Source organism: Capsicum annuum, chromosome 10, assembly GCF_002878395.1.
Source record: "Capsicum annuum cultivar UCD-10X-F1 chromosome 10, UCD10Xv1.1, whole genome shotgun sequence".
NCBI classification, from domain to species: Eukaryota; Viridiplantae; Streptophyta; class Magnoliopsida; order Solanales; family Solanaceae; genus Capsicum; species Capsicum annuum.
Window position 1 is genome coordinate 203,862,152 of NC_061120.1, and position 72,089 is coordinate 203,934,240.

At 32.4% G+C, this 72,089-nt stretch overlaps 2 protein-coding genes across 2 annotated transcripts; both read right to left on the reverse strand.

The window, feature by feature from the left end:
• Window positions 1-13,221: 13,221 nt before the first annotated feature.
• Window positions 13,222-13,734, reverse strand: LOC124887626 (auxin-responsive protein SAUR32-like). Its single transcript, XM_047397218.1, has one exon. It carries the CDS (start codon window positions 13,639-13,641, stop codon window positions 13,291-13,293), a length of 351 nt encoding a protein of 116 aa, XP_047253174.1. The 5' UTR covers window positions 13,642-13,734; the 3' UTR covers window positions 13,222-13,290.
• A 31,988-nt stretch (window positions 13,735-45,722) lies between these two features.
• Window positions 45,723-46,453, reverse strand: LOC124887627 (auxin-responsive protein SAUR32-like). Its single transcript, XM_047397219.1, has one exon. The coding sequence runs from the start codon at window positions 46,248-46,250 to the stop codon at window positions 45,840-45,842; it is 411 nt and encodes a 136-aa protein (XP_047253175.1). The 5' UTR covers window positions 46,251-46,453; the 3' UTR covers window positions 45,723-45,839.
• Window positions 46,454-72,089: the final 25,636 nt, after the last annotated feature.

Sequence of the window (72,089 nt, forward strand, 5' to 3'; positions counted from 1 at the left end):
TTGTGCACTTTAATATAAATACTCCCTCTATTTCTAATTATTCGTCTCAAATTTTTTAATTTGATTTCTCATTTTACTTGTCTTTTTTCATCAATCAAGAAGAAACAATTTTTTTTCATGTTTTACCCTTTGTATTAATTATTTTTTTTTAAATTAAAATATAAATATTATTTAATAGGGATTCTATGTAAATTAATCATGTTATTAATTATTTTTCTTAATAATATCATCTCAATTTGAAATGAGTAATTTGAAACGGAGGAGTAGGTATAAAAACAAGTCAAGTAAATTAAAAACAAATAATTGGCAAAGGACGAGCAAGGAATCTCTCAAATCAAATGATGCTTGGGATGACCGGAATTAGTTAAATTTATAGCCAAATTCACTTTCAAATTTTAAGTGCTATTTTTTTTTCAAATATCACATCTTTTCATTGATATCAAGTTGATTAATTTTCAATGTAAATTTGAATAAAAATTATCTAAAATTGTAAAATGAAATTCACATATTTAGAAATTAGGTACTCTTGCCATTTAAAAAAGAATGTTTTATTTTACTTTTTAAAAGAATATTTTATTTTACTTTTTAATTCGTTTAAAAAAGATTGACCCCTTTCTTTTTTTTAGCAATTTTCTTATTTCGATTTTCCACTTGACATGTTTAAGATCACATGATTAAATGACATTTTGATAAATTTGATATAATTTTAATTTAGGACCATAAGATTTAAAAGTCTTCTTTATTTTTTTAAACTCTATGTCAAATCAAACTAATTCATTTTTTTATTTTTTTTTTGAAATGGAGGAGTGAGTATAATGTACTATAGTCAAGAAAAAAAAAATTTAACAGTTATTTTGACTTATCAAAATGCACTAGTAGAACAGATGGGATAGTAAATATTTCAAAGGAGAAAGGTACAAATATGTCCTCGAACTTTAATAAATGGTACAAATATATTTTTCGCCATACTTTGGATACAAATATACCTTTGTCGTTAATAAAAAGGTACAAATATACGTCCAAACTTTAATAAATGGTACAAATATACCCTTCATCATATTTTGGGTACAAATATACCCTTATCGTTAATGAAAGGGTACAAATATACCCTTCTTATTAACGACGGGACACATGTCAGCATCGTATTGGTTGACCCTTTTTAATTTATTTTATCTGTGAATAATTTAATAGGAGTATATCATAAATTATAACTCATACCCGATTCAAATAACTCGACCCGACCCGTGTAATAGAGAAGCTTCAAGAGACATATCACGCGTCTCTATTCACGCATGTTTCTTTCTTCCACTCGCTCACACTCACACTCTCTCACTAACCCAAAAAATCCTAACAAACGCATTGATTTGATTCATGTTTCGATCTATCTACCGAGTAGAGATTTATTTAATATTGTGATGTTGGTTAATGTTCTGATGTTAGATTAATATTTTGATGTTGTTTAGTGTTCCTCGTGAACGACTGTTGTTTGTTTTTTCTGATTCATGGGCGTCGATGAATCAGGAATTATTTTCAATTCATGGTTGTTGTTACCTACTTTAAATCCATTGTTACACCATTGTTCACCAACTTCAAAGAGTGAACAAGAAGACAACATTTTAAGGACAAAAACATGAGAAAAACTTACAAAAGTTTGGATATTCCTCGGCCAAAATGTTGAGAATAAAGGGAGAGTGTCATTCGATCCAAACAAGAAAGCTTCATTTGTTAGGTGAAATAAACATTTGGGCCAAAATAAACATTTTCAGTAGCAAACAAAAACATGGACCAACTTAGATTAGAAGGTTACTTTATTTTAGCTTAGAAGAGAAGCTTATTCTTTTATATTTAGTATTTTTAGTTTCATTGTTTAACTTAGAAGGGGAGATTCTTTCTTTAGTTTAGCTTGTATAAATAAAGGTCATTGACAAGGAATATAGACAGAGAAAATTTCCCAAACTTTATTTCAACTTTTTCTATATGGCATCAGAGCAATAATTTTTAGATCAGATTCAACACTAACTTTCTCCTTTCTCAATCTCAAACATGGCGGAGCAAACAACTACTGCTTCAGTGACTACTACTGCTAGCACTCTCACCATGAATCGAAATCATCTTAATCATCTTCATGCTTCTAATAACCCTGGTATGACACTAGTAAATACATCCTTTGATGGCAAGGGATATCCAGGTTGGAAAAGGTCAATCCTAATTGCTCTGTCATAAAGAACAAATTGGGATTCATCACGGGTTCCCACCCATGCCTAGCATCGGATGCAGCAGATTTTCAAGCATAGAACAGGTGCAATGACATGGCCACATCCTGGATCTTAAATTCACCCTCTAAGGACATAGCAGACAGTGTAATTTATTCCACAACTGTACAAGAACTTTGGACCAGCCTTGAGCACAGGTTTGGTCAGTCCAATGGTGCTAAGCTTTATCATCTGCAAAAAGAGCTCAATAGCTTAAATCAAGGAATAAATAGCATAGCAGGATACTTCACTAAACTCAAAAAATTATGGGATAAACTAGATTCTCTTAATTCTAATATTCAGTGTAGTTGTGTGTGTATGTGTGAAGGTAAGCTCAAACTAAAGAAATCCTTAGAGGATGAGAGGTTGATACAGTTTCCCATGGGTCTTAATGATACCTATTCTCAAGCTAGAAGCAACATTATCACGATCAACCCATTACCTAACATTAATCTTGCTTACTCTTTGATTCTACAAGATGAGAACTAAAGGAAATCTTATTTCAACCCTGCGAATTCTGCAGATTCATCAGCCTTCATGACAAGAAATGTTAACAATCAAAAAGCAGGGCAACAGACACAGAAATCTATACCATCAACTCCCCACAGATCTGAAATTTATTATCCCAGATCTACACCTCCTCAGGTCCAACAACAGTGGATCACCAAAAAAACGTTCAAATCTCAAAAGAAAAAAATGGAAAATATAACCCAAATGTCTCTTTTGATTATTGTGGAAAGCAAGAACATCTGAAAGTAGATTATTACAGACTGATAGGTTTTCCTGAGAATTTTCAGTTCACAAATAATAAGGGTTCTCAAAATCAGATAAGGGAGAATAATGTTATTATGGAAGATGCAGTGCGAAAACAAGCTATTGAATCTGAGATGCCTTTTAGCAAGGAACAATGTTCTCAGTTTGTTCAGATGTTCAAACAGATGAAGAAAGGAAATATACCTTTGATTTGCTTTAAGAGTTTGACATTTCTCATCTGCATCCTGTATCATCTTCGATGGATCCTTCTTGTAAATTTTCTAAATCATCAGGAACACCCATGTCAGATCCTTCTATTTACAGGCATTTGATTGGTAAGTTAAATTATTTAACTCATACTAGGCCAGATCTATGCTATGCAGTATTAACATTGAGTCAATATATGCAAACTCCCTGTGATATACATTTCACAACAGCTTTAAAGGTTCTGCGTTACCTGAAAGGACATTCTTGTCGAGGGATCTTCTTATCCGTCTCTCCATTTTTCTCCCTCAATGCATTTTCCGATGCGAATTGGGCGTCTTACCCAGATTCTCGTCGATCGATCAGTGGGTTTTTCATCTCCATGGGAGGTTCTCCCATTTCTTGAAAATCCAAGAAGCAAACATTTGTGTCTCTTTCATCAGCTGAAGCGGAATATCGATCGATGAGATGATTAGTTGCGGAGCTCACTTGGTTAACTCGCTTACTGTCTGATCTATCAGTTCCACCAGTTTTGCCGATACCCGTTCGTTCTGACAGTCAAGCAGCGACTCATATCGCTAGAAATCTCGTATTCCACGAACGCACAAAACATGTGGAGCTAGATTGTCATTTCGTTCGGCAATAATTTCTTTCCGGGCTCATTTCTCTTCACTATCTCCCTTCAAAGGATCAACTTGCCGACATATTCACAAAGTCCCTTTCTGGATCATCACACCACCGTCTTCTTACCAAGATGGGACTCACTTTGACCCCCTTCATCTTGAGGGAGGATGTTGAGAATAAAGGAAGAGTGTCATTCGATCCAAACAAGAAAGCTTCATTTGTTAGGCGAAATAAACATTTGGACCGAAATAAACATTTTCAGTAACAAACAAGAATATGGGCCAACTTAAAATAGAATGTTACTTTATTTTAGCTTAGAAGATAAGCTTCTTCTTTTATATTTAGTATTTTTAGTTTCATTGTTTAACTTAGAAGGGAAGATTCTTTCTTTAATTTTGCTTGTATAAATAAAAGTCATTGACAAGGAATATAGACAGAGAAAATGTCCCAAACTTTGTTCCAACTTTTTCTACACAAACCAAGGTCCTCATTATATCACAGGTCGGGTCGGGTTATTTGGATCATATATGGATTATAATTTAAGATGGATTAAATTTTTCACAGATAAAATAAATTTAAAAAGGGGCCAAATAATACGATGCTGATACGTGTCTCATCGTTAATGAGAAGGGTATATGTGTACCTTTTCATTAACGACAAGGGTATATTTGTACCCAAAGTATGATGGAGGATATATTTATACTATTTATTAAAGTTCGAGGGTATATTTGTACCTTTTCATTAGCGGCAAGGGTATATTTATACTCAAAATATGACGGAGAACATATTTACACCATTTATTAAAATTTAGGGATATATTTAAACCTTTTCCGTATTTCAAATAATTTCGGATGTCATTTTAATAATTTTTTCTTTCTAAGTTTTAATACATAAATGAAAACGCGGTAGCATAATATGATTGAGCTGCCCAACGTCCACATTTAATTTTTAAAAATGGATTTTCCGTAGTGTACTTTAGTCCGTACAGTCAAATTTACCGTACAAAGGGCCCATGTGTCGGGGAATAGAAAAGTATACTAAGGGATCGTTTGGTATATATAAGATAAAAATAAATATTTTGAGATAAAATTGACGATTAACTTTAAAATTTAAATTCGGTGAGAAGGTCAGCCATTAAAGCCACGGATTTAAGCCCCAAAATTTGGTGTCTTCAATTTCTTTTCATCTATGTTTAAAATGAAGTACTCCCTTCGTAGCAAATTATTAGTTCCAAAATTTATAATTTGATTTCTTATTTTATTTGATTTTTTCATTAATCAAAAAGAAATAAAATACTTTTTCATGTTTTATCTTTTACATTAATTATTTTTTCTTCAAATTAAAATGTAAACATCATTTAATAGGGGTACTATGGTAAACTAGCCATGCTATTAATTATTTTTCTTAATCAATGTGTCATTTCAATTTGAAACGGGTAATTTGGGACGGAGAGTGTATTAGCTAATCACAATAATCTTACACTAAAATGATGAGATTAGTTATCTAGTATAGAAAGTGAAAATATTTGAAAGTCGTATAAAATTCTTCTTTGTGCTTATCTTTGGCTTTATTCTTCTCTCTTTTTAATTAATATAATTTGCTGATGTTAAATATTTACTAATTAAATTAATTTAACTTTATGTTGCGTAAGATTTGATAAATGAGCTAAGTGATCTATATAGAGATTCAATAAAACTCATTGTGCTTAAATAATCTACTAGAATATATTGTGGTTTAGGAAAATTTATAACAATAACTAGCTTGGAGAATTTCTTATTCACCGACAACTAGTGTCTAGTGTGAACTACAGTGGAGATTTTGACTCGTGGGTCCGTCACTCATAACTTCTGATATGTAAATAAATATATATGTCAAAGTCTATTTAAATTTCAATAAACGTTATATTTGAGTTCATATTTTAAATAAGGTTAGTAGGTTGTTGTATATTGGGCTAGTATTAGACTATTATTCATGCAGTTTTGGATTTGGTGATAATTTAAGGTTTGAATTCGAGGCACCTTTTTCAATAGAGCACATTAAGATCAAACTAAATGTCAGTGCACCCAATCAACTTTTTGTTTGAATGAGTGCTTTTATATGTTCTATATCTATTTTTGTATATATTTTTTATGTAATTATATATGTTCGTGCATCAAGTTTAATGGGCGCCAGAGCACCTCAAAATATAACGGAGGTCCGCCCCTGGTGTCTGTCGAAGTAGTAACTTATTCATGTAATCTTTGGTTTGTGTATCTGATATCGTCTATTGTTTACTATATTTGGATGATCACACCTTGTGTTGATGATAGGACTCCTTGCATATATTCTCCTCATTGCTTTGCTCTTAGTTATCATATTTTTCTTTACTATCATTGTTTTCTTTAATTAATACTTTAATTTGCTTCGCTTGAGTCATGAGTCTTTCAAAATAACCTCTCGATCTCCAAAAGATAATGATAAAATCTGCATACTTTCTATCTTTTCTGAAAATATACTATATTTCAAACGTTAGACATGAATTCAAATAGTGGTGTGTCTGGTTGATACGTAGCTGGAGCTGCAATTCTGTCCATCCACCCACAGATACTAGTATTTATGATGACTTGATGTGTTCTTACACATTGTCGTGTTGAAAGAAATTAAGGTCAAATATTTCAGAGGAAGCATTTATTCTCACAGAAGTTATATATTTGGTCGGTTGATAAAAATATAATTAGTTCACTAATTGAATATAGTATAGATTATAAATATTATTGTATATTGTATGTATATCATACATATATAAAAGAATATATATATTTATCGATTATTATTTTGATTAAAACACAATATAAAAATTCTTACATTCTCGTTTCACAGTATGTGCCAATTATTACGGCCGTAGGAAAAGGTGAAAAGTGATAACTTTTACACAATCACTGAATTGAAAAGAAGCAGAAGCTAAAACTCCATTAAGAAACTTATGAGTTTACATGTTCCTACACTGTGTCTTCTCTCTTATTTTGAAAACTAAACTAGTGCAGCTCTTATCTCTTCTATATATAGAAGTGTAGCACCAACTTAACCTATCTCAACTGCTACACGTGATTAGCACATGACCACTCTAACAAACTCCAACAACCTGCTAGTTGCAAGCTAATTGTACAGCTCAGCAGTAGTAGCTCAATACACCCCTTCAAACTGCAGGGTGGAAGATGTCTAACACACCAAGTTTGGTTAAAAGAAGATGGTATTGTTGGGCACCAAGACCTTTAGTAAGAATGTCTACTGGTTGCAAGGCAGTGCAAAAATATTGAGGGCTGATGAAATTGGATTTCACTTTCTCTCTGTTGAAGTGACAATCAATCTCAATATGCTTAGTCCGCTCATGAAATACAGGATTCTCAGCAATTTGAATGGCTGACTTGCTATCAGTAAAGAGATAAATAGGATAAGTGATTGGAAAATGCAGCTCCTTAAGTAACCCAGCTAGCCATACCAATTCTGCAACGAGGGCTGCCAAACTTCTATATTCTGCTTCGGCAGAACTTCTACTAATGGTATGTTGCTTCTTTGATTTCCAAGATATCAAGGAGTCTCCAAGTTTTATCATATAACCAATGACCGACCTCTTTGTGTTGGGACATGAAGCCAAGTCGGAATTACAACAACCTATAAGTGTTGCAGGACCTGTTCCTCTCTTGAGTAGGACACCAAGACCTGGTGAGTTTTTGATATATCTGACTATCCTAAGTGTTGTCTCCCAGTGTGATACCTTAGAATGTTGCATGAATTGACTTAAAATTTGTATACTGAAATATATATCAGGTTTGGTAATGGTCAGATATAATAACTTGCCAATCAATTTCTGATAGGCAGTAATATCTTCTAACTCCGGATCATTGGTAGTTCTAAGATGTTGATCAAACTCCACACTAGTCAACTTGTGGTTGAATTCTAATGGAGTGCTTACAACTTTAGCTCCACTAAGACCAGCTTTTGAAATGAGTTGCAGGGTATACTTCCCCTGATTTAGCAAGATTCCATCTTTGGACTTTAGAACTTTAATTCCCAAGAAATATTTTAGACTTCCCAAATCTTTCATCTTGAAGTTAGCATGAAGTTTAGTTTTAGCTTCTTGAATCAGCTGAGAAGAATTTCCAGTGATCAACAGATCATCTACATAAACTAAGATAGCTGCCAAATCAGCCCCTTCTTTCTTGATAAACAATAAGTGATCATGGGCACTTTGACAATAACCAGCTTCCAAAAGAGCCTCAGTAAGCTTGATGTTTCATTGTCTGGATGCCTGCTTTAACCCATACAAAGACTTTCTAAGTTTACAAACCTTAGAGTTAGATGTTCCAGCTTGTTGAAACCCAAGAGGGAGATCTATGTAAATGTCTTCATGCAAATCTCCTTGCACAAAAGCATTGTTTACATTCATTTGATAAAGATCTCATCCATTAGAGACTGTTAGGATGAGGACTATTCTGATAGTAACCATCTTTGCAACTAGGGAGAAGGTCTCATAGTAATCAAGACCTTCTCTTTGAGTGTAACCTTTTGCAACCAGTCTAGCTTTATATCTATCCACCTCACCGTTAGCTTTGTACTTAATTTTGTATACCTATCTTGAGCCAATTGCCTTCTCTCTTGGAGGTAGATCTACTATAGTCCATGTGTTGTTGTCTTCTAAAGTTTGTATCTCTTGTTGCATAGCCTCAATCCAAAGTTTGTCTTGAGAGGCTTCACGAAATGAGGTAGGTTCCCTAGTAATTGAGAAAGCTTGCAAGTAAGATTTATAACCTGTAGTAATATTATCATAGCAGGCATGATTAGTAATGAAATGAGAACTAGATTTCTTAGGCATAACATAATCCTTGATCCATATAGGAGGTTTGCTAGTTCTATGTGTTTTCCTAACACCCCAAGTGGTCTGTTGGATCTCAACAGGATCTGCATGTATTGGTGGCACTAAAATTGCCTCATCATATGGAAGTATTGAAGGTCCCTCAGCAGATGGAACATCAGTCTCTACAAGTTCCTCATGTGAATCATTCCCATGAGGTTCTTCTTCAACAAGAGAATCAGGCTCTAAGGAACCATCATGAAGTGAAGGTGCAATAGGTCTTGTAGAGTGTGTGTCTGAGGGTTGCTGCACTGGCTGCTGAATAGGCAAAGCATGGTCTTGCAAATGTGAAAGGTCCAAAAATAAAGCCAGTAATGGAGAAGCATCCTAAGTTGATTGTAAAACTTTGAAGGGAAACACTTCTTCTTGAAAAGTAACATCTCTGCTAACGAAAAAACTGTTATTGTCCAAATCATACAATTTATATCCTTTTTGTGTAGTAGAAAATCCTAGCAACACAGCCTTCCTTTCTCTAGCCTCAAATTTGTCACCTCTAGGTAATACACTAGTAAAACACAAACAACCAAACACCTTAAGGTGATCCAATCTAGGAATATGTCCAAACAACAGCTCATAAGGTGATTTTTCATTCAACACTGCAGTAGAAAATCTATTAATCAGATATGTTGTAGTTTGCACACAATCACCCCAAAATCTACTTGGAATATGAGATTGCAACTTCAATGCTCTTCCCATCTCTAAAAGATGTCTGTGTTTTCTTTCAACAACACCATTTTATTGTGGTGTATATGGGTAACTGCTTTGATGTATAATACCAAAAGAAGATAATAGATCATTCATATGACTATTAAAAAAACTCAGTTCCATTATCTGATCTGACAACTTTTATTCCACAATCAAACTGATTACCAATCATGGTTATAAAACTTTTCAACACAACTATGACTTCTTTCTTAGATTGTAACAATGAAATTCATGTAAACCTACTATAGTCATCAACTATAGTTAAGAAATAGTATTTTCTGTCATAAGTAGGATGTTTGTGAGGTTCCCAAAACATCCAAATAAACAAGCAAAAATATACTACTGGACTTAGTAAGACTACAGGAAAACTTGAGTCTGCATTGTTTAGACAGAGGATAAATCATACAGTCTTCTGGAACATTTATGCCAACTTGGTTCTTTAAAAAAGAAATATGTTTCATCACTTGCATAGATGGATGCCTCAATCTAAGATACCACAATCGTTATTCTGCGAATCTCTTTTCTTGAATAACATTACCCACAACTGATAATGTTTTGTGCCTTAAGATGTAAAGCCCTTATTCTTCCTTACCAATCCCAAACACCTCTCCAGTAGAGAGAGCGTGCATCACACATATGTCAGGATAAAAAGACACCATACAATTCAGATCTTTGGTCAGTTTAGATACTGACAATAAATTAAATCTGAAATTTAGCACATGGAGGACATTAGTCATCTTGCAGTTTCTAGAATTACTGTATTTCCAGTGTGCTCTACTTGAATTTTACTTTCTATTGGCACTTGCACTTTATTATTTGGTCATGCTGATAATATTCTACATTCACTCAACATATGTTTACAATAGGTTATATGATGTGTTGCTCCAGAATCAATTATCCACTTAACCGCATTACCACTAGCATTATCACAGGCATGCATACCTATTGTAGCAGTAGTCTCACAATGAGCAGTAGGTTTAGGCACCATCATTTTGAGAACCTAATCATATTGTTCTTTTATGAAATACCTACTAGGAAAGTAGACTTGAGAATCTGATCCTGATCTTTCTTCATTCCTTTCTAAGCTTGATGTTTCAGCTGCAGACGTATGAGCATGAGACATTACTCTTGCATCTGTGGACATTTTCTTCTTACTTTTGAAATCAGTAGGGAAACCTACAATTCTGTAACAAGTCTCTTTTGTATGAACTTTATACCCACAATGTTCACAAATGATGCCAGATCTCTTTCCTTAGAAGCTTTGTCCTTGTAACTTCATTCCTTGGAAAGTATGATTTTGTGGTTGAAAACTGTGTAGCTGACTAGAGTTGTTCCGGTTTCTGCCAGCCAACATTGTTAGAGGTTCATTTCAGTCCTCAACCAGACCTAGTTTCCGTTGGCTTTCTTCCTGAATTGCCATTGAATAAGCTTGGTTTACACTAGGAACTGTTGGACTAAGCAAAACGGAACTCCTTACTTGAGCATAACTCTCACTCAACCCTACTAAGAACTGCAATAATCTCTGTTGTTTCTCATGTTCAACATACAATATTGACTCTACGCATTCAGAAGTAGAAGAAGGCACCATAACATCTATCTCGTCCCACAAATATCTCATTTTGGAGTAATAAGCTGTGATAAAATCGGTTCCTTAAGTCACCATACTGATCTCTTTCCATAGGTGAAAAATTCTGGTTAGATTGGACTTATCAAACCTTTCTTTGAAATCACTCCAGACCTTCTTTGAGCTTGATGCATACACGATGCTTGTCATTAATTCTGGTGCTACAGCTGCACTAATCCAAGACAACACAACTGTATCACATCTCTCCCATCTAATCGCCAAGTTCCCTTTATACAAACTCTTTGCACATGTGCCATCAACAAATCCAAGTTTGCTTTTGACTAGCAGTGCCAAAAGCATCGATCTACTCCATATTCCATAATTCTCTAGACCTGTGAGCTTTATCGGAATCAAGGCAACACCAGGACTATCAGATGCCTGTAGATGTAGAGGATGATTGTAATCCATCTGCGGATCAATTGTAGTTTCTTCTCTTTGATCACTCGCCATTGTTGAAGCTCAAAAAATATCAATGAAAATCTCAATCGACTACTAGCACTTCGTCACTCGATCGCTGGCTATGATACCATGATAACTTCAACACAATCACTGAAATGAAAAGAAGCAGAAGCTAAAACTCCATCAAGAGAAACTCATGAGTTTACATGTTCCTGTACTGTGTCTTCTCTCTTAACTTGAAAACTAAACTAGTGCAGCTCTTATCTCTTCTATATATAGAAGTGTAGCACTGACTTAACCCATCTCAACTGCTACACGTGATTAGCACATGACCACTCTAACAAACTCTAACAACCTGCTAGTTGCAAGCTAATTGTACAGCTCAGCAGTAGCAGCTCAATAAAAGGATTTGACTAGCAACATTAATGGTTCTTGTTAAGAATATAACCAAATAATATAAATTATATTATCTCTACTAGCTTAAACTTTTATATGCGATGATTATGAATTAATGATCCATTTCAACATAATATTGTACTAGTTGGTAAAGGTCCTAAGCTTGAATTTTACTGCCACCTATTAGATGAAAGAATTTTCTTCGTACTTGGCCCATAAAAAATCAAAGTTGCATATAGTGTTTGTTAGTAATATACACTATAATCAACGTGAACGATTCTCAACATTGCCTTGCATGGCGAAAGTATGCGTTGAGTATATAATTAAATTCGAGTTGTGAAATGATTAATTCATAAATTTCCTTTCGTGTGAATCATAGTTGATGTTTACATTAGAACTACCTGCATTACATCATCTTAGGGCGGCTCTCCTCAAGTGCTGCATGAACAAGAAATACTTTGTGAACTGAATTGTTTTTTTATATATGAAAATATTCACTAAAAAATATCGTCAATATGAAAATTGGAGATGATAAAGATTGAGTGAATTGCTGTTTCACTTTCCTGAATGACTATTCCTAAGACTATTGGGTCCTTTAAGTTAGTTCCCTATCGAGGATTCTTAATTCTTTTGTACAATTAACTGGTCTCAATCAAAAATAAAAGCAATTTGGCAAAAGAGGGGAGTGAAATAAGTTTATCGACTAAGGATTCATGATATAAAAGAACATTTATGACATTAAGTCGGCGTCTAGCCATAGATTTTAAATATTTTTTAATTTGAAATTCTAAAAAGTTATATATTAAGGAGGATTGCTTTGTTTGTATCTGCACATGAAGTTTCTTGTTCGTGGTATTTCGGTGATGTCTTTGATTTTGAATAGATAGTTTATAGCAGTACCTTGTGAGTGTCTTATTTCCTTTATCATCTTGCAGTGTGTTATCTTATTTTGTTGTGTGCTTTTATGTTTTTTGCTTGTTATACTGTTATATGTCTTGAGCCGGGGGTCTATCAGAAACAACCGCTCTACCTCATATGAGGTAGTGGTATGGACTGCGTACATTTTATCCTTCCTATGCCTCAATTTATGGGACTACACTGGGTATGTTGTTGTTGTTATTGTTGCATTGAAGATGATGTTGTGTTTGAGTTATACTATGTTGTTGGGCGTCGTTGTATTCTGAAAGGAGCAAGTCAAGAGTTATGCAGTTGGATCGACGAATACTATACCAAAGTGGACTTGAATGTCCTTAAAGAAAACGAGATATGCACGTTTCAACTTGAATATTTATTTATCCAATTTATGTTTCAACTTTAATGGTGTTTTCACCAAAATTAAACAATTAGGAAAGAAAAAAAAGGCTGAAAATCTAACCTAGCTACCATATATAATGTATACAAGGAACTACGTTAATTATTTCCAATTATAATTAAACTACAATTTATCCAATCTTGAGTTCCAAAATCTTTTGTAATTCCTCAGCACGACAAGGAATTTCAAGAACACCTTTTTGTCCAAATCCATATTCATCTTCAGCCTGTTTTAGTAATTTCAAGAACGACGGATCAGTAAGCCAATGTAATTCCACAATAAACCTCTTTGGCTCCTCCTCTGGATTTACTGAGAATACAGCAAAGTGTCCTTCTTTAACATCATTTGGCAACACTTCTTCATTTGCTCTTTGAGTTTCCACATATTCAACTTGTGGAATAATAAGTTGAACAAGATTATTCTTGAGCTTTCCCATTATAAGCTTAAGCATGATCATGCAATTGCTTCTTCTTTTCACCATCAATTTATGTTCAGATAACCTACCAACTGAGCTATATACTACAAATAGAATTGTTGAATCTAATACTGGGATGTGGTGATACTTGTATTTGTAGGATTTTATTTTGCATGTGGAGAGAAATTATCAGGAAGGCAATTTATATAAGTTAAATTGTTAATGCACTTTCTGAAAGTACTAGCTGTAGCTAGCAGATGAAACTTCTAAGATATTGAGCATTGGGTCCATTCCATGTGCTATATCAACTTGCAACTTTTTATATCATTTATGAATACAATATCTTCTTTCTCGATTGTTTCTTCCAAAAAAAAAAATGAAAAATCTCTTTCTACCACTCAACTCTATTCAATTTATTTGTCAAGTTTTGACACAACCCATAGTTAAAAAAAAATATAAAGTTTTTAATTTATGATCTCAAACTAAAGATATGTAGAATATCTCAAAATCTCTTCTAGTTTTATGGTCATAAATATATCACGTAAAAAAATAGAATGAAAATATTATCAAAAAAGAAAAAAAGACCGTCTTCTTAGTTTCGTAACTTTCATTTATGTGGCAGAATTTAGAGGGTAATTATCAAACTTATAAATTTTTCAGTATGAATTTAGACAAAACTTTTTGAAAGAGACACATCAAGAATCAGAACAATATACTATATTATATGTTGAAGCAAAAAGTCTCTTTTTAACTTTCCAATGTGCAATAGGATAGTGTTGGGTCAAAGCTGTTAACTTGAGTTTGATTGGACGCAAGTAATTTTGATTCAGAATATATTTCTTTTGCCCTTAAAAATCTACTTAAGTTATTTAGATAATTTATCAAAACTCGTCAAATTTTTTTAGAATTTTAAAGTTGTAAACTTCTCGTAGAACAGATGGATGAGAATTTGCTAAGTTGGATCTTATTTTAATTTATTTATTTTTTTGACGTAAATGGAAACGCGGTATACCATAATGTGATTGAGCTGCCCAACCTCCATATTTATTTATTAAAAAAAAAATTTAAAAAAAAAAAGATTATTTCCGTAGTGTACCTTAGTCCGTACAATCAAGATTATTGTAGAAAGGTCCATATGTTGGGAATAGAAAAGGATATGGAGTATTATTATAAATATTTACTATTATTATTAAGAATATGTGAAGGTCGTTGGCACGTTACCCCTTTGTTGCTTGTCTGGAGTTTTAATACTCTCTATTCATTACATGAAAACATGAAGTTATCTATGGAATTTATCGGTAATTTCTAACTAATTCGTCTCTAAAATGCTCTTGTCTAATTGAATTTTATCATAATCGCCGCTCATTTATAGATAAATGAAACTAACATGATTTTTTTACTATTTTGTCTACGAGATATTATCTGTAGCTGATTTCCTTGCTTTCTAGTAGTGATTATTATTACCTTCTATTCTCGAGAAAGGGATTGAGATTATTGAGGATTCCTCTAATTTTAAGTAGGTCATCTGAGAATTTATCGTGGTTTATTATTTGCTTACACATAAGACGTACTACTACTTCCCTCTTGCGTAGCATGCATAAGATCTATTAGAACAACCAAGCACATGATCTATATGGGAATTTATGAAAATATATTATTTGAATTATTTTTTGTAAAATAAAATATGATAAATAAAAATGAATAGAAGAAGTAAGTTGAATTTGGAATATTCTTTTTCACCGACTAGTATGAACTCTATCTAAGACATGTTTTGTCTCGTAAGCTCGTGAAATGATGCGAGGGCAGTAGAGTTAAGCAAAAGCAATATGGAGCACTGATTATGATTCAGAATTATAATTCTTTTTGTTAGGAAAAGTACTTTTGGCCATAATTTTTTGGTCATAAATTGGCCACAATAGAAAAAAAATTATATTCACACTATGAACTAGTTACTTTTTGACATTTTTACCCTTTTACTTTAAAAATTAAATAACTTTGTCTATTTGAAATAAAAGGATAATATAGTCCTTTTATTATTGTGGCCAAATTTGGGCCAAATTTTTGTGGCCATTGAGTTTTGAATTGATTATCCGTACATTGAAAATGCAAATTTTAACATCTATACAAAACTTGAGCCAAAATTCTTGAATTTTGGCGAATTTATGATAACACAGCCACGTTGTTCCGGCCTCGGGACAAGCAGGGGATTGTTATTCTGTGGCAAGTAGACCTTTTGAATGTTACGGGTGTTGCTATGACTCATCAAGAAATACACTGTAGAATTCAGGTAATCCCTTCCCCTAATAAATGGTTATTTGCTGTTGTTTATGCTTTTAACAATAAAAACGATCATCTGACTCTTTGGGATAATCTAAAACATGTAGCTGACAACTTTGTAGGACCTTGGTTAATAGGTGGTGACTTTAATGAAGTTTGTAGTTCAAGTGAAAAATTTGGTGGCTTACCTTTAAGTTTCTCTAAAGCAAATAGGTTTTCTAAGTGCCTCGACTACTGTCATATGGTTGACCTGGGTTACTCTGGTAGTAAATACACGTGGTCAAACCTGTCTAGGAATAACAAATTTATCCTGGAACGTCTTGATAGATGTGTTGCGAGCAATGACTGGATTCAATTATATCCAGAATCCTCAGTCAAGCACCTTCCACGCACACATTCTGATCATTGCCCTTTACTTCTTCAACTAACCACCCCACTGGCTATACCTCATAAGTCCTTTAGAATGGAAACCATCTGGACTACTCATCCTCAGTTTCCTTTGATTATTAGGGACTCTTGGGCAAGCATGAATAATGACCTGCTTTCTTCTATCTCTCGCTCTCAGACCCAGGTAGCCATTTGGAACAAAGAAGTTTTTGGAAATATCTTCTATAGAAAAAGACGTATCCTAGCTCGGATAGGTAGAATTCAAAAGTCCCCTCACTATCCTACAAGTAATTTTCTCCAAAATCCGAAAAACTCTCTAGCTCGAGATTTAAATGAGCTTCTTTATGAGGAGCAGGAATTTTGGAAGCCTCGTATCCATTGGCTTAATAAGGGAGACATAAATACTAAACCATATGTCCACCATTTACCGAAGGTGCAAAAATAGGATCTTCGCCCTGTAAGATTTCGTTGGCAATTGGATAGATAATAGACAGGAAGTCAAAGACCTTATCATCTCTTTTTTTTCAAACCTCTACTCCACAAACCTTATCCATTCTAATAGGCATGGCCATCAGGCCTGCAAATACTTTATTGATAAGGTAGATGCAGACTACTTAGAAAGACCAATCTCGCATAAGAAAATAATGGACTCGATTTTTTCTTTCAAGCCCTATAAATCTCCAGGTCCTGACGGTATTCACCCTTTCTTTTTTCAGAAATATTGGGACCTTGTTCAACACTCAATTGAAGAGTTTTGCTTCACAGATTTTAGACTATGAAAAATCCCTGAGGAAATAAATCATACGTTTCTCTACCTTATTCCTAAGGTATCTAATCCCGAGTCTATTACCCAATATTGGCCCATCAGTCTCTGTAACACTACTTACAAGGTTATCTCTAAGATTATTGTCAACAGGATCAAACCTATTTTTAAGGATCCTATTGGTCCAGCTTAATCAAGTTTCTTGCAAGGTCGTAGAGCATCTGATAATACTATGCTCGTGCAGGAACTCCTTCGCCACCTTCGAAATTCTACATCTAGGAAAGGTTACACGTTGGCAAAAATAAATTTAGAAAAGGCTTTTGATCGATTAGAATGGTCCTTTATTCATGATACTCTCCTTTATTTCAGATTCCCTCAAAATTTGGTCACTCTCATTATGTCATGTGTCTCCACTACCTCGGTGTCTTTGTTGGTCAATGACTCAGCAATTCCTTTCTTTACGCCTTCTAAAGGAATTCGTCGGGGGGGACCCACTCTCTATATATCTTTTTATTATGTGCATGAAAAGACTCACTCGTAGAATCAAAACAGCAGTTGAGAATTATCTCTGAACTCCTATTAAATTATCAGCGCGTGCTCCTCCCATTTCACATTTACTTTTTGCTGACGATATTATTCTTTGTGTTGTTGTTGATTCTTCTTCTTGCAATACTATGACTAAAATTTTCAAGCATTTTGAGATGGTTTCTGGTCAAAAAATTAATCTGGCCAAATCTAAGTTTTTCTTCTCTAAGAATACTCCTACCTTGGCCAAGGATAGAGCTGTTCATGACCTAAACATTCATGAGGGCCAGAAATTTTGTAAGTACTTAGGGTTCCCTATGTTCATGTTTAAGCCCACTAAATTTGACTTTCAGTACCTTCTAGATAATTTTAAGAGTCGTCTTTCGGGCTGGAAAGCTCCGCTGCTTACAGCTGTAAGGAGAACTACACTTATCAGGTCGACCCATGTACCTTTTACATCTCCCTAGGTACGTTTCTAGAAAAATGGAAACCTATGAGCGAAATTTTCTTTGGGGCACAACTTCTACCAAGTGCAAGCTCCATCTCCTAAAATGGCTAGATGTTACTATGCCTAAGGACACTGGGGGGCCTCAGAATCCAACGTCTCACAACCAAGAACCTTGCTCTGTTATCATCTTTTGCATGGCGTGTTTTTCATTCCAACGCGCCATGGTCTCAGATACTCAGATCTAAGTACCTTGGGCGCAAAGATGGAAATTCTAGAATTTGGAAAACAATTATGACAGGTTGGGCTCAATGTCAAATTGGGCTTCAATGGAAACCTACAGATGGGAAACATGTCCTCTTCTTTACTGACCCTTGGATTGGGCCAAATTATTTTAGCTGTAACCTCATTCAAGGGCCCATTCAAAGGCATGAATTCAAAGCTAAGATTGATTCCTACAGAACTGATAATCGTTGGGTTTTCTCTGAGCTCTCATTTGACTTTCCCCAGACCATCTTCAGTCGTATTAACTCTATTTACTTCTCTCGGTATGATGCCTCCAATGTTGACAGAATCATCTGAGGCCTTATAAATAATAAAATATTTTCTGTTGCCTCTTGTTACAATGCTTTACTTAGAAAAGTGCTTACGAGCAACGAAGGCATAGATGTCCTGTGGATTTGGAAGCTAGGTATTCCGCCAAAGCTTAAGCATTTTTTATGGCTTTTACAGCATGATCGACTCCCTACAGCCTCCTACATGCATTATATAAACTATATTTCCTCACCTCTCTGTCCTCTTTGTCACTCTTTTCCTGAAACTGTTTCCCATCTCTTGTTACATTGTAAGGCTGTACAGCCACTTTGGGATGAGTTAGGCATCTCTGTTCAAATAAACAACATCATGTTAGCTATCACTGATCACCACCCCCAAAGGTGGCTCTGTAGGATCTTAGAAATAAAGCCAAGCAACTCTAACCAAACCCTTCGTTTGCCCATTCCCTCAAAAGTTCTTCTCAGTTACTGTTTTTGGACTCTTTGGACTAGCCATAATAAATGTACCTTTAAGAAAAGGCCTTTTAATATAAGCCTAGCGTGTGTCTTATCTGTAGCTTCTGAGTTCTGGTTGTTGTCCGAAAAAACATATTTTGAAAAGCATATGTTCCCTCTGTATGTCAAATGAAAACCTCCGACACCCAAGGCTATAATGCTTAATTCGGATGCTACCTTTAAGCCTGTTTCGGGTCGTGCTACTATAGCAGGAGTCTTTAGAAACCACAATGGAGCCTGGCTCTTAAGCTTTACCGAACATATATCCACTACTAGCCCTTTAAAGGCAGAAACCCATGCTCTCATGCTAGGTCTATCGATCACTCACCAATACCAGTTGAACTCTCTGGAAATAAATGTAGACTGTGAGCAACTAGTAAAACTATTGCAAGTTTCATCTAATATTAACTCATTTGTTTTAAATGATTGCAGGTACCTATTATGGGCTCTAGATAAACCACTAGTTCAGTATGTTAGCAGGGGATAGAATAAGTTGGTGGATGCGCTAGCAAGAGTGAATGTATATACTACTACTAGTGATGGACCATTGCTGCTATGGGTCCTTCCCACATTCCTAGAGGATATTTTGCAGGCTGATAGAAGTGGAGGACCAATTAATAGACAGAGGAATAGAATAAGTGTAGGGGCTTTATATAATAGTCTGTATAATAGTTATGCTATCACTACTGCTAGCACATGTACAGTGGCTCTGCCACAAACTACATCCCTATAAACTTTGGTCTTGCTTTATGACATTATCCCCTTTTACCAAAAGAAAAAGATAGCACAACCACATCTCCACCTCGATTTTGGTTAGATTTTCTTTATACTTATTAGACTTATGGCCTCAAAACATTGTTCACATGGATGGAGCTTAGATATACTGTAGTAAAATAATTGAGATGTGCGTAAATTAATTTGACAAGAATCTATATATATTATAAAGCAGAAGATGAAGCATCAGAAAAAGCCAAGTGGCAAGCTGCTGAGAAGCCACGTGTCCGTTTTAGGACAACTTTAATAGTATTGTAATAAGATTTTTATAATTATTTAAATTTGAAAATACATTATCTTTTAAACAAATATTACTATTATTAATTATTTTAAAAATAGAAAGCAACAATGAAAGAGTTCTAAATGAACTTTTATATTTCATAACCTTATGTATATCAAATATAATGATAAAATATATTATAATTATTATCATTGATAAATATAAATAATATATTTGTGGTGTTTAATCTTCCTTGCGATTATTTTAAAATCTTAAATATAAATTAAAATTTAATAACTAAATTCAACGTGTATATCCATTTTAAATACCTTTATATATCTAAGTTGTCTATTTATTTTTATATAAAAAAAATAATAAAAAAAAAAGAAAGAAAGAAAGGAAAGAAAGGAAAATTAAAAAAACGTGCAAAAAAAAAAAAAGAGGTTAAATTATCACAAGATAACAAGATAATTCTATTTGTATTTGTAATAATAATGTATTAAAAAATTATAAACAATAACCCAAAAAAATGTATTAAAAAATTTAAATTATTTGATTTTGAAAATATATTATTCTTTATTTGAAAAAAAAATTTCATTACTTTAAAAATATAAATTCATAGTTAAAGAGTTTTGATGAACTTTTACTCTTTCATGAACTTTTTACTCTTACTGTAAAAAGAAATCATAACATATTAGGATTCCGTAGGGCAAACGGACGTGGAAAGTGGGAATCTACATCTAAAATCAGTTCATTTTTATAAATAAAAAGTGTAAAAAAATTTCAAAGTTCCTATTATTATTCTGGTCTTTTAATTATTCTGTAACACTTAATAATTAAAACACTATAAAAGTGATAATTAAAATACAGTAAAAATTTAAAGTGAAAATTTGAATTAAAAAAAAATTGTTAAAAACAAAAATAAATACTTAAAAAAAATTTCAAAGTTTCTAATTTTTGGTCTTTAAATTATTCTATAACACTTAACAATTAAAAACGGTAAAAACTTCAAGTAACTGCGAATTTAAAATTTAAAAGAAACTATAAAAATCTCTATCTCTCTCTCTATATAATGCAGGATGAAACACCACAATTAGTCAAGTGACAATCTACATATTGAAAGTATTTCAATTTAAAAATACATCACCCTTTATTAAAAACAAAATCATTAGCATAAAAATAAAAATTCTAAATAGACTTGTACTCTTTTATAGATTTATCTCTTTTAACATTTAAATGTTATAAAATATAACTAAGTATTATTTAGTTAAAAGTTAACTAAAAAATAAAAATATAATATAACAACAATAAATAATAGTACAAAAATTGTAATAGTAATAGTACTACGAATTATGTGTAGTAGTAGTATTAATAATAATAATAAATTTATAAATATTGAAATAGTAGTAGTGACAATATACTAATAAACCAAAAAGTACGCCGTAATAATAATAATAATAATAATAATAATAATAATAATAATAATAATAATAATAATAATAATAATAATAATAATTAAAAAAAAAAAAAAAAAACATCCCTTATCCCCAATTACCTAAATAAAAATTACTTTGAAATTTGAATTAAAAATAAGTTATTTGCTTGGTGTGAAGGTTTCTTTTTTAAAGCATATCCTCCACCTTAATAGGAACTAGAAAATTTTGCTTTTTTTTTTTTTTTTTTTTATATCTATATTTATCCAATCATTATCCTAATCTTCTTATAACAAACTGATATGATATTGAATTTGAATTTAAATGAATTTGAGTTGGAATAGATCTCTAACTTTTTAAACACTCTTTTATATATATATACACACACACTTTCTCTTGTAATGATATATAATATTAAATTTTCTTCTCCTTCTTTGTTATTGATCATTAAATTTATTCGTAAATTTATTTATTCCATTCTTTATATTCTTTATTTAAAAAAATATTTTTTTTTTATGCAAATGACTGATGGTGCTATTACGATCTAATTTATTTTCACTACATCTAAGCTTGAATATAAGTAAGAAATATTTTTTTTGTTTGTTTGATTTCTGATAAAAATAAACTTTATTACGTAAATAAAAAATAAAACTACCTTTAATTGAGAAATTAAGTTGACTCTTCTTGAACATTAACTTTTGTTATTATTTTTGTATAACTATTTTTTAAAAAAATAAACGCTTACAGTATTTTGTGTGTTTCTATTTTATGTGATAATTAAATTATTTAATATAATGTTGTGAGTTTTTTTACATATTTCGGAATTAACAACAAAATGTACTAAAACACCAATCAAATTTAATGTTGTTGACATATTTAATTTCATTAAGGATAACTTAGGACATCTTATTTGTCGTAAGTTCGAAACTAATTAAAACGATAATCTATATTGTAAAGATGATGCATTATTTGCTAGCTCTTGGTTAATTCATGCAAATTACAAACATATCAAGAGTTGACATTTTTTTTCTTAAAAGTCATAATTGTTGATTTAATAGTATATATATAATTTAGTTAGTCTTATTTATTTTTTGGGAAACATATGATCATCTTAGCATTTATTGTTTTCATGCACTTTTAGTTTAACCTATATATTATGTATACACATGGTTATTGCAAAAACTTTTTACATAAATATAATATTTTTCTATTATAATAGGTTATTTACCACATCTTTTAAAACATTGAATAGAGGCGAATTCATAACTTGAATATCATGAGTTTAAGTTTGAAATTCTACATCAATCATTCAATTTATTAGGTTTAGATTTATTGTTATCAAATATTTAGTGAATTATTTAACATATGTACGCAATTTAAGTTAATATTACATAATTATAAGTTGTGGTAGCTTAGGTATTTCTATTTGAATGTGAGATGATAATCTTCTGATTCTAAGAAGGATAATGTTATAGATAATTTTTTTTTTTTGGTTTCCCAAGGTATCCCCACAGCCGGTAGTCGTGAGACTAATCCTCCGTTCCTCTGTCAGCGCATTAAGCGGTAGGGAATTGGCCGCAGAGTTTGCTCCATTCGCCAGAGACGGGGATCAAACCCCCGACCTATTACTTAAGGGACATGACACTGAACCATCATGCCAACTCTAGTGGTTAATGTTATAGATAACATTACATGTATATTTAAATTTTTAATAGATAGAGTTAAGAAAAAAAAGAAGTCATGATGACTAAACCACAAGCAGCAACTTAAATTTTTTATAATGATAGTTTTTTTATGCTAATAATTTTTATCGCTTAAATTTTTTATTGAAAAAAATAAAATATAAAATCATAGTCTAAAAATGAATTTTTAATATTGTAGCTTAGAATATAATTAAATATAATCTACACAGTTGCACATTATTTTTTTTTTCATCGAATAAAAAATGATTTTACTTTTTCTTTAAAATTCATATTCAAAAATATTATTCAAGAATTTTACATGTATTATGAAATTTCTTTTAATTAATAGGACAAATTAATAATTTTTTTTAAATCTTGAGTAAAATAATAAGAATATGAGAACAAAAATTATGTATCTCTAGGTGTCTTTAATTTTAAATTATAACCACTTTAATATATTAGATTATTTTAGAGTATTCTTCTAATATATCTTTTGTTTATTTTGGCATAATAAGACTTATCTATTCTATTTTTTATATTTTGAGATAAGAAAGAAGAAAACTCAATTGCTTATGCGTATAACATAAAAAATAATTTCATTCAAAGCTAAATTAGAGAAAAGTAAAATAATTAAGTACAATGAAAAAATTGTACACCAAGGTTTCTTTATTATTATTTTTTTTTTTTTGTGTGTGTGTGGGGTGGGAGGGGGGGGGGGAGGGGAGATTTTTAAGAATATAAACTAGATAATACACATATGTAATTTATAAGTTTTAAGCGGAAGAGATGGGGAGATGGTAGAATAAAAATATAATTTGTTTTTGACAATCTAAAATCTTTAAATTATTGTAAACAATATAATAAAGAAAAATATTGAACATTAAAACTTATTTCGCATTTACGTTTTTTGTTTTCTCATATATATTTGATTAGAGGTGGAGTGTGATGGTGGTGGTGGATGGATAGAGGAAAAATATAACAATCTAATATCTTTAAAATGTAAATAATATCATTAAAAAATAAATACGAAATATATATATTATTTTTATAGTTACATAATTTTTTTCATATGGATTTGATTATAGGTAGGCTGGGAGGGGGATAATTTTATTTTATTTTTTACTTTTTATTATAAAAAATTGAGAGGGGGAGGCGTGGGCGTGGGGGATGGAGGGGGAGGTGGGTAGGGGTGAGGTAATTTTTTTATTTTTTTTTATATTTCATTAAAAAATTATATGATAGTTGAACTTTTTTTTTGGAAGTAATATGATTTAATATGTTCAGATAAATATTTTAATATAAAATAATTAATACTTTAATATTATCCACGCATCATACTAATACGTAAACTAGTAGTGTTATATATAAAAAAGTTACCATTATCTTACTTTAGACACGAGCAAATTATGAATCCTCACACTGGAATTGTATATGGAAAAAGTTGTCAATATAAATGGTTGATATATGTATGCAGCTGGAGTTGCGAAATTCGAGGATTAAATGGATTCCAAATTTTGCCCATCCTCCCACAAGCACTTTCAGCGAATCCAGGATTTGAAAATGGGTGCACTGGTGTTTTCAAGGACCTGCATAAGCCTCGAAGTAAAAATTCAAAATATGTTGAGCGCTCACTTTGTTTAATGTTTAGCTTAAATTTTAATTTCTGATACATACTTTCCTTTGTCAATGAGGCTTTCTGAAGAGACGAACACTAAACAATTGATATTTCACTTTATTAAAAAAAATAAATTATTCATATATTTGTTATTCATGTTTATATTATTAGTCTTATGCTAGACATATATTTATGTCTTTTCTACCTTTATGCCTTTTTTCATTAAATCTCATGTATATTTATATTTTATGTTTAAACACAATAGACCTTGAAATTTTTTTACACTTATTACTTTTGATAATATTGTGGAGTACCAATATTATCTTAAGATGTAAGAAAAACTTTGGGTGTTGATCAAGGGATATTATCAAATTCAATTGGTTGTCAAAGATACGAACATTACTGAAAAAATAATTATATAGAATAAATAAGAGTTTTGAGCTAATAACTTTACTTTCTAATATGAAGTTTATTTTTAACATTTTTGGCTAATTAGTTGTGGTAGCTTAATGGTTGAGGGCTCACCTTATGAACTAGTTGGGGGTTTGAATCCCCAATCGAGCAATTTTGTTATTATATGCCTTTTAAATAATTGAAGTTAAAAAAATTCATGAATCGATCCCGAGTCGCGGGGAAGGAAGCCTAAGTTACAACTAGCCCACCAAGGTGCACTATCATTCATCTTTAGGTGCACTATTAGTTATATCCTAATTTCTCAAGGTATATACACATGCACAATTTTTTTCGACATTAACGAGTGCACGTACACCCCACCTATACACGTGGATCCGCCCTGACACTGTATATTATTTATGGGTGAGAAGGTGAAAAGTTCTTACACACACTGTCGTTTTGATAGAAATTAAAGGTCAAATATTTCAGCGGAAGCATTCATTTTTCTCCATTTCATTGTATGGCCATGGTGCCAACTGTAGGAGAGGTGAAAAGGATTTGACGAACTACATTGCTTTTGTAAAGAATAGTAATTAATCATGTATTCTCTCAAATAATGTAACTCTTTTAGATAAAGGTCCAGAATTCGAATCCTAGCTACTTAATCTAAGTTGCATGCGATCAGAGTGAATGTTGATGTTGGCAAAGAGAAGATCCATGTTTTGTTAGGTTTGTTCTGAATATCCTATTTTATTTGATTTAATTTTTTATCAGCATTAGAATTACTTTTCTTGATACTCCCTTCGTTTCATTTTAATTGGTCCTCTTTTTAAAAATATTTGTTTTAATTTAATTAGTTGTCCCTTTGATGAAATCAAGAGAATTTTATTATATTCTTCCAATACTACCCTTAATATTAAATGACTAAATAAAGTGTATTTACTCAAATTTATATTTTTAAAGCATAATTAATAAGGTTAATTTGGTAAAATAAACCTCCTAATTAATATTTTCGCAATAAGTGTGCCAAGTTCATAGGGGTCAACTAATATGAAACGGACTGAGTAAAAAAAAAATTTCTCGTTAGAAAGAATCTCTTTTCTATTAGGTTTTTAATAGATCTCTTTTTTATTAGGTTTCTTTTTCATGGAAGGATTTAGTACTTCTATAAATAGAAAATGTTTCTTCATAAACCACAACATCATAACACCATAACATGAGTTATTTAGGGAGAGATTTCTCTTATTCTTATGCTTTTATTATTAGGTTTTATATGTAGGCTAGTTGATCAAATTATATAATAATATTAAACTTTTTAGTATGTTTTATGTGTTTTCTAAATTATCATCACGATAGTTTGCAATTAATAACTCTTGCATGATGCGTTCTCGATTTTAAACCCAACATGCTTTACTATCAATTAGTAGCAGAAAGAAAGAAAAGAAAAAAGGTGAAGCAAGAAGAGAGATTGGAACTCAATTAGGGGTTTTAGACATAGCTAATCTTTTAATGGACTGAAATGGTTTGTGCTAATAAGTAGCTAGGCGGGATCCAAATTCGGACAAGTAGTGCGTCATATTTTTATGAACTAAACTTTTTCACAAATATTAATTTGTTAGTATGTAAAATCTTAAATTTATTTATTTTAAAACGAAATAAAAAGTTGTACCATGTCTATTTATCGAGAGCTAGCCTAACTTGAAATTATAATTCCCTCTCTATATCCCAATTTCTGTTTAGCATCATATTTAGCTCCTCGAGAACATTTTTATTGGTTGTAATGTGACAATAAAAGGAAATAGGCAAATAAGAAATAGGAAGTGAGGAAATTAAAGTTTATATATATAGATTGCCATTTATTGTTTCTCTTACAAAATGAACACACACAAAATAACTATTCAATATATGCATGTGTCATAACTTAAAACAAGAGCGTTTTGTTCAATGAAATAAAAAACTCATTTATTATCAGAAGTCCCCTGCTGACGTAAAGTTTTTTTTTCCTGCCGTCATTATGCTACTTTAAATTATATGCCAGAGAACGTATTCTTCTCCTTAACATGAATTCGTTCTCATGTTTAGTAAGGGGTTGTTTGGTAGGCGGGGTTGTCTGGTAGGCGGTATAAAATGGGATATCTCATGATTAAGCTTGATATTAAATTTATAATATGATTTATGGTAGAATTTAATTAGGTTAATCTATTATGTTTAGTCTACGTAGAGTTTAATTAAATTAAGTTGATCTATTTCACAGGTTAGTACCATTTCAGACTTGTCAAGAAGAATTACATGTATATACTCAACTTAATATGATAGTATTGTAAAATTTCTTTACGCTATCACTGCATAAATCAAAACAGAAACGAACTATTTGACTATAACCTAGTAAGTAATAATTGTTAGGCAATATTATAATTGTATAGATAGAATATTCTTTTTCCTATAATAGGATTTAATTACAGATTGTGTAGTAATAACAATATATATTCTTTCCTATAATAGAACTCTAATTTACAGTTGTATAGCTATAAGTATTTCATTATGTATTATTGAATAGAGAAAAGTTGCTATTCTGAAAAACTTTTTGTCGTGGTATCAAGAGCCACCTTCTAATGCTTTCTTTTTTCTCTGCACAGGTACTTTGCTACCTTCTTGAGTTCCTTTTGTTCTCTTTGATTCCTTACACAGGTACCCTGTACCTTTTTCCCCCTCTTTTGTAATCGGTCGATCAATAGATTCACAATCCCCTTCGCACGATTTGCTCTCCACAAAATTGGATGGTTCCAATTTCACTCTTTGGGAGATCCACTTTGGAATCTTTGTTCAAGGCAAGAGCCTTTTTGGGTTGTTAGATGGATCTGCTCGTCCACCAATAGATGCAAAAGAGTTGGATCTTTGGAAATTGAATAATGCGAAGGTAATCGATTGGATGTTGAATTCGATACATGCTGATATTGCTATAGGGCTTAGACCTTTTAGTTTTGCTTCTGAGATGTGGACCTACCTCCGTACAATTTACCAACAAAGCAACCTTGCGCGAGAGTTTGAATTGGAACGCAACATTGCAGAATACACACACAGGGACAAGAATGTTCGCTCCTTTTATGCTGACTTGCAGTTGCTCTGGTCGGAACAAGATCAAATTTTTGGGAAAAATATTTTTAAGGCAGGCTCAATGAGGTGTTGGGAGAACGAAAGAAGACGCGGGTGGTACAATTCTCAACGAAACTCCGTCCTGAATTTGAGCCGATTCGTGGCAGTTTGTTGGATAGGAAAGTCACGCCTACTCTTGATGTTGTGTTGGCAGCCGTCTTGCGTAAAGAGACAAGACTTGAAATTCAGGCTGACATGGAGTCTACGTTATTATCTTCTGTTGCATTACTTGTAGGAAAATCAACAGTCGTTGCTTCAACAAGAAATATTAAGAGAAGTGTTCAATGCTATGAATGCCAAGACTTTGGTCGCATCGCAACCAATTGTGCTAAGAAGAAAAAATATTTTGCTTACTGCAAAATTACTGTCCATCATATTTCAGACTGTCGTCGTTGTCTAAACCGTTCCCTAACTGCTCGCCAAGCTTACCAGAAAAATATCACTACATCATCTGGTTCCTTTCCTGCTGGTCACGATCTCTAAAAACTAATTCGAGATTCTATTGCAGCTGGCCTTCCCAAAGCTATCTCAAGTGCACTCTCGGCATTCTCTTCAGGTACAAGTAATTTAATTAAATCTAATTGGCATCTAGATTCAGGAGCTTCAAATCATATGACAGGTGATTTGTCCCGATTCTCATCATTGTCTAGTGATGTTTCTAACTTTGTTATTCATACAGCAAACGGGCACACATTACTCGCGTTAGGTATTGGTTTTGTTGAAAATCTTTCTAATGTTCTTTATGTACCAAATTTGAAGGCTAATTTGGTTTCAGTTGATCAACTAGTTGATCAAAATTGTGTTGTAAAATTCTCACCCAATGATTGTGTTGTTCAGAATCTAAAATCGGGATGATTATAGCCACGGGATGCAGATTTGACAGAATGTTTTGTAATGACCCTCACGGTCATTTTTCTGTATTTTAACACATTTTTAATAGGTAGAGTTTTTTTTATATAGAACTAGCTCAAATTATTTATGACTTGCTGGGATTGATAGTCTGGTTCCCAGATAGTTTTTTTGATAATTTTAGTACTACCTAAATATATTATGGATTATTTAATTTAATGTAGCATTTGGTAGAAATATAATTTAGTACCCTTCTAGAATCTTTTTGATGTAGGTAAAATTCTTTAAGTTATATTATATTTGTAACATTTTATAATAGCTTTTTATAGTCTATTAATATTTTAAACGGAGATAAAAAAATCTAAAATTATTGAAATATTATTATTGTATAGTAGTTGTTTTATTAGAAATATTTTTCTATCAATTGTGGTATATTCAAAATATTATAATTATTTTATCACGAATTTATATATATATATATATATATATATATAACAGGATAATTAAAAGTGAATTAGTGGCACCTCCACTTCCACGTGGAAGTGAAGGGATGACCCTTGTTCCTTAAAGTTTTTTTTGTGGCCAGCATTTAAGATACGTGTGTGTGGTAGAATTATAAAAGTAAGTTGTGGTAGAATTATAAAAGTAAGTTAAATGTAACTTCTTGGCCACTATAAGTCAAAAAGGAAAGAAAAGCATTTTCCTCTAATTACTACTCTCTACTTTTACGCCTATGGCTTTATGATCCAGTGGGTGTTGTGAAAAAAAAGAGAGAATCAAAAAAGGAATAATTATCTGTATCATCATGTCCAAGCTCGGGTTCTAGTAGTGTTATCTGAAAGATTCGCGAAAAGATATTTTAGCTTTGGCGTTCAAGTAGGATAAACTTACCCTACCTTTAGATTGAGCTTATTTATTGAAATTGTAAACTATTATGCTAGTTTTAGATAAGTACTTGTAGTTGCGTACCATTTGATTTATATAATATGTCTTATATATCCGGATTAAGATCTCTTTCTAGTAAATTTTGAAATATTACCTTTTAATATAATATAATGTCTATTACTTTAGAACGTGAGATCAAATTGCAAAATCCTGAATTTATACCTTTTTAATTAAGATTGGCGGATGATTATTTATACATATTTTAGCTTATGTTTAGGTTCAGTATATACTTTATTATTGTCATTAATTGTGAACTTTGGTACCTTGTTGACATTGTTATGGTATGGTATGGATTTTACTATACAGTTGGGTATGGTTACTTTGAGTTTCGGTTCGAGTCCGACATCTGATTATGGTTGTGGTTCCGCTAAGTTTCGTTTTGAGTCCGGCATCTTATTATGGGTTTTGTTATATATTATATATGTGGCCTCTCATTATTACCCACTATGTTCGGTTCGAATCCAACACGTGTCCTCTTGCTGTTATCTATCACTATCGATTCGAGTCCGGTGTCTCTCTCATTACTATCCATTGGTTCCGGTTCAAGTCCGGTGCATATCTCGATGACCACTATGATTTCTTGGGATCAGTTCACTTACATATTATTTATGTTTATTTCCATTATTTCTTGTGTGTCCCACCGGCTTATGAGGGTACGATGGGTTAATTTTCTTCTTCAGTGTGCTTAGCAGGCTTATGGGGGCCCCGTTAGGCTATGTTTGATTTGTCTATAGTTACTGCATTATTTATTTTCTATATTACTTACATTTATTTCTTTATCTCATTGGCGTAACTTGACAGTTATTTACCTTTCTGTCCCTTTTTATTGTTGACTTAGATTACATCTCCGCATTGTAGTTATATATTTCTGTACTGAGCTCAGTCGACCGATGATGTCTACTGAGTACCCATTGCTTTGGTACTCATACTACACTTCTGCATCTTTTTTCATGATGTAGATCCGGGTACTAGTAGTCGATGTTGACGTGGTTCCTCCCTTTTAGTACTGGTTCGGAGCAAGGTGAGCTTACTGTAGTTCGAGGCTGATCCTTCTCTATCTACTCCAATTCAGTCTTTTGTACTCGATACTGCCTATAAATGTTGTATATATTTTAGATTTTTGTCTAATACTCCGGGTACCTTCTAGTAATGGCTCTAGTACTGACCTTATCAGGTTTTGAGAGGGATTCGTTGAATATATGGTCCTTTTTTCTCTTCCCATTTTGATATATTATATATGCTCCTTTCTTAGTTATCACTTATTATTGTTGTTGCTATCATTATACGTAATCTTTTTATTAGTCTCTGCCTGTTAGCCCGTTAGCTATCATTTCGAGTTATGGCGTAGCTTGCCTATGGGTGGGTTAAGGTAGGCGCCATCACGACTTGAGAAATCGGGTCGTGACATGTTTCTACTAAAGTCGGTTCACCGTCACTTGCAACATTATTTTCTTTCTGTTTCTGCTGCGAATGTTACTCACTCGAATAAATTGCTCACTCTTTGGCATAATAGGATGGGTTATTCTCATTCTTCTCGGCTTCAGCACATGCTTAAATCATGTCTTCCTGTAGCACATCACATCCTTTCCAGTGTTCTTTTGGCGTGTACAAATTATGCCTGTTAAAAAAGTCACAAGCTCTTTTTTCCATCCAGTTCATCTGCTTATGAAGATCCATTGGATTTAGTGCATAGATGGCTAGGACGTGAGGTTTGAGAGATGAGGATCGGGACCCCAGGTTCGCTTCTAGAGTTCTAGCTTGGGGTCGAGGTCGACCTAGAGATCGGGGGTAGGATAGAGCAGTAGCCCCTATTTGAGATCTAGCCAGGGATCCATCACCTAATTCTCTTATAGCTCGGGGGACTGAGAGAGCTCTAGGTATTCTGCCACGACAGTAGGTTGGACAGGGGGCATCCCAGGCTCTACCCGGCTTTATATCTTCATCGATTCTTCAGGATGCATTAGTATAATTATTGGGGTTAGTTGGCGGTCCACCAATTGGCGGAACTCAGTCAGCATGACAGGGTGGTGTTAATTTAGGGGCACATCCTGCGGTAGTAATGACTAGGGTAGAGGCTCCACCAGCATAAGTAGTCCCACAATCGGCAGTAGCCCATTCAGTTATGTCTTTCGAAGAGCAAAATATGTTGGACCAATTTTTAATTTTGACTACACCCGCATTTGTTGGGACACCAGGAGAGAATGCTAATGAGTTCCTATCCAGCTGTGAGGAGCGGTTGCAGAATTTGGGTTTAGTTGAGGCACGGGGAGTGGACTTTATTGCTTATCAGTTCAACACGCCAATGAGGAGGTGGTGGAAAGGTTATTTTGATTCTATTCCAGCTGGATCTCCACCAGTGACTTGGACTAAGTTCTCTGAGGTTTTCTTAGGGAAGTATACGCCACACAACATTCCTGAGCATCTTAGGGATGAGTTTACCACATTGAGGTAACGTTCTATGACTGTGGCTGAGTATAAGGTGAGATTTCACGAGTTAGCCTGACACGCCACTATGATTCTGCCTACAGAGTACGAGCGGATTTGATGCTTTGTTAGGGGATTGAGATTATCACTTCGTAGGGATACACAGAGTTTGGTGACTTTAGGACTGTCTTTTTTAGAGATAGTTGAGCATGTTTACTCTATAGAGGAGATCGTGAGGCCCAAGAGGGAAGCTATTAGAGACTGCACTACTAGGGTAGCTACAACGGTTCACAGTTCACAGGTTGAGGATTTCACGAAAGGTACCCTCAACAACAACATTCTCAGCATCAGGGTTAGCCTCGTCGGCTATCTTAGGCATCGCTCCAGATATAAGACAAGGATCAGCCCATCCATAGTAGTTCTTTTGATCAGAGCAGAAGCCAGCTATAGAGGGGTGTTCAGTCAAGATCATTAATTAGGGGTGGTCGTTTTTTATCCGTCGGACCTTCTGGGCAGAGTAGGGTGCTCAAGGTATGTTATGACTGTGGGGTTGTTGGTCATTTCACTCATGAATGTCCTCAATATAGGATGATTGAGCCTTCAATTTTAACTGTGTAGCTGATTAAATAAGTGTCACCGTTAGGTAGGGGTGGTGTACACGATCGTGGAGGTGGTTCCTAGGGCTCTAGAGGTGGTCTATAGGGAGGTAGGGCAGGCGATTGGGCAGGCACCTAGTCCAGTAATAGACAGGGTCATTTGTATGCCGTATCAGGTAGACCAGAGGTTGAGGTTTTCAATGTTGTGATCACAGGTACGATTTTTATGTCCCTCAGCCGGCTTTTGCTTTGTTTGATTCTGGTTCCACACTTTATATATTTCTGCTTATTTTGCATCGCTACTGGGTTTATGTTCGGAGTGTTTATCTGTGTCATTATGTGTGGCTACCCCAGTGGGTGATTCTTTAGTAGTGGATCGGGTATATAGATCTTGTTTGTTGATTATTTGGGACTTTAATTCTTACATTAACCTTATTGTCCTAGATATGGTAGATTTTGATGTGATTCTAGGCATGAATTATCTATCTTCTTATCATGCGGTCTTGAATTATTTTGCTAAGACCGTTATTTTAGCCTTGCCTAGCGTGCTCCCAGTAGTGTGTTAGGGTTTTGTTAGCCGCGTGCTGACGAGGATTATTTCATATATTCGAGCTAGGAGACTGATATTGAGGGATTGTGAGTCATTTCTTTCATATGTTCTAGATGTTAGTGCTAAGAGTCCATCGCTTGACTCTATCCCTGTTGGTCACGAGTTTTTCGATGTATTTTCGACCAACCTACCTGGCCTTCCTCCTAAGCGTGATATAGAGCTTATTATTGACCTCGAACTAAGCACTCAACCTATTTCTATGGCTCCATATCATATGGTTCCTGCTTAGTTGAAAAAGCTGAATAGTCAGCTTCAGGATCTTCTAGGTAAGGGCTTTATCAGATCGAGTATATCTCTTTGGGGTGCTCCAGTTTTGTTTTTGAAGAAAAAAATGGCTCCATAAATATGTGTATCAACTACAGACAGTTGAATAAGGTGACTGAAAAGATAAGTATCCTATGCCTCGTATAGATAATTTATTTGATCAGCTTTAGGGTGCGGCAGTGTTTTCTAAGATAGATTTAAGGTTTGGTTACCATCAGTTATGAGTTAGGGCCGCGAACATTCCTAAGACAGCCTTCAAGACTCGTTATGATCATTATGAGTTCCTGGTGGTGTCCTTTGGGTTGACCAATGCTCTAGCAGCTTTTATGGATCTGATGAATAACGTGTTCATGCCATATTTGGACTCCTTCGTGATAGTATTTATTGATGACATTATAGTATATTCGAGGAATAAGGAGGAGCACGAGCAATATTTGAGGACTGTGCTCTGCACTTTGAGAGACCACAAGCTTTATCCCAAGTTCTCAAAGTGTAAGTTTTTGCTTGATTCTGTAGCTTTCTTGGTGCACGTAGTGTCCAAGGATGGTGTTGTGGTGGACCCAACCAAGATTGAGGCTATTAGTAGTTGGGCCAGGCCTACATCACCTTCTGAAGTTTGCAGCTTTATTGGATCGGTAGGTTACTATAGGAGGTTCATTGAGGGTTTTTCTTCTATTGCATCCCCTTTGACTAGATTGACCAGGAAGGAGGTTCTGTTTTAATGGTCTGCAAGTTGTGAGGCGATCTTTATGAAGCTCAAGAATTTGCTTACTTCAACACTTATTCTGACTCTTCCTGTTGAGGGGGAGAGTTTTACTGTTTATTACGATGTCTCTGGTTTTGGTTTGGGGTGTGTTCTGATGTAGTGTGGCTGTGTTATTGCATATGCATCGAGACAGTTGAAGGTGCATGAGTGTAACTACCCCACTCATGAATTAGAGTTGGCAGCTGTAGTATTTGGCTTAGGATTTGGAGACATTATTTGTATAGGGTTCGCTGTGAGATATTCACTGATCATCGTAGTTTTCAGTATATTATGATCCAGAAGGAGCTTAATTCGAGGCAACGTAGGTGGATTGAGTTGCTGAAGGACTATGATTCTTTATTATCTACCATCCAAGCAAGATGAATATGTTAGTGTACGCCTTGAGCCGAAAATCAGTGAGTATGCATAGCTTAGCTTTCATTTCAGCTTCTCAGCGGTCGTTGGATTTTGACAGTCAGTCCTTAGCTAATTTGATTGTTCATTTGGATATTTCTGACCCTCGGAGAATCATTGCTAGTGTTAAGGCCAGATCTACCTTATTGGAGAAGATTTAGAATCATCAGTTCGAGAATAGCGAGCTTCGTAGCATTCGATAACAGGTGTTGAAGGGTGAGTCTAAGTAGGATACCCTAGATTCTGAGGGTGTCTTGAGGTTTGATGATCGTATTTGGGTTCCAAGAGTTGGAGATTTAATCCAGTTGATTCTTCGTGAGGTTCATAGCTCCAAATACTCTATTCATCCCAGGACAGCTAAGATGTATAGAGATTTGAGGCAGCATTATTAATCGAGTGGTATGCATAGAGATATAGCAGGGTTTGTGGCTCAATGTCTTTGTTGTCAACAGGTAAAGGCCGAGCATTATAGACCTGGCAGATTACTTCAGTAGCTACCCATTCCCGAGTGGAAATGGGAGCGAGTTACTATAGATTTCGTAGGTGGATTGCCTCATACTTCACATGGTTTTATTTGGGTCATCGTGGATTGATTGATTAAGTCTGCACATTTTATCCCCGTTTGACTTTCCTACAGTGCCGAGAGGTTAGCCCATGTTTATATTCAGGAGGTGGTCTGCCTATATGGGGTCCTGTGTCTATTATTTCTGACCAAGGCTCTCAGCTTACTTTTAGCTTTTAGAGGATATTTCAGGAGGAGTTGGGAACCCAGGTTGACCTTAGAACGACCTTTTATCCCTAAACTTATAGGCAGTCAGAGCAAACTATCCATGTTTTAGAAGATATGCTCCACGCTTCTGTGTTGGATTTTGGAGATCAGTGGGACCAGTTTCTACCTTTGCCAGAGTTTGCATATAGTAACAGCTTCCACTCAAGTATTCAGATGGCCCTATTTAAGGCATTATATGGTAGGCGATGTCGATCTCCAATTGGTTGTTTTGAGACTTCTGAGGCTAGGCCTCGTGGCACAGATTTGCTTCGTGATTTATTGGACCAAGTTTGAGTGATTCAGTATAGGTTACGAGTAGCCCAGAGTGGACAGAGGAGTTATGCTGATTGCAGACATCGTCTATTGAGATTCATAGTTGGTGATATGGTCTTTCTGTGAGTATCGCCCATGAAGGGCATGATGAGGTTCGGGAGGAGGGGCAAGCTTAGCCCTACATATATTGGACTTTTTGAGATCTTATAGACAGTTGGGGAGGTAGCTTATGTGTTGGAATTTCCACCTGCCTTCTCACCCATTTACCTGACGTTTTATGTATCTATGTTGTGGTAGTATATTCCAGATGAGTCATACATACTTCAGTGGGACTCGTTCAGTTGGACGAAAAGTTGGCGTTTGTAGAGAAGCCAACATCTATTTTGGCAAGGGATGTCAGGCGGTTGCGCTCCATGGATATTTCGATAGTTAAGGTTCAGTGGCATCACCATCCAGTTGAGGAGGCTACTTGGAAAATTGAGCGTGATATGCGCGCTCGGTATCCCTATCTGTTTGATCCTTCAGGTATTTCATTATCTTTTACTTTCGCGGACAAAAGTCCTTTTAGTAGTAGATTAATACCTTATCTTTTACTTTCGCGGACAAAAGTCCTTTTAGTAGTAGATGTTGCAGTGACCCTCACGATCATTTTTCTGTATTTTAACACATTTTCAATAAACCAAACTTTTTTTTGTATATATAACTGTTCCGAATTATTTATGACATGCTGGACTGATAGTCCGATTCCCAAACAGTTCTTTTGATAATTTTAGTACTATCTAAATATATTATGGGTTATTTAATTTAATGTGGCATTTGATAGAAATATAATTTAGTACCCTTCTAGAATATTTTCAATATAGGTAAAATTCTTTAAGTTATGTTATATTTGTAACACTTTATAATAGCTTTTTATAGTCTATTAATATTTTAAGCGGAGATAATAAATTTAGAAATATTAAAATATTATTATTATACAATAGATGTTTTATTAAAAATATTTTTCGATTAATTGTGGTATATTCAAAATACTATAATTATTTTATCACAAATTTATGCAATATTTGAATATATAAATATATGTATGGGGCAATTAAAAGTGAATTAGTGGCACCTCCACTTCCATGTGGAAGTGAAGGGATGGCTCTTGTGCCTTAAAGTTTCTTTTGTGGACAACATTTAAGATATGTATGTGTGGTAGACTTATAAAAGTAAGTTAAATCTAACTTCTTGGCCACTATAAGTCAAAAAGGAAAGAGAAGCATTTTCCTCTAATTAGTACTCTCTATTTTTACGCCTACGACTTTATGATCCAGTGAGTGTCGTGAAAAAAAGAAGAGAGAATCAAAGAAGGAGTAATTATTTGTATCATCATGTCCAAGCTCGGGTTCTAGTAGTGCTATCTGGAAGCTTCGCGAAAAGATATTTTAGCTTTGGCGTCCAGGTAGGCTAGGCTTACCCTACCTTTGGATTGAGCTTATTTACTAAAATTGTAAACTATTATGCTAGTGCTAGATAAGTACTTGTAGTTATGTACCATTTGATATATATAATATATCTTATTTATCCAGATTAAGACCTCGTTCTAGTAAATTTTGAAATATTACCTTTTAATATAATATAGTGTCTATTATTTTAGAACGTGAAATTAAATTGAAAAATCTAGAATTTATTTCTTTTTAATTAAGATTGGCAGATGGTTATTTAGATATATTTTAGCTTCTATTTAGTTTCAGTATATACTTTATTGTTGTCACTAATTGTGTACTTTGGTACCACGTTGACATTGTTATGAACTTATGATATGGTTTTTACTATTACAGTCGGGTATGGTTACTTTGAGTTTTGGTTCGAGTCCAACATCTGATTATGGTTGTAGTTCCACTAAGTTTTGTTTCGAGTCCGACATCTGATTATGAATTCTATTGTATATTATATATGTGACATCTCGTTATTACCCACTATGTTCGGTTCGAATTTGGCACGTATCCTCTTGTTATTATCCATCTCTATCGATTTGTGTCTGGCGTCTGGCCTCTCGTTACTATACATTGGTGCCGGTTCAAGCTCGGTGCATATCTCAATGACTACTACGATTTCTTGGGATCATTTCAGGTACATATTATTTATGTTTATTTTCATTACTTCTTGTGTGTTCCACCGGCTTATGGGAGTACGATTGGGTTAATTGTCTTCTTCAGTGTGCCAAACGGGCTTATGAGGGCCCAGTTAGGTTATGTTTGATTCATCTATAATTACTGCATTATTTATTTTTTGTATCGCTTACATTTATTCCTTTATCTCATTAGTGTAACGTGGCAGTTGTTTACCTTTCTGCCTCTTTTTACTGTTGACTTAGATTACATCCTCGCATTGTAGTTATATCTTTTCTGTATTGAGCTCAGTCGGACGATGATGCCTACTGAGTACCCATTGCTTTGATACTTATACTACACTTCTGCATCTTTTTCCTGATGCAGATCCCGATACTAGCAGTCGATGTTGACGTGGTTTCTCCCTTTCAGTACTGGTTTGGAGTCAGGTGATTACTGTCATCCGAGGCTGATCCTCATCTATCTACTCCAATTCAGTCTTTTGTACTCGAGACTGCCTGTATATGTTGTGTGTATTTTAGATTTTTATCTAGTAATCTAGGTACCTTCTAGTAGTGGCTCTAGTACTGACCTTATCAGGTCTTGGGGGATATTCGTTTGTATATATGGTCCTTTTTCCTCTTCCCGTTTTGATATACTATATATGCTCCTTTCTTAGTTATCACTTATTGTTGTTGTTGCTATCATTATACGCGATCTTCTTTTTTGTCTCTGCCTGTTAGCTGTTACATATCATTTTGGGATATGACATGGCTTGCCTACTGGTGGGTTAAGGTAGGCGCCATCACGACTTGAGAAATCGGACTGTGACATGTTTCTACTAGAGTCAGTTCACCGTCACTTGCAACATTGTTTTCTTTCAGTTTCTGCAGTGGATGTTACTCGCTCGAATAAATTGCTCACTCTTTGGCATAATAGGATGGATTTTCCTCATTCTTCTTAGCTTCAACACATGCTTAAATCATGTCTTCATGCAGCACACCACATCCATTCCAGCCTCCTTTTGGCATGTACAAATTATGCCGGTTCAAAAAGTCACAAGCTCCCTTTTCCATCTAGTTAATCTGCTTTTGAAGATCCATTTGATTTAGTACATAGTGATGTTTGGGGTCCTTTTTCTATTTTGTCAAGGATGGGATATAAGTACTTTGTGTTATTTATTGATCATGTATCTAGATACACCTGGGTGTTTTTTATTAGAAATAAATCTGAGGTTCCATCTCTTATTATGAATTTTGTTGAGTATGTTCGTTCATAATTTCATACAACTATAAAAATATTTTGTTCTGATTCAGGAGAAGAGTACACTAAGACTAATCTTATTGAATTTTTAAAAACAAAGGAATTATTGTCCAATGCACTTGTCCTCATACTCTGAAAAAAAATTAGATCGTAGAAAGGATGAATCAACATGTTTTGAAAACTACATTGACTTTGTTAAGTACGTCGAATATGCCAAAAAGTTTCTGGCCCGAAGCAGTACATACCTCTGTATATTTGGTCAATAGACAAACTTCCCCAGTCATTGAAAATGAGACACCGTACTTCAAATTATTTCATAGTAAGCCTGATTATTCTCACGTTTTTGGTTGTGTTTGCTTTTTCCATCTTCCAGCACATGAATGACTTAAGTTTTCGGCAAAGGCAACACAATATTTTTTTATGGGATATAACGATACATAAAAGGGACATCTCTGTTATGATGCACCTCCTCGCCAACTTCGAATATCTAGACATGTTATTTTCTTTGAGGATCAATTTTCTTACAAAAAAAATTCTAAACATGCTTCAGAATCTCTCTCTTTTTTGTACAAATTTGATGACGATGTGGTAGCCACTGACCCTCAGCTTGAATCTTTGGAACAGCCCGTGGACTATGATAATGGTGATCTCCAGCCCTTATCTCCTTCAAGTACTGACCCTCCGCTTGAATCTCCAGAATAGCCCATGAACAATGGTAATGTTGCTCTCCAACACTAATCTTTTTTCGGTATTGACTCTACATCGTCATTTTCATCTTCAGAAGAGGGATCATTTCACCCAGTTACTCATTCATGTCGGTCTAACAGAATAAATCGCCATGCTCCCGAATGGATTGGTTACTCTCTAGGGAAATTTTATTAGTCTATGTCTTGCATACCACACTACATTCTGTAGAGGTACCTACATCTTACTCTCAGGCTTCTACACAAACCTGTTAGAAAGAGGCAATGCCGGACGAGCTTTTTGCACTGAATGAAAATTCAACTTGGGACTTTATTGATAAACCCACAGATGGAGTTCTTATTGGAAATAAATGGGTGTATTCTATTAAAATGAAGGCAGATGGTACGATTGATCTCTACAAATCTCGGTTGGTTTCTCAAGGGTACAAACAACAGTATGAGGTAGATTATGAGAAGACTTTTGCACCTGTTGCTAAGATGACAACGGTACGAACATTATTGGCCTTTGCTTTAATTAAAGGCTAGACCTTACATCAGTTGGATATGAAAAATTCATTTTTCTGTGGTGATCTGAAAGAAGTTGTGTTTATAAAACCACCATCTGGTTGTATTCTGCCAAGACCAAATGTAGTTTGTCGTCTTCGAAAATCTCTTATAGCTTAAAATAGGCTCCCACAGCTTGGTTTGACAAATTTCTATCCACGATTCAAACTACAGGCTTCTCTCAAAGTTCTTCAAATTATTCCTTGTTTCTTCATACTTCTCCAATAGGTATCACAGTACTTCTCATCTATGCTGATGATATCATTATCACAGGAAATGATTAAGAGAATATTACTAAATTAAATGAATTACTGCATACCTCATTTAAGATAAAGGACTTGGGACGATTGACATACTTTCTTGGGCTTGAGGTTCTATACATGTCTACTGGGATCATGCTTACACAACAAAAGTATGCTAGTGATCTTGTTACTACAGCCGGTCTTACTAATGACAAGGTTGTATACACCCCTATGGAGATTAATACGAAATACAAAGAGGCTGATGGCGAACTATTCAGTAATCCCACATTGTATCAGCAGATGGTGGGATCATTAGTTTGTCTCACTATGACAAGGCTGGACATCTCATATGCGGTACAAGTTCTAGGTCAGTTTGTGGCTAATCCTTATCGTATACATCACACTACATTACTCCGTGTCATTTGGTATGTCTGTTATTCTATGAATCAAGGTGTTCTCTTCCGTCCTGATTCTCCTTTACATCTTGAGGAATATACTGACGCAGATTTAGCCGCACTACAAGAAAAATATGAATTACATGAAAATTTTTCTGCAACTTTTATAAAAAAATTCGCAGGAAACTAAATTTTATGCGATTTTTCCTACCAAATAAAATTCGATGGTAAAGCCTTCGAGATAGTATTACCTGCGAATTTCAAAAATCCCTAAGTAATTTACCTGGAGATTTGAATTCCTCATAATCCTTAAGTAATTTACTTTTTGAATTTTTTCGCAAATAAAGCCGCACAAAGAATTTTAATAAATTTCTAGGGAACAATTTATTTTTATGCAGTATATACCCATTTATTTTTAACATTATCCTCCTTGTTAATTTATTTTACTCCATTTTTCTTCTTGATCCATCCCCCACCCTCCATTAATCAATCAACCCTCAACCCTTACAATTGTATAACTTCACCCAGCTGGCTCCACCCCCACCAATTCTTGAACTTCCACTCTATTTCTGTTTGCATATGGCATTATAAATGCCAATGTTTTGATGTTCTCAACCGATGTGGTACAAAAGGTACCAGTGAAATTGCACCCAATTTTCTTCATACTAAATTAAATATTGTTCTAATATATATATATATATATATATTAGATTAATGTAAATAAATAATTTTATAATACTTTTTTGTTCTTTTTTAGTTGTCATATATCACTTTTTGAGAATCAATTTAGCTAATATTTAAAGTTACATTGCATTAAATAATTCAATATTTTAAAATACAGTTTAGATAATCATAAACTACATAAAAAGTACTCTATCTACAAATCATAACATATCAATAAAATGAGAAAATATATTTTAAAATATTGATCAAAGTTCATGTTATTTGACTAAAGATGAAACATAATAACTATTTATGTTCTCTAAAATAATTCACTTCCACCTTACATATTATGAAAATTTTATGTTTACACTTAGTGTGAGATTATATCCTTAACTTAGCATGTTTGTGGTACTTATAATTTTAATTTATCTTTAACAATTATATTTTAAAATACTTAATTGCATAGTATAAGCAAATAAATATCTTTTGATAACTTACTAAAGAGAAACTATATCATTTTAATACTTTTATATATATATAGGCAAAAAGTAAAATTTCAATTTAATACAATTCTACCATTGAGGTGGATAGTTAAACTTCACATTAATTATGTATATAATTAAATTTTTCTATACTTAAAAATTGGGCTTAATTTTTTCATAATAGACAATTAACATATTTTTTAAATAATATTAAATCAATATTCATTATATTTATGGTAGTTATTTTTCTATTGGATAAATAACTAGCCATCAAATTTTAATAATTTGTATTATTCAAATTCAAAAAGATGTCGTCACTGATATTTATATGAGATAAAATATTAATTATATGTAAGTTAAAAATATTGAAAAATACACATGGCATTTCTACAAATATGTAATATAAATTAACTAATTATGATAATTTCAAATGATGGCTTAGACCCTTTCTATTATATTTTTTTGGGTAATGTTCGGATGCCTTATTTGATTAATTTTTTATATAATAATTTATTAAACCTGAGAACAAAATAAAGATTTAAAAATAAATTTATTTCTAATGTCATTATCCTTTTTATATATAATTTTAATTTTCTTAAATATATTTTAAAGGAAATAATCCTTTTTAAATCTCTAAATAAAAATAAAATCTTACATTCCCAGAAAAAAAACTCCAATTAAAATTATAATAATAAAATTTTCAAGTATGCATATTTCCAAGTAAAATTCAAAAGAAATCTTCAATTAAATTAACAATAATAAAATCCCCAAGTAATTCTCAAAGTAAAAAGATTCCTAAGTAAATCCTCAAGAAATAAATCCCAACAAATTCATAGAACTTGAATCTCTAGGTAATACTGCATGTAAAAATATTCCTAGATAAATCCCCAAGTAAGTATTTCTAGCTAAATCCGCAAGTAAATTTACCTAGGGATTTTCTTGCAAACCTATATAAAAAATACCTTTTGTTCATTACTTGCAGATTTACCTATGAAAATGGTACTTGCAGATTAGTTGCCCCAAATAAATCCCTAGGTAATAATTTTGCAAAAATGGCGCCAAATTTTCCTACTAATTTTTGTAGGAAAATATTTTTTTGCAAGTAAAAGGTTTTAGAATTTAGAAATTCCATATTTTTGCATGAAAATCCGTAGCAAATTTCTACGAATAAAATCCCCAAGTAAAATCTCCAGGTAATTTGTAATTTTCTAGTAGTGCTGGTTGTCCCGATTCTCAATGTTCGTTTACTGGTTGGTGCATGTTTCTAGGCACATCCTTGATATCTTGAAAATGTACGTAAGAAACAATCTCGTACGTCTAAATCATCTACGGAGGTTGAGTATCGGGCTATGTCGACAGCAAGTTCGAAAATTGTTTAGTTACGACGTCTATTATCTGAGCTTGGTGCTGCTATTATATCTCCTACGGTGTTTCATTCTAATAACACTAGTGCAATTAAAATAGCCACAAAATCTTTGCAACACGAAAACACAAAGCATATAGAGATGGACTGTCATTACATTCAGGAACTAGTTGCTGATCATCTTATCACTCTACAACACATTTCTTCTCATGATCAATTTGTCGATTTGTTTACAAAGGCTATGACATGCGCACGACATAGCTATCTTATCTTAAAACTGCTACTGTATGATCACCGGTATCAATTTGAGGGGGGATGTTGGGCAATATTATAATTATATAAACAGAATATTCTCTTTCCTAGAATAAGATTTAATTACAGATTGTGTAGTTATAATAATATATATTATTTCCTTGAATAGAACTCTAACTTACAGTTGTATAACTATAAGTATTTCATTATGCATTATTAAATAGAGAAAAGTTGCTATTCAGAAAATCTTTCTGTCAATAATAACGACGTCAAAACTACATAAACAGAAAATATGTTGGGAACCAATCATAAAATTTAATCTCAATTATAAAATGATATTGATGTTATTACTACTACAAACCAACAAGTTAAATAGGGAATAAAGATAACAAAACCATAAACAATTAAAATTGTACATGAAAATCAAAGAAAGAGGGTGAGAACTAGAGTCGTTAATATGAGCCAAGGCCTGTTGGTTTGGGCCGGCCCGACCGATAATTTAATGGGGTGGGCTTCAATTTTTGCAGCCCATTTAAGAACAAAGCTTTTAGCCCGGTCCGGATAAGCTCGTGGCCCGTAGGGCTTGAGGAACGTGGGTTGGGCTAGCCCATGGGCCTATTACTACTGTAGCATCAGAATCATCATTCAGCATTGGAGGGCGCGTTCTCACCAAATATAGAAGCTGCATCCATCATGAAAATGTTCAAACACTTGTTACCATTCAAAATTGGTTGCACGATTACTCTCAAATTGGTAATAGTTTTTGTATACATGTAAATATTATTAGTTACGAAATTTTACTATTTCTTAATGTTTAATTAATTAATATGTATATAAATTATAGATGAAAATGAAGATTATGAGACAATTTTATCAAAAGATGATTCAGAGATGCTTGAGGAAGAATAAAGTGTTGATGTTAACATAATGAATGTCATGAAAGCTTTTCTTGAAGAGTTCATTTTTATTTTTAGTGAATGAATTATTGACATTTTTTGTGGTTTATTTATATTCATGTCAAAAGTTATTTAATTTCGTTATTAGGATTATTTTTGGGGTGTTGGAGATTTGATTAAAAAGCATTAATACTATGTCTTATTGTATGATAAATATTTATGTTTATTAACAGTGTAAAATTAAATTATAAAATATTATTTTTTAAAAATTGAACTGGCCCGTGAGGTCCGCAACCCACAGGATAATAGCGTGGGCTTGATGTTTTTTAACCCATCATTTAAATCGACCAGTCCGGCCTGACCCGTCAAACTCAAAATTCGTATGGACTGGGTCAACCCGTATTGACAGCTCTAGTGATAACCTGAGAAGGGAGGGTAAGAAGAATGTTTTTTTTAAAAAAAATAAAATAAATATAATTGGAAGCTAATATATACTGAGGGGTAGAGGCAGTGGACGTCACCGAAACAATAAACATTTCTAGCTATCTTGGCCAATAGAAAAGAGGCTTGGAGGAGGTTAAAGGAATTAATCAAGAATAAACTCTACAAAGTCATAAAGTAATCAAAGTACTTGACAACAAAGAAATTTTAACCAATCAAAAATAATTTGATTAATCTTTAGAAATATTATTATATTGACAACAAAATGTAAATTTTATAAATTTAACCTAGCTATAACTACAAGGAACTATAACATCAACACTTAAACTACAAAATTAGCACTGACATTACTTCCAATGTTGAGTTCCAAAATCTTCTGCAATTCCTCAGCAAGACAAGGAACTTCAAGAACACCCTTTGGTTCAAATCCATATTCATCTTCAGTTTGTTTCATTAATTTCAAGAATGATGGATCAGTAAGCCAATGCAATTCCACAATAAACCTCTTTGGTTCTTCCTTTGGATTCACTGAAAATACAGCAAAGTAACCTTCTTTAACATCATTTGGTACAACTTCCTCATTTGCTCTTGGTGTGTCCACACTTTCCACAACATCAAATTGATACCTATTGGAATATTTGGGAATTAATTGAAGATGAGTAATGCTCTTGAGCTTTAATATAAGATGATTAATCATGATGCCCTTGCAATTGCTTTTTCTTTCTTTCCCCATTATGGAATTTTTGAATATTTATGTTTTTGGTAAGGTGATTATTGTAGTGGAATTTGTTTTGCTTTTTAAAAAGAGCTTAAGAAGAAGGGAATTCATACATGAAGCTGAAGGAGATGAAACTTCTAAGATGGTGAGAAAAAGTCAATAGGGTCCACTCCATGTGCTTGCAACTTGGGAATTTTTTTGCATCACTAATGAATCTTTTCCTATCAGTATACCTTTTTTTTTTTCTCTTTATCTAATGCTCTTTTTCTTTTTTTGGGATTTGGAGAGCGGGGTCAAATTAATTACTTTTAGTATGTATTTAAATATCAAATTTTAGTGATTTTAAAGCAAAAAAACTATATAAGGTACTACCACTAATAATAATTAATAGAAATAAAAAAACATAAAATACTATAAGTCACAAAATCGAACATATAGATCAAGTACTTTCTATGTTTCAATTTATATTGACAAAAATGATTTTCTGGATCCCTGTACTATGTCGGTTTTGTAAGTTGGACAATTCTACTTACATGTTTATCATCGACCCTTTAACCCATTAAAAATCAACATTTTGCAGCGTTTGACCGTTTACCTTGCCTATGTGGCATTGAAATGGTGACTAGGACAAAGAGAGTGTAGCCACTCGCCTGGGGATGTGAGTGGGGGTCAATTTTTGACCAATTTTACATTAAAATAATTTTAAAAAAAATATTAAAATTAAAAAGAAATTGAAAAAGGATCCTTTTTTTCCCTCCATCTTTTTTAATTTAAAAATATTTTTAAAAATTTAGAAATAATTTTAAAATATTTTTAAAAATTTAAATAAAAAGATATTTTTTCCCTCCCCACCCCCAGTCCCCTCACCCCACCCAATACCTATCATGAAAAATATAAAAATCATGACAAAAAAGGAAAAAAGAAGATTGTACGTTAGTAAAATTGCAGGAGTAATTTCCATGAATAGTCATTTATGTTTTTACAATTGCCTACAAATATCACTTTTGTTTCTTTTAGGATAAGAATATCACCCAGCTATTCCTATTTTCCTCAAAAAATACTCAACACTTTAAAAACCTTGTTCTCTCCTACTTGGCATGTCATGTTGTTAAAAAATTTTATTTTCTTAATTACAAACCTATTTAATTCTTCAAGCTCATTTATTCAAACCCACTTCTTATAAACTACAAGAAAAATCTAAATTACGTAATATTTTATTTTTTAAAAAAAAATTGCAAAAGAATTTACCGGTAATCTAATTCTCTACAAGTTTTTCAACCAAACTAATTTGATGGAAAACCTACAAATTTTTAATAAAATTTTAAGGAGAAAATCTTAGAATTTTTTTTGTCAAGCAAAATTCAATAGAAAAATCTTAAAGGTAATTATCACATGAAAATTTTAATTTTTATGTAGATCACCTGCAAAATTTTAAGCAATACCTTTTTGATAAAAAATGATTAAAAAAATGAATTCTTCTTGCGGATTTTTTCCAAGTAAATTTCATAAACAAATCAAGTAAATCCGCAAAGTTAACGAAGGCAAAAACTTTATTAAAAAGAAATCTATTATTTTTAATTTCGTTTTTTCATTTTATTTTTTATTTTTACTATACTATATTTTATCTTATTATATAAATAAACACCAATTTATATCCTTTCCTCATACTAAACTCGCAAAAAGCAAGTGATCTTTGGTTGGTACTATTTCAAAGATTTATTTGAAATATTAGATTTTTTAAAATATTTTTTTAAAAAAATAATTTATTTCATGACTAAATAATTTTGCATTCCTTCAAAATAGTACATTTAATACATAAATGAAAATCTGAAAGTCATCATTTTCATTTCTTTTATATTTTAAGAATCTTTTGTATATGAAATAAATAACAAAAAAAATATTAAATTAGTGCCAATTCATATAAATACCTTGAGTTTTAAAAATATTATTATTAAGTGATTAAATAAATAAATTTAAAAAACTTTGAAAAGTACCAAATAAAATAATTCAATCCTTTAGTTTTATGTATACACTTGGACACATCAACTACTTCATTGATGAGTAATGTGCATTGCATTACCAGAGGAATTATTTTCCTTTAAAGTTGTGTGATTATCTGATATTTTTATGATGTGATATAATTTTTCTCATATCGAATAAAGAATAAATATAATTTATTTTTGTAAGAAAGAAAAATAAATATAAAATTTAAAGTATATAATTAAATTGTTCTTCAATAATAAATATATCATGTGTATTTATTTTTTAAAAAGGAAATAAGATCAAATTTTAGTTAAATAAGTTTGATAAGTTAAATAGATCTATTTCTTATATCTTATATATAAAAAAAGAAATTTTAATGAAATGTCATGCAAACTAGGAGAGAAGAAATGTTTTAGAAGTGTCAAGTATTTTTGGAGGAAAATAGGGATAGTTGGGTGATATTCTTGTCCTAAAAGAAACAAAAGTGATATTTGTATGCAATTATGAAAACATGGATGACTATCGATGGAAATTACTCAAAATTGCAGTAGGTAAAGGAGCACGTTAGTAAAATTGTAAACAAAGGAAAAAAATCTATGTAAAAAATATAGTAATTCGTGAATTTTTGTTGTAACACTCCTACTATTTAGGATCTTTAGTTTGAATTGATGTATTTATAGAAAATAATAATATCTATAATTTATAATCTATAATTTATAATCTATATCTATATCTATATCTATATCTATAATCTATAAACTATATCTATAATATATTAAAAGTGTGAAGCCCTTAGAAAAGTGAATTGCACTTTTTACCCTTCATTAAAAAATTCCACAATAGATAAAACTGTCATTTACTAATTTTTATATTTAATAATTTAAAATTATTTAAAAATTAAATGTAATAAATTATTAGCTCTTTATTTAAACTAGGTAAGAAAACCTAATATTTTTGTATCCTTTTAATTTTGGTCACAATCAAAACATAAATGGATTAAACAAATAAATATGTACAAACTGAACAAACCAAGTTAAAGACAAAGTAAATTAGAAGTCCTATTTAAGGTAAAATTTGATTATTCAAACAATTATTTGAATAAATTGTAGAAATCTTCATCAAAGACAAAATAAATTTAAAGCCTTACTGCGGGTCTCATATATTTATGGTAGCAAAGCTGTTTTAAACCTAACCATCTGGTAATTTTGTATAACTAAAAATAGATTTACTTTAGTTATTTCTTTAATTTTTTAATGAAATAATTTATAATCTCATAAACATTTAAGTTTTATTTTAAATCACAAATTGAAAATATATTATTTAACTTTTTAGGTCAATTTAAAAAATATATTTATATCTATAGTCTATATATCTATATAACTATATAATAATAATAATAATAATAATAATAATAATAATAATAATAATAATAATAAAGTGAGACCCCTTATAAAAGTAATTTAAACTTTTTGTCCTTCGATAAAAATTATCACAATAGACAAAACTATCATTTACTAATTTTTATATTTAATAATTTAAAATCACTTAAATTTAAATTTAATAAATTAATAGTTCTTTATTTAAACTAGATAAGAAAACCTAATATTTTAGTATCCTTTTAATTTTGGTTATAATAAAAAACATAAATGGACTAAACAAACAAATTAAATATGTACGAACTGGACAAACCAAATTAAAGACAAAATAAATTAGAAATCCTATTTAAGGTGAAATTTGATTATTCAAACAATTATTTGAATAATTGTAGAAATCTTCATCCTAAAGACAAAATAAATTAAAAGTCCTATTTAAAGTGATTTAATTATTCAAACAAGTATCAAGATAGTTGTAGAAATCTTCATTATTTTTATCTATATAATTTAATGGTTACGTTCTTGACACTTTGAAGTTGTTTTGATTTTCTTCTTTAACCTAATTTGTGTTGAAAGTCTTGCCTTCTCCTTTGTACACAAAAAACTTTTTGAATATTTAATAAAAGACAGATATATATTTCCAAGGAAAAGCTATGGATAAACAAAGCCCAGAATTATCAAACCTACCAGAACCGGTATATTTATTTACGATTATAAATAGCTAAATTTATAAATTCATGACAATCATGATATGATAAAATAAGTTCATGAAGTTACTTTATAGTAGAATTATTCGAAGATAATATGTTATAAAGTTTATTAGCAAAGTGGAAAAGGAGAAAAATCTCTAAGAACTATGCTATCCTAAAGGTGAAATCGGTGAGGCAAGAAAGTCGTGATGGGGAATAGCCAGAGTAGAGGTGTTGTTTAAAGAAAAAGTATCCAGATTACCATGCTAATAGTGACCGAAGAACATGTTATTTAAGAATAATCTAGTATATAGTAATCTAAAATGATCATATTTTGTTATGTGTATGATTGAAGGAAATATTTTGAAAAAAACATCATATGAAAAATGAATACTTATTTATCTGACGAAATGGTAGATAAATTTAAAATACTGGTTTTGTATGTACTTAAGGATATAGAAATTGTAGATATAAGAAAAATCATATTGAAAAAAATATTTGGTAAATATTTTATGACTAGAATAAATTACATATCACACCTACGTACCTACTCTTACAAGTACTTACATACCAAACCTACACATCAACCATGATAAATTATGTATATTTAGAATATTGGAAAATGGATATGAAAAATATACAATTAGTAGAAAAACTAATGGAAACCAATCTAGAAAAATATATGAGAACTAAGGATATAAAATATATAGAATTCCTTAATGAAAATATACAAGAATTATTAAGATTAAAACAAACAACTAATAAATACTATGATAAAGTATTTAATTACTAGAATCCAATTCCAAGTTATCCAAGTTATTCGTAGAAACCTAAGCATAATATGAATAATATGACAAGTTATATATCAGATGAAACTAAGATACTTGTTTTATATATCATAAAAGACTTAGAATTAGAAGACATAAAGAAAATAATATGGGAGAAAATATTTGATTTTGAAGATGAGTTACTAAGTACTAATTGGATAGAAGATTAATTAGAAAATATAGATTTCTATGGTAGAAATTATTATTCAGATGGATATTATACAGATTAAAAATGCTAGAATATATTCAAAGAGTTAAAGAAAAACAAAGTTGGCTATATGAAAAAATTAATTATAGAAACCAGCTTAGAAAAGGAAGAGAACAATTGAAAGAAAAATTAATTTGGATAAATAAAACCATAAAACAATTAGAATTAAAAGACAGTTTAGAATATGATTTAGACATAGAATTATTCATAGAAGAAAAAGACAGGATAATTAACGAAATAGATAACCTAGAATTTAATATCAAATATAGTACAATTAGAATAAATTATTACAAAAAATTTTACAGTATTACAACTACTTTAGGATAAAATAATAGACTATGAGTATTTAAAATATTGGAGACAAGATATGGAAGAAATAAGATTAACAGAAATACTTATGAAAGAGAATTTAATTGAATATTTCAGAACAAAGGATATAGAATATTTAGAATACCTTCAAAATAATATACAAGAATTGCAAAGACTAAGAGAAAAAACTAAAGAATATTACAGTAAAACATTTAACTAAATACCATCCAATCACCCCCCAAGATATGAACATTAATAAAATTAAAATAAATAAACTAAAAATAAAAATGTTTAGAGAAGTTAAGAAATATCCATGCACAAACAAAAATAGATCCATTAGAGCTATGATAGATCTATTATAACTACAATGATGTTCTAATTTTTTTAAATGTTCCTCTTTAGTTTTTGTATATAGTAATATATCATCTATGTATACTATACAATTAGGTAATTGTTTAAAGTAACTATCCATAAATGTTGGTATCTACCTGGTGCATTTTTATATCCAAATGATAATACGTTCTATTCATAAAATCCTTCTGGTACCGTAAATGTTGGTAATTCCTTAGAATTTTCATCTAACTTTAAGTGGTAAAATCTCGATTTACAGTCAAATTTACTAAAGTAGTTATATCCTTGTATTTGTCTTAATTTTAATATCTTATTTGGTATTAAATGTTCACCTATTTTCTTATATCTTTTTTCTAAATTAGAGAATACTATTTTTATTTTTAATCATTCGTGTTTTCATATGTTTTTTCGTCTATTATAAATTTTTCGTTGTTCATTTTATTTAAATGTATATAGGTTATATTGATATATATATATATTCTAGACTATCCATTGTTGATTCTAAATTTGATATTTCTTCCTTTTGTGTATTTATTGAAATTTTACTAACTCCGACAATTATGTTATACTGTAGTCTTTCTAACCTTATTTTTAATTCTTTACGTTTTTCAGATATTATTTCTTTTAATTCTTTATATTGTTGTGGTTTTTTTTACGTTATTCATCTAAACAATATTTAGAATATTTTGGTAGATATCTAAATCTAATTTTATCATAATTAATAAATTAATTAAATAAGTCTAAATATATACTACTTCCGTAACTTTAAACAACATAGACTCTGATACCAATTGTAAAGGGGTAAGGATAACTTGGTTAACTTAAATAGATCTAAGTTTTGTATACAAGAGAGAGTTTTGCTTCAACTCATGAAGACTTACCCTTATCTGAGCAAGTGCACTCTCTATTTATAACCTAAAAAATGAAAACGCGTATACTATTTCTATACTTTTCCTACTTTACACGTATTCTATCTAATTTACAAAGAAGTCTTTACATTATGAAAAGAAAGACTTAAAGCTAACTAAAAAACAAAAACTAATAATAGTTTTTTGGCCAAAAAGTCAAAAAGCCTAATAAATGAAAAGAAAAGTCAAAAAGGCTATTAAGACTTTACAATAATTCACGTAGGAAGTTTAGCTTTTTCTTTAAATGTCATTTTCCTATCTTTAATGGTTTGTCTTCTTCTATTATTTTTACAAGTACATATATTTTCATGTCATTTCAAAGTTATTTTTATGAATAATTTCTCTTTATTATATGTTATAGATAATTGTGTATGTTCTATATTGTATGATTTTACTTGTTCTAACCATTTTATTCCTAATATTATATCTGTTTTTTGTATTTCTTCTTTTATTTCAAATTCTATTTTTATTTTTCTAACTCCTATTATTATATTTTTTTCTGCCGTATCTTTAATGTTTATTAATTCATATATTATTATTGTCATAATTTATGTTTGCTAGGTTGTGACCTGATTCAAAACAATACTACGAGACTAAAAAATTTCAACTAAGCTTCGAAGCTTTATTGTATTTAGAAAATAAAATAAAATATTTTAATTTTTTGATTCATAAAAATGCACAAATTTACCTTCAGTTTAAATTCATTGTTTTTAAGTGTTGCTTTGATTTTTTTTTAAACCTAATTGTGTGACTTTTTGTGCATATTTTGTGGTATTTTGAGATTTTATGCTTAATATATCTTAAATTGATTTATATTGTTTAATTGTCATAATTTATGTTCATTAGATTGTGACCTGATCTAGAAGAATGCAGCGAGACTGAAATTTTCAAGTAAGATTTGAAGTTTTGTTGTATTTAGAAAATATAATTAAATTTAAATTTTTAATTTTTGTTATTATAATTGGTTAGGAGTCGTGATAAAAGTGTTTTAATTTTTGACATTATATTAATAAATTATTAATATTAAACATAAATAAATATAGTGTGAAGGTCCTTAGAAAGAACTTTTTGTGAATCTTTAAAAAACACTACAATAAATAAAATTGGTATTTATTATTTTTGTCAATTTTTTGTTTAATTTTTTAATTTCAATTTAGGTTATTATAATTAGTTACGAGTTATAATAAAAGTGTTTTCTTTTTTTCTTTTGAATTATATTAATAGATTATTAATCTTAATTATAAATTAATAAAGTTTGAAGGTCCTTAAAACAATAGATAAAATTGTTATTTACTATTTTTCTTCAGTTTTTTTATTTAATTATTTTATAATATTTCTCCTAAAATATGTAGAAAGAATTGTGATAAAATAATGACTCTTAAACCACGAAAGATTAAGAATTTATAAAATATATTATATTAAAGGGTAATTAATGTCAATATGAAGTAGTTGGTGCGAATTTTTTTTTGGAGACACGTTAGACATAAAATAATTAAACTCATAAATAGAAATATAGAAATACAAAATTAGAAGGTAGTTTCTAAAGGCAGCCGATTTCTTTTTCACTTTTAAAGTTGAAACATTACTGTCTAAGGAATGACTTTGTGGTTCAATTAAACTTATGTACATTGTACAACATAAATATGATTATCTAGAATTATTTGGTTAATTAGATCTTAGTATTTTGCTATTTTCTTTTTTTGTAATTATGTGTCTCACACTTTTTTTTTTGAGTCGATGGTCTGTGGAAAATAATATCTCTACCTCACAATATATAAGGTAAAATCTGCGTACATTCTACATTTTTCAAGCTTCATTTTAAAATTAAATTGGATGTGTTGTTCTTCTTTATTATGTTCAAATTAAACTCTATATTTTTCGAATTCCATTTTAAAATTAAATTGGATGTGTTCTTCTTCTTTATTATATTTAAATTAACGATATTAAATATAATATTTACTTTTATTTTATAAAATATATTTGTTTTGCATATTTTATTGATTAACGCTACACATATATTCAACACATGTACACTTTTATATTTAACTTTTTTTGTGTCGGTGTGATACATTTGTTGGTTACTTAGAGAATTATTGTACTTTTTGTTATTAAGGATAATCTTATATCAAATAATAAATTAGTTATTTTCAAAAATTGGAATTGGCATCTGCCGCAAGCTTCATTTTTATTACACATAAGTTAGATAAATTTTCTTTTAAGTCGCGTATTATATTAAAAATTATTATTTTAAATCTGTATCTTACGAAATGAATATCGGCAACCAATTTAGTTATTCATGTCAACAAATTAGGTAATAAGCTTGCATATGATAGTGATCGAAAAACTTAAAGGAATTTAAAGAGTACGTCAATCACCTCTCAATCTTGCATTAAATAAATTTTATTTTATATTAAAAAATATTTGGATTCTTTATTATAGTTAAATTCCTAATTAAAATATTGATTGACATTTTTTCTAAAAAAAATTATTTACTCGATATAAATACACGTGCAAAGCGCGTACACTAAACTAAACTAGTACTACAATAAGTTTGGATCTCATATTAAATTTCATTTTGACGATAATGGCAACGCGGTACCACAATATGATTGAGCTGTTCAACCTTCCAGTTCCATATTGTACCTCAAGTCCGGTACACTAGAAATAATTGTACAAACGTCCTGTCTTTGCCACGTTCCCACTTCATTCTTATCTACACTTATTTATTTTATCATTCTAAAAACATATATATTCACGTACTAGTACTTAATATGAAGAGGAAGTATCTATTATGGGTTTGAACATTTATACACGATGTCTTATGGTACCCTAAGCCTAAATAATGCATGCTATAAAGTTGTCAAAAATAAATACGTCAAAACCTACTCTCACTGTCCATGGGATGCAGTATGGTACTATATCAAATGGGCTAGTAAATGAAGCTAACGGTTTTGACTATTTTTTTCGTTTCAGTTTTTGTGATGTTATTTTTTTTTTTAATTTTTCGAGTTTACTGGGGTGTTGTATTATATCTTATTTACAGGAGGAGGATATAAACCTTACCTCCGAGACATACGACACAAAGGATGAAGACATCCTCTCACAAAAACAGGAGCAATCCATTAATAATACTCCTGTGACACGATACTAGCAAATGAGGTTTAGCTTACTCCTGTGATGTTATTTGATTAGATATTGTAGTTATTACAATTTATAATTTAAATAAGTTATATTATTTCTACTTTTTTTGGGGTGGGGTGGGGGGTGGGGGGGTGTGGGATGATTTTTGGGTATCTAGGCATGGTCAGTATAGATGTTCTTGGTATCCTGTTTGGGCTCATCATATATTTATTTTGGACATAGACGTTGATAACCGTGGCTGCTTAATTGCAAAAACTATGATTGTAGCAATTCTTACTGAAATCAAAATCTTTAGTTAGAACGCTACCATGAGGAGGGAGGATTTAGATACAATACAAAACACCCATGCTATTTGCTGTAGGGTTATCTTTTTATTCACTACTGGAGGACTCATAAGAATAGTTCTGAAAAATTGTGTCCTCCATTGTATAACAACACATTAGAGCTGGGACTCATCAGTTTTGATTTTGGAAGTAGTAAGCCATCAATTTCTTCATCAGGCCCTCTTCACATAAGAGTGGAAAAGAACAAGAAATATGTCATGTTACTATAATAAATGTTAAACACCCCCCAAACCTACAATAAGATAAAGATGAAGTGTGTATTCTTCAAGATTTTGGACAATGGCTCACATGAAATTGTTTCACTTAAAGATATATTAGAAGAGAAGGGCCTCCTCTTCTACGAGATAATAAGGGTAAAGCATTCTTTAACAAAGTCGACCACATATCCTACGAGGCCGAAAAAGTTAGTACAAATAATATGGATGATGAAGTCTATAAGTGTGAGCATAAATTATTATTGTCTAGTCGTGTTGCTCGTTTCTTAGCCTACTTTATAACCTGTTTACAAAGTCCTATTTGATTCTATTCGAGTTTGAGAACTGAATAGGATTAGTGAACATCACAACCTTGGAATGCTTATCTCACTATTTTACACTTAAGCATTGCATACTCGTCCTTGATTAATTGCTAACATAGTTTTCGAATCCAAAATCTTTAATTAAGAATCAAACAATATTTACCACTCTTGCACAATTTTTAATATAATCTACTACTTGATGTTGATGCACTGAATTTTTGGAGAAAAATATTCAATAGTGATACATTTTGCTTCCCTTAATAAAGTAAACTTAGTATATATTGAATCAAGAATTATAAAAGTTCTGGAATTCTTAGAAGAGGGATCTTAGAGTAAGGATAACTTGTTATGTGACTTATAGGTTGATTGTGCGTTCGAGTCACAAAATTATTCATTGATGTTTGCATTAGAATACACTGTAATATGCTTAAATCACACCCCTCGAGGATCGCCCTTCTTCACATATTTCATGAACGCGGTATACTTTTGTATACCTGATTGGCTGTTTTGCTCACATGAAGTTGTTCATTATTGGGTCCTTTGTTCCCTATCCACATCTTTTGTACAATTAAAACTTGTCCCAATGCAAAATAAAAACAAATCTGATACAAGTCAAATGACTGCCTTAACTTTTGATGACATCATTCAAAGTCACTATGTGAAGAATCAAGCTTTGGTCACATAGAGGGCACGGGATCATACTTGGAGGGGTCATTTTGAGCATGCCAACAAACAAACCAGTGTGTGGAAGATTGCTTGGAGCCTCGAAGACTTTAGGACTCATGGGTTTGGACCACATTTGATGGTTCACGGTTTTGGTTCCCTTTATTAAGGGAATTTTTGGTCACTTAGCCTTAAGGGCATTTTGGTAACTTAGCCTTATCCATTTGACACTGCATGGCCTCCTCTCCTTCATTAAGGCATTGGAGTCATTTTGTCACTCATTATGTAATAAGGCTATATATAGTCTCTTTTAGGTCTTCTCTCTTTAGTTTATGAATGATGATTGTATGAAACATTGAAAATCCTCTCTCTTGAGAGTAGATCACCTTAGTGTAGTTCTTAGTTAGGGTTTAGATTAGCCATTGTAGTTTAGGGCTTGGAAAAGCCAATATTGTTCTATTCTCGAAAACGGTGGAGGTGAGTTGATTCCCTTGGCGGTCACCGTAAGAGTATAAAGTTGTTGTTACATTCATTAGGGGTTTTTGAGTTTAATATACTCTTTAGTTCCTAATTTTTGTAATAATCTATGTCTCACTATCTATCTTTACCTTTCTTGCAATTGTGTTAGTGTTTGTATCTTGTAATCATTTGTTCTTGTTGAATCTGAATCTTGTGTTCATTGTGTTCATCTTGTTATTGTTTTATTGTTGTTGTTTTGGTATTACGACACCTTGTTAACTCATGATACTTGTGTTTTGTTGTTGGCCGAAACTAGCACTCAAAGGGGTCCTCGGGTTGCTCTCAATTTGTGGACTGTTTTATGTAGTTTTTGTGCCTCCCGTGGTCTTTCTTGTACCATTTGGTATTAGAACATGGTTTTATCTTGTTCCCACAAGGTCAATCTTGGGCTCGTAAACTTGAAAATTAAAAAAAAGGTGTTAGAAAATTGAAAAATAAAAAAGAAGCAAATCTGTCCATTTTTGTGTCTTGGCCGAAATTGTGTCATTGTTGTTGTTTTGGCTAAGATTTTTGCCTAGATCTAGGTGTGTTTTGATTGTCTTTGTTGTTTCTTGTGTTGGTTTTCTTTCTCTATAACACTCCTTGAGTCAAAGTTCTTGAGCTAAGTTTCAAGTTGTGTGGTGGTAATTGTTGGACGACTTATTGTTGTTCTTGTGTTCTTGAGTTGTGTTGAAAAAGTATTTTCAAAAGGGTGTTGTTTGATCTTCAAACAAGAAAACTAGAGTAATACATTTGTTTGTCTTAGAAATATCCTCAAGATATCACCAAAGTGGTAAAAGAACAAAAGACATCCCAAAAGTCTAGTTACTACAAAAGAGTAAGACCACTTTTCTAGGTTGTCCAAAAGTGGAAAGGGGACAAGACATCCAAAAAGGTTGTCTTGCCAAATTAGTGCAAGTAGGTGAAAGACTTTTTGAATCTTGAAAAGGTAGTCTAAGACCTTGGTTGCCTATACCTTAGCCGAAACTTCTTCTTCCAAATGTGAAAGTAAACAACTAAATTCTTGAAACAAAAAAAATTTCAACTTCAACAACATTCCAACGACCAATAGTCGAGTGCCACGTCATCATAAGCTCAAGGATTGGAATTCCTAGTTTCTTTTCTTTGTTCCATTGGTTTCAACTTTCTTGACTCTTATACTAATTGACAACTAGTAAATACCTACTAAGTTGTAAATTAGTTTTTGAGTACGTTTTCCATGTTAGCGTTATTTTTGTGCTTTTCTTATTTTTAACTCGTAGTAACTTCTTTGTTTCAAGTTCGTAAGTAAATTTTGTTTTTATTTTTGTGTCTTGAATCGATCAAACAAAAATACATTCCGATCGCCAAGTAGAATTGACATCCTATTGACTACCGGAGTATAAGCAACTTTCAATATTCATCGCTCCAATTGTGAGAATTACAAAGGTTAGTGTATACGAGTGTTGGCGAGAAGCTTTTACTACTAATCTTGTTTGTTCATTGTGTAGGTACAAAAGTGATATAAGGGGAACATGTCTTCGATACCCGGAGATTATTGTGACTACAACATGAGAGACTATGATTGTAGTAAGGGGTTTTGTGGCTACGAAGTTAAAGGAGATTGCGGAGGCTATGAAAATAGCCATGATCAAAACTTGGGAAGATTTGAGGGATACAGTTTTAGGGGAGAAAATAAGGGGAATGAAGTACCTAGTGCTAATGGTGAATTTGGAGATTATATAGGACATCGTAATGGTTCTTATGATGACGTTGTGGCATGTGAGGAATCTTACACTTTCCACTCTGAACCTAGATTTGATGTTAGGTATAACCCTTTCATTCACAAAGCTTATGCGAGCTATGACGAGAGTACATGTGAGGATTGTGAAAATTCATTTCTTCACCTTGTAGTACTTCTTATCAAGATCGACATGGTGTGAATGGTTATCCTAGCTATAGTAGAGATTGTCCCACAAGAGGAAGAGGATATGCATCTCCAAAATCGGCGGGTAAGCATGTGCCTTATAATATTGATTCGAGAAGGAGTGTACACTCTAGAAAGGTGACCATTTATGGGATACTGGGCTACCTCATTGTGTTAAATGATAGGTACTATAGAAACTACATCCTTGCATCCATGGTTGACTACTTGGGGTTGTTTCAAGAACCTTTACTTGTTCCATATTTCTTGAACAGGTTTAAGGTTACCAAGAGGGTTAAAGTTGTCTTCTACCAATTTGAATACCATGAGGAGGTTTGGTGCGATATTCTTCCCTTGCCATATGATCATGTATGCTTAGGTGCCGATTGGTTTGCTCAACATAAAGTTCTAAATATGCGAAATTGGCCTAATATTATAAGAGACCGATGGGGAAATCACCTTATGACGTACATTCTGCCTGGGCCACAAAGGAAAGTATTTACCTCCTCCAATCTGAATAATGATGAGATACAAAAGATTGATAGGAGTAAGGGTGTGCAAGGTAGTAATCCGAAAGCAGAAAAAGAGAGGTCGTGTGGAGAGAAGTGAGGGGATTGCCACCAAACTGAGCTAACATTATTTTTCCTTCTATTTCTAAGAACATTTGTGTAGGTACCGACATGAAAAATAAAGAAAAGCAATTTAGAAGTGAAGATGCTTTCCAAGCTTATGGAGGACCTTCATAACACGGCAAAGGAGAGTCTACTCAAGAACTTCAAGATAAAATAGCTAACTTTTACACTTTTGTGCATATGAATGATAATTTTGTGGCTAGTAGCCCATTGAGTGTGAGTAGTAGCTTACTTACTTGTGAGTCTAATGATTCTTTACTTCTTGTTAATGATGTACATGTTGTGAGTGTGGATACACTAGTTGATCCTATTGATGACCAAATTGACTTTTCTTGTAAGATCAATTTATGTCCACCTAGTGTTGAAGCCTATATGTTGAACGGAAGTACATCGACTTGTATAATTGGTGTTGATCAACTTATTTGTGAAAATTGTTCACCACTTGAGTATGTGTCTGATGTGATTAATGGAACTCAAGTAAGTGAAGTGCTTGAAAATGTTGGTCAACAAAAGGAGAGTGAACTCGCGAGCTATTCTTGGGACAATCTTATGCTTGAAACCGCTTTGAAACTTGATATTGATCTCTTAGAGAGTGAGGAACTTGCTTGTTCCAAATCTGTTCATGGGTTGGATCATGCACTCTTTAGATGTAATGTCTTGTTTGAAGATGATATAAACACTCCTAATGAGCCTAGTGGTGAAAAAGATGGTATAGCTTACCTTGGAGGCTATAGCCTATATGCTAACCCACTATGGTGTGACAACATTCCTCCTAAAGATGGAAATCTCTTCTTGGAAGATGAGAGTACTCTTAAGGGTAAGGAATGTGTAGTCTTAGAAGTTACTCCTTCTTCTGCCTTGTGTGACTTTATTGTTAAGAGTACTCATGGTGATGCATGGGAAACTAGTAGTGAGTACACACAAGAAGGCACCTTAGTAGAAGTCGACTTGAGTGATACCTTTCTCTACTCTTTATTTGCTTTGGATGATGTGTATGCTATTGTAGAGAGTATACCGTTTAGTCTGGGTGGAAACCACGGGAAAGGGGAGTGTTGTCTAGACCCGTGTCTATGGACACTCTTCCCATTTGACCCCGATGCCAAATATAGAAAGGGTGATGTTGGTGTACCCAACTTGTTTCTTAGTCTACATGACAAGCAAAATATCACTCTTGGTGAATCCCATAACCAAATCCTTTGTACACCTTTTCTTGTATTTTTAATATTCCCTTCAAAGAATGCTTGGTTATACTTCAAGTATGTACCACCTTGGCGTTATGATGTTTATTATTGTGTTAACCCTAACCCTCATGCCATGAGGATGTGTGCTTGTTTGTCCTTTCTTTAGTATTGCAAGATACAGATTCGAGGTATAATTCTTTTCAAGAAGGGGAGGATGATACAAGTCAAATAGCTGCCTTAGATTTTGATGACATCATTCAGAGTCACTATGTAAAAAATCAAGCTTTGGTCGCATGGAGGGCACGGGATCATACTTGGAGGGGTTGTTTTGAGCATGCCAACAAACCACTAGAAGAAAATAGCGAAATTGTGATAGAGATTTTAGTCACAAATCTGTCACAAATCATTGATTGTGATGGATTTGTGACGGAAAAATGTGCATCTCAGAACTTTTGGTCATAAAATCATTGTGATGGATTTAATTTCCGTCACAAAATTATTGTGACGGAATGTGACAGATCGTCCGTCACAATATAAGTCCTTAAATTTGACTAAAATTTCGTCACAAATTTTTGACAAAATATTCCGTTACAAAATAGTGACGGAATAATTTTCGTAACAAATTTTCAAACCTAGTCACCATAATTGTGACAGTATATTTCGTTACAAATAATTTGTGACGGACTAATTTAGTCACAATATGACTCTCTTATCTGTATTAGTAACAAATTTAGGATAGATTGTGACAAATTAAATCTGTCACAACTTTTATTTGAATTTTTATTTTAATAAATAATAATTACAAAATGCTATGCTCTCTCTCACACACACTATATATATAACATAATACTAGATTTATAATAAAAAAATGTCTGAAGTTAATTAAAACATGCAAAATCACCACTTCAATAAGCAAAAGTCTACCAACGTTTAAAGTTTAAAGCATATAACTATCCAAAAAAGTGTGACAATGTTCAAGTCGACACCTTAAGTAACTAAAGTCTCAAAATATAAAACACTTAAGCATTAAATGAGTCCCTATTAGGGAGAGTAGGATTACTAAATGAGCGAGAAGATAATGCCATATCGCTCATCATGCGAGACCATTGCTCCTCCATAGATTTGAAGCGATCATCACTTTGTTGCCTCAAACGGGAAACCTCCTGCTCTACTCGATGTTGCACCTCTGCTTCTACACGTTCTTAAAGAACTCTCTCTTGATTTTCTCTCATTCGCGACACCTCTTTCTTAAGTATTTTGATGCGCTCTTCGGCAATATGATCGGACACTAAATTTGCCGACTTGACAGAATTTTGATCTTTATACAAGGTTGAAGCTTGAGATCCCAATCCATACACACACCGTCTTTTTGTTCCACCCACAACATCAAAATACATGCTATTTATATCGAGTTCTTGATCTTCTGAAGAATCATCTGATGAGCCCAAAGCAGTAGCTATGACGGCCTCCATTTTATCCTAAAAATTACAAATAATCAGCCACCAAATATTTAATCATCACAATGAGCCACACAAAGTAAAAGAATATACTGTCTGAATTATAATTATTCCAAATGATCTAACTGTACAAATTAAAAAACCTCACAACCTCAAGGAAAAGCAACTATCTAAAGTAATGGATCTACATAATAAAATTCTCAACATTCAACTACAAAAAAGGAATTTTTTCCTATCAAAAAAGTCATTTAGGAACACCATCAAATATGCAACAACAACAACATACCCATCTAGTATCACTTTGGTCTGCGGAGGCTAGAGTGTACACAAAACTCACCTATATCTCAAAGGTAGAGAGGTTGTTCCCAATAGACCATCAACTCAATATATAGAATCCAGGTAATTAACTAACTAATCTTACTGTACCCTTCTAAAACCTAGTTTTCTAACACAACAATGAAAGAAAAAAGATAGTGAACAGTATTTAGAAGAAGCGAGCAGAAGAAACATCAAGATGAACTGAAAACACCAAACCAAATAAAAAAAAGACAAAAACTAAATTCAAGTTCCAATGGAGAGTGTCATGATCATGCTGGAACATTCACATAAAACAACAGAGGAACTTTTTTTATGATTCACACAAACAGAAAGACAAAGATTACCTAGCTAGACCTTCAAGTTTAGGCTGCAAAAAGCTCTTAAAACTTTTTTGGAAGTAGGAGCATAACCTTTAAGGAAGCCAATACCCCAAGACTTTTTTATATCATAAATTGCACATCAGCAAAAAGCAGAACGATAATGATAACAATAACCACCACAGAGAAAGAAAGCAGAAAGGAACAACCTTTGTGGGAATACTATGAACTTGAGTTGTACATGACTGTTGGGGTGACTCATAGACCTGAAGATACTACTTTGTTAACTGATCAAAGCTATTCTAATCTTGCAGGAACTTGTTGAAATACTCAGGAAAGAGGAATTATCAAAGAACGATTATCCCTGTATGAATGATCCAAGTCCAACTTTCCGTGAGAATTCCCAGTCTGCATCAATACTGGAAAATCAAGTTCCAACTCCCCTTTCAATGAGATTGAGAAGAACGGCTATTTGGACCCGCCCTCGTGAATGCATCCTGGCTGCAAATGTATGGTCCAACCTATGCACCACTATGTAAAGAAAAATGATTGACTCTTCCTACTCTAGCCCGCTGTTAATACCACTGATTCTAAACATATACCTACAAAACTAATTATGTTTATTTTCTTGTTTCTAGTAGTAAGACAATTTTGGTTTCTGATTGCAGAAATACATCAACATCTGTGTGTAAAAAGATTCCTATTTTTGACTCCTTTTGTGCTTCTGGAAAATTTAGTTGTGATGATTCTGTGGCGTATTACCATGGCACATTTGCCCTTTTCAATGTTTTTTTTTTCTCTAGGAATTATACAGTAGACCAGTTGTGTTGCCACTCCACAAGCATCTACTGAGACATGTCAGACACTTATTCTCCAATCACACTTACCAATAGACGAGGTTGACGTTTACACTGACTGCCACCAACTCATTTGATTAATAGACACACGCTTAATAGAATGGCCAGCGTTCTTAGCAACTATTGACTCCAACTCGCAATTGAGAAGAGAAAAAAAGCAGTGAACACGAATAAATGACAACTGATCCGTCTAACCTTGAGAAAACAGACAACACAACACAGATGTTCCAATAATTTTTTAGAAGTAAGAGCATAACCACCACAACAAACTTCTAAAAAAAACTACAAATAATGCATTCGACCATAATATGCTAAACGTATTTTTCATCTTATCTTCATGTTCCTTTATTTCCAGCCTTAGTTTAGAAGACCATGGACGTGAACATAAGTAGCAAGATGCTAAGAACCATAAAACAAAAGCAGAAAGATCATTATATGGAAATGTTGCAGGCATACATACATATTAATACAAGATCAAGTTAATTCAAACACAAAAGAAAACCACAACAAGAACAATAAGATGTTAACGACAATGCTAGTGAATCGAAATAGGCCACACACGGCTTCACTAGACAACACATCTTCCCAGATGAGACACATAACCATCAGAAAATTTCAAATCTTGCAACCATTTATAGAGAAATTCTTTAGCCTTATCATCTAGCATATAGCAAGCCTTTGAATACTTTTTGGTATTTTCATTCTAATGTAACTCTGGACGATGGCAAAGCAGTTTTAAATCTTCTCTAGATTTTGCATTGTCCTTTGTTTTTCCCTTAACATTCATCACAGTATTGAAGATATTATCAATTTTTTTTTTCAATATGCATCGGATCAAGGTTATGTCTAACAGGATTTGTTTGCCAGTAAGATAAGTCCCAAAAAATACTTTTTTCCTTTCAGCCACATGCATTATGTTTTGAAATTTTGGCGTTTATCGCATCATAACCAAGTTCTATCACTTTCATGAGTCCAAAGTCCTCAATCTCCTGAAGTATTTGTACACCCAATTGTTTAGTAAATGCAATCTTCTGTACTTTTTATTTCTTCTCCATGGATGATTTGGTGGTAAGAACTTTCTGTGATTATCAAACCATGAGATCTTTCTACCATTGGGTAGTGAAAAAGCATCAGAATCTTTCATGTAATAAGGACAAGCTAATTTTCCTGCTGTACTCCAACACGATAACATTGAATACGCAGGAAAATCACTTATTGTCCACATCTGTGCAGTTTTCATTTGAAAATTATTCTTACTTGAAATATCATATATTTGAATTCCCTCCTCATATGATTCGTTTAACTCTTGAATGAGAGGCTGCAAAAAGACATCGATTTTTTTATTTTTGGGACTAGGTATAATCACAAACAAAAACATGTATTCATTTTTCATGCACATCCAAGGTGGAAAATTATATGGTGTAACTATCACAGGCCAAGAAGAATATTGTTGGCCAAATTAACCGAAAGATTGAAAACCATCAGTTGACAAACCCAATCTAACATTTCTTACTTCAGATGCAAAAGAAGGGTGTGCCTAATCAAACTGTTTCCAAGAAGGAGAGTCAGAGGGATGAAACATCACACCATTCTTTTCATGCTCAGAATGCCATCTCATATATTTTGCTGTAGCATCGGATGCATACAATCTTTGTAAATGCGGAGCTAAAGAAAAATAATACATCTTCTTAAAAGAAATATTAGTTTTCTTCTTGGAGCGTTGATGTTTTGATCTCTTAAATCGAGGGTGAGAACAAAACTTGCAATTGATAAGTTCACTATCCTCCCGCCAAAAAAGCATACGACCATTTTTGCAATAGTCAATCTTTTCAACCGGCAAGCCCAATCCTCTCATTAGATTTTTGGTACTACAAAAGCTATCTATCATTATGTTATCAGTTGGCATCAATTTTGATATAAATTCACACAACTCATCATACAATCTTTCAAAAAAAATGATGTTCTGCCTTTAGATTCAACAGACGAGCAACAACAGATAGTTGTGTGTGTCCATATGGATTTCCTGGCCAAATTTCTTGTTCTGATGCTTTGAGAAAATTATAAATATTTTGTGTTGTGGGATTTGTATCCCCTTCTATGTTACCATCAAAAGAAGACCCAGTAACATAAAAAACCATAGCTTGAAATTCATTATGAGACTGAGAATTCACGGTTTCACCTGAAGCTAAAGCTTCTTCTTGATGATTACCAAACACACTTGGACCTGGAATATAACTTTCTCCATGATGATGCCAACGATAATAATTCGGTACAAAGCCATTATTTTCAAGATGTGTCATAACTGTAAACTCATTCAAAATATTTTTATTTTGACACTTACGATGATTACAAGGACATCTTAATTTTTCACTGTCCATACATTCTGGATGACTTTTAGCAAATTCAACAAAGCTCTCAATCCCATCAATAAACCTAGGATTTATGAATCCATTTTCCAACAATCTATCATATATTCACTCACGGTCAAAATTATTCATATCATGTACTCTGAAATAGAATAAATATGTTAAACAACAACATTCATGGAGACATAAGCAATAAGTGGATGTATTGAATATTTCAAAAATAGTATATTTTTGAAGGATCGACACTTCGTCGTCCAAATTAAGTGGATGTATCTTCTTCACTTAGCCAAATAATAAACGGAGATGACATGTGTACTCTAATCACTAATACAACAAAAAGGAAAAAAAACACCAAGACTTGTCATTGTCATCATGATACATACATGAAAATTATGTTTTTCACACAACTGTTCAAAACCAGAAATCAATGAAAAGGTAAAGTAGAAATAGTACCTTAAAAAGGTTGATGTTACCATTTCTATTTTAAACTTGCTATTTAGAATATCCTTATCCATTCTAAATACATGCATATACTAAATGTTAGATCAGTATACCATCAAAATAGAGTCAAAACAGTGATCAAGCTTGCTAAAAAGATCTAATGATAACACTAAAAACATGTATACCTTGGAGATTCATATCATCTAAATACTAATACTCTACTAGCTCATTCTGCAGAAGGACAAAAATTTATGTCTTTTGTATTCTCAAGCGTCATTATGTAAAGAGGATAAAACAAAGAGATTAACAACAAGTGTACCATATAAGGGATCATAAAGATACTATACACATTAATACAACAACGACAACAACAACAAACCCAGTATATTCCCACATAGTGGGGTCTGGGGAGAGTAGAATGTACGCAGTCTATACCACTATATCCGAAGAAGTAGAGAGACTATTTCCGATAGATCCCCGGCCTCACACTGATCAACACAAGCTCTGTAAAACCAGCAGTTCAAAGATCAAAGAGCATGAAGTGAACATAACATCAAAAGGAAGTGTTATAGATTAACAACAGATACTTGAATTTATTTTTGGTATTCAACCCATATTGTGCATATTAGTGAAGCTAAGTGATGGCCTAAGACACCAAAAGGTAGATTTGGACATAAATCAAAGCAGGCTAGAGGATTAAAGTTTCAGAAAGACCATATACATGCATTAATATCATGTACTTATTTTTCCCATTAGAAAATTTCCAGAATAGTATGATTCTGAAATTTGAGAAAACAGGATTACACGTATATATGGATCGATAGGATAGAACAATATGATACAGAAATTAGAAAAATATAGCCACAACTATATATGGCTCGAGAGAATATAGGATAAATATGCCGCAAGCCCGTGAACTCATAATATGACTTTTTGTTTGTCCTAAAGGGCAGCTTGTAATTCACCAAAATAAAAAAAGATACCTATCCATGGAATTGTACAGAAAGGTTAAGAGCGGAAAGAGCTACAAAAACATGTTCCTGTCCATGAAAGACTTAGTTTAGGATACTAACCACAATACAGCCTAGAACTAGCATGCTTAATAAGGAGGAATGCTACTCCTAATTGTGTGAAGAACCTAGATTCCATTAACACGCTGGAAAGGCCATTTTCCATGATATTTGACAGGCTTAAGACCAACTTTCTTTCGTTCTTCCTTTCTGGCAAGCATACAGTGGTAAGGACAATCACTAAGGCAGTCCCATTGTTTCCATCTTAGATAAAGTGGTTCCTGTAAATCGGATCGGCATCGCCAGCACTGGCACGAAGGAGTCCAAAAATAGAGGAAAACACAGCAAGAAAGAGAAGCAAAGGACACCCTTCCATCGAACTATACACATTAATAGCACAACAAAGATAGACACCTATTCTTTATTTTGTCATTACTAGAAAACATTTAACGGACCACCAAATATCAACACTCGTATATGTATATATATATTAATAAGTATCTTATTATGAATCGTGAAACAGATCTTGCAGTGGTTGAGAGGGATGCTTCTGAATTTGTTAGCAACCTGACAAAATCAACTGGGACTGGGATTGGTCTGGAGTTACGGGAGTCTGAGTTGATCATTAATGTTAAGAATTATAAGGTAGAGAAAGCACGAATGGTTTTCAACGTCCCTGATACCCGTTTTACACTTGTCGATGCAAATGCTGTTAAGAGTCAGATTCTATTTATTTGAAGGAAGTTTCATTTCATTCTAAGGATCCAAGGCACATAAGTGAAGTTGTTCAGCTGATTAAAATTCTTAGACGGAATATTATGGCCAGGGAGTCAGAGAGAGCTGAAAGGGTGACTTTGGTGAACAGAAACAAGCCCCATGAGTTCCAAGAAACAACACAAACTCATGCTACATCACTAATTAAGGGTAATTCTGTTGGAATCAATCTATTCCATACCTCAACAAGCAAAAAAGGACCTAATTCATACCTCAATAAGTTGAAAAGGATAGAAATTGGAATAAATTACCTCAATAAGTTGAAGAAAAATCAAAATTGAGATGAACTAACTGCTTGCGGATGAAATTGAATGCGGATTCTCTCAGTAAATACGACTGCTTTATGGAAGAAATTGAATGCCTGTAAAAAAATTAAGGAGATGAAAAATCGAGAGTTTTGAGTGTAACCCTTAATTAGAATGCCTTGTTCTTCTAATTGGAAAAAGACGATGTAAAAACAAAAAAAAGAGGGAGAACGAAAAACTTTTTAGAGGGAACCCAATTCTGCTTTTAACAAAAATATATCTGTCACAAATAATTTTTTTTTTAATTTTTTTTGTGACGGAATAAATTCGTCACAAATTTTTATAACATTAATTACTTTTTTTTTTTTAAAATTGTGATGGAATGCTCAATCTGTCACAAATTTAGTAACGGATTTGTGATAGAACATTATTATTTTTTCTCATCAGCTTTAATTTGTGACAAAAATATTTCGATCACAAAAATTATATTTAAATCTATCAAAAATTTATCACAAATTTTTTTACTCTTTCAATATTTATGTGAAAATAAAAAAATTAAAAATTTTATATTTATACAAAAAAATTCATCATAAATTCATCAAAATTCTATCACAAATTGTGACAGAAGTGTTCCGTCTCAAATATTCCATCACAATTTAACTATTTTCTTGTAGTGAACAAAACCGTGTGTGAAAGATTGTTTGGAGCCTTGAAGACTTTAGGACTCACGGGTTTGGACCACATTTGATGGTTTACAGTTTTGGTTCCCTTTATTAAGAGATTTTTTGATCACTTAGCCTTAAGGGCATTTTGGTAACTTAGCCTTATCCATTTGACACTCCATGGCCGCTCCTCCTTCATTAAGGGCATTGGAGTCATTTTGTCACTCATTATGTAATAAGGCTATATATAGTCTCTTTTAGGTCTTCTCTCTTTAGTTTATGAATGATGAATGTATGAAACATTGAAAATCCTCTTTCTTGAGAGTAGACTACCTTAGTGTACTTCTTAGTTAGGGCTTGGATTAGCCATTATAGTTTAGGGCTTGGAAAAGCCAATATTGTTCTTTGCTTGGAAACAGTGGATCTTGGGGTGAGTTGATTCCCTTGGCGGTCACCGCAAAGTGTGGTATTGTTGTTACATTCATTAGGAAAATTTGAGTTTAATATACTCTTTAATTCCTAATCTTTGTAATAATCTATGTCTCACTATCTATCCTTACCTTTCTTGCAATTGTGTTAGTGTTTGTATCTTGTAACCGTTTGTTCTTGTTGAATCCGAATCTTGTGTTCATTGTGTTCATCTTGTTCTTGTTATATTGTTTCGGTTTTGGTGTTAAAACATCTTGTAAACTCGTGATACTTGTGTTATTATTGTTGGTCAAAACTAGCACTCAAAGGGGTCTTCGGGTTGCTCTTAATTTATGGACTGTTTTGTGTAGTTTTTGTGCCTTCCGTGGTCTTTCTTGTATCAAAATCGGACTCACTTATCCACTCTATGGTTATGTCCTCAAAATATGAACCAAATGGAGGAAACCTAGATACTTGATGAAATAGTTGAAACACGCACAAATTAATTTTGGTAATATATATATTAATTACATACAAGAAAACTGTATTTTAATTTTATTTACAGATAGATTTAAAATTTATATTTAAATCAACTTAATCTTTAATAGTTTTTAACCTTGAATTTATTATACATTTCAAAGTTATAGTTAAGACATACTTTTTGTTACCACAATTTAATAGTCTTAGATGAAACCCCCACTTGAATATTGCATTCATGCAAATTAATTCTGGCACCATGTTTATATAAGAAATAAAAATATTTTACCCAACAGTATTATAATTGGTACTTCAAATAGTGGTTTATCTTCTTGTTATAGGTAATTCAACAGTACTTCAACGGTTGAATTTCGAGGATTGGAGTATGGACTTCAGTTTTTTCCATTGTGTGCCTATAGGAAAGGTGAAAGGGATTTCACGAACAACTTTGCTTTTGTTGGAAATATAATTAAGGAATTAAACTAGTGTATCCTTTTTAAAACTTTAAATTTTAAATGTGGTAATGATCATACGGTTTAATATGAATATCAAAGCAGGTAAAGATTTCAAATTTTAGTTTCATTCTACGTTTGAAAATCAGGTCTGTATGTGAGGGTGTGAGTGTTGAACGAGGATATAATAAACCCGGCCTACATGTGAAGATGCGTGTTAAGAAGTTGGATACAAAAGCGAGGAGTGGTTTCCTTATATGGTATTGAGCAATCTTTTCCCTGTGAGCTAGATTTTACACTTTAGTTATATATAGCATTACATGAAATTATTGAGGAGCTTTAGAGAAATGATAAAATTACTTATGACTTATAGGCGGATTGTGCGTTTGAGTTATGATGCCAGCCATTAATACTTGCATCAAAATAAACTGCATCTTAATTCACATCTTTTATGCCTAAATTTCACTAGAAGATGTCTAAGGAAAGTGGAAAGTTGATAAAAATGGAGGGGGACTCTTGTTTATTGAATGAGTTCTATATATA

Coding starts and splice junctions, on each gene's coding strand:
- LOC124887626 (XM_047397218.1), bottom strand. CDS start 13,641: ATGGTGAAAAGAAGAAGCAATTGCATGATCATGCTTAAGCTTATAATG.
- LOC124887627 (XM_047397219.1), bottom strand. CDS start 46,250: ATGGGGAAAGAAAGAAAAAGCAATTGCAAGGGCATCATGATTAATCAT.